Source organism: Arachis hypogaea, chromosome 17 (genome assembly GCF_003086295.3).
Source record: "Arachis hypogaea cultivar Tifrunner chromosome 17, arahy.Tifrunner.gnm2.J5K5, whole genome shotgun sequence".
Classification (NCBI taxonomy): Eukaryota; Viridiplantae; Streptophyta; class Magnoliopsida; order Fabales; family Fabaceae; genus Arachis; species Arachis hypogaea.
In genome coordinates this window covers 59,270,564-59,342,652 of record NC_092052.1, presented here as the reverse complement: position 1 = coordinate 59,342,652, position 72,089 = coordinate 59,270,564, and the positions used below count along the sequence as shown (strand labels likewise).

The following is a 72,089-nucleotide window of genomic DNA, read 5'->3' as shown; positions in this document are numbered from 1 at the left end:
GCATCGCTAAATTCAACGGAGAATGTCAGCATTAGTCCAGCCGATTTTAGGCCTGGTTATTATATTATTAAACTTATCTCAAATTTAACTAAAGCTGGTAAAATAATAATACAATAACATTATTATATTATTATTTTTCTCTCGAAATTCGGGTCTAGCTCGTCGAAACGAGCTTAATTGTGATTCTCGGAATTTTGAAATTTCTAACCGAAGTGGCCCGAAAACTCAATTTTTCGCTGCATTGGGTGCTGTTGACGTAGCGAGGTGATTTCTTGTGCAGTAAAGGTGCCTGATTCATTGAACTTTTGAAAAAATTATGTTTCTTCAGAAAAAAGTTTTGTTTCACCGAAAACTAGACTATTACAAGATGTACATGTAAAACTGGTTTACTCTAACAGTGCATCAAAATTAAAATATGTTGTGTCCATGATGTATCTGCATGTCTCGTGTCTGGTCAGTGTCCATGTTTCATAGGTCTAAAGTTTTCGTTAAATACAATCACTTTTTCTCCCAAAATAAAAATATTTATTATATAACATAAAAAATCATGATACCGCTAAAGCATTTTATCATGTGTTTCATAACAATACCTACTAACTATACGAGCATCTTCGCAAATTATAAATTTAGTTTTCACTAACAATATTGCTTGAGGGGAATTGGGTTAGATCTTAAATAGTGGAATCATCAATTACATTTAGTGTATTTTGAATCTTAATGTACCTCATTCTTCTATTATGAAAAAGTAAAAATGCAATGTTATTTGAAATGTTATTGAATCATAAACAAAACCAAAACCTATTTTTATGATACAAAATTGTTATAACTTTATCAAATATATATTTTTTCCGCTTAGATATATTGTAAAGGCCAACATGTTTGAGACTATTTGTTTTAACTTATCACTCTCAAAGTTTAGTTCTCCCTTAACAATTCTTTTAGCCATCAAAAAACTATCAACTTCAATTGCTAAGGGTATAAGAGAATATACTCTTTTAGTATTTTATTATAGGATTATAAGATTTCATCCATATCAAATAAAATACAATTACTTAATCTCATCATCCGACATATTTAACTCTGCACATAATACATAATAGTGTTAAAATTCAATCAACTTAAAATGATCAATAATTAAGAAATTTTTATTATTTATAGTTAGTAAAACTCATCTTTTATGTTTGATATTATTTTTCAGATACAAAATATTATTTGAGAGCTCATACCAATAGCCATTCCAGGTATTTTAATTTTGAGATATTGAAAGTTAGTAGAATGACAACCTTTTAACATATGATCTTGTGGCCTTATGAGCATACTTCACTAATCGCATCTATGAATTTTTTATCATTTTGTAACAATCTAAGAGTGAAACATGTATCCTTATAAATATAAACATGGATTATAACTCTTATTGTCTTTATGACTCCAATATTCAATATTTTCTTTGACTATTCAAGAAAAACTGTTGGTGATCTTTATCATTTCTTAAAAAAATATTAGTTAAAAATCCCATTTTTAAGACACTATTGTAACACGGATTTGGATCCTCTAAAGTTTGAATTTCACTTTAGAGAATAAAGTGTCATCTCTCACCATTGATTTCATAGGTGGGACCAATAATAAACAAGGTTCTGAAAATCGAACCGGTCATCGAACCGCTCTAGCTACTGGTTCACTGGTTCATAGGTTCAACCGATTTGACCGTGGTTGAACCGAAAAAACCGTTTTATAATAAAATAATAAATAAAATATAAATAAACACATGAAAATATAATTATAGTCTAATGTAAACTTTAAAATATCATTCAAATTAAAAGAACTACATAAACCAGAATGTTATAATCTCATTCAAATACAAATTCAAAAGTCAAAAAACAAAACAACCAATCAAACATAACATAGCAACATCAAAATGATCCAAGTTTGTCATCAATAATCAAAATCCTCCATAACTTGCTGCAGATTTGTGAAGATTCACATATTCGTTTTTCTTGTTAAATTCCAGTAACATAATTAATGACTCACCTTAAGATATCGCTTCCGTGCTTCATCCACTCCATACAGTTGAGCTTCACAGAGAAAGCAGCATATGGACTCTTCGGTATCATTCGAATTTTGTGCAACATCTAGCCGAAACTGCTCAGCTCCTTCTTCAAATCTATGACAAAATGGGAATCCAATTCAGTCCCCCTTTTTACAGATTCATAAGCAATACATTATAAATATGCAATTCCATGTGAATAGTAATTAAACTCAAATAAATAACAGAAGAGTGTAGAGTGAGTACCTATCAAGGTAGTAAAGGGAGAGGCCCCTTTGCCAAAGATCTGGTAACAAACACAATGAGCACAACCAAATTTCATTTAACTTGAACTCAATTTACAATCATTCCAATCCAAAGTGTTGATATAACGCTTTTTTTTTTCAAAATGCTTATAAACATACACGCCTTTTGACGAGGGTCCAACTCAATTGCCCTGTCAAACTCCACCAGAGACCCTGAAACATCACCCTTCGCAATTTCACAGGCATCAAGTCATATATTCCTTCAACAAAGTGTTCAACTTCACTTACCAATATGCCAAAAGTGTTTATGAATGCTAGCATGAAAACAGAGTTATCCTAATTTTCAATCCAAAACCATAACTTGAGGTTGATAGTAAACAAAGCAAAATCAAAGAGCTACTCAATCAAAGAGTTCACAGTCACAGTTTAGCAGTTCATCATGCAACAATTATTCAATGATTCAATCAAACAATCATAAGTTCATAACTAAAACATATCAGTTCATAACAGTTTCATATCAGTTCATACTTTCATCAGATTTCAGTTTCACAGTTTCATCAGAGTTCACAGAGTTCACAACTTCACATATCAGTTCATAACAGTTTCAAAGACTCAGAGTTCAGTTCATCAGAATCAGTATCAGATTTCATCACAAAATCATGTTCATAACTAAATTAAAAATCACCTGGAAATGAGGAAATCTATTGCTTTCTCTCAGAGCTCGAAGGACTTCACCGCTTCAACGCTTCAACCGAACTCTATTGCTTTCTCCCAGAGGCAGAGCTCGACGGACGGACGGAGGTGACTGGTCGAAGTGGCTGAGGGCGCGACGGAGCTGAGTGCGCGACGGAGCTGAGGGCGCGACGGAGCTGAGGGCGCGACGGTGCTGACTGCGCGAGGTATCTGACGGCGCGACGGACCCAACGGCGCCATGGAGCTGACGGCGCGATGGTGCTGACGGCGTGACGGTGCTGAAGGCGCGACGGAGGTGAGTGCGTTCAGGGCTTCAGGCGTTCTCTATGTGGTGGCCTGGTGGGTGTTGTTCTGCTTCTGTGGGACGCTGGAGTGCTGGAGCCTGGACGAAAGTGCAAACTGCGAAGGGGAAAAGGGAATTAGGTTTTCCAAAACGCGCAAAACGGCAGCGTTTGCTGCAAGGCTAAAAAACCGGCCGGGTCCCGGTTCGGTTCGACCCACTGGTAACCGGCCGGTTCGTCGATTCAACTCAGGTTTTCAAATTCTGCGGTTTTCCTTATTATCCGAACCGCTTCAGCTTCCGAGTCACGGTTTGACCGGTTCGACCGGCCAGTTCGAACCGGTTTTCAAAACATTGATAATAAATATGAAAGAAACTATTTAAGGATAGAAAATCACACTTTACTCTCTAAAGTGAAATTCAAACTTTAGAGGATCTAAATCCATTGTAACACCCTAACTATCAAAAGTCACACTTCCGGCTGTGCCACTCTAATAGTTCGGGTATTACAACGACTTTTAAAATATTTAGTGCTAAAATATGAGCTTGTTTAAAATAGAAAAACCGAATATTCAAAACATACATCCATACGTTACAATACAGATTACAATACTTACAAAAGATAAACTTTACATATCAAAACTCCTATCCCTCTTGGAAAAATTGCTAGAAATAAAGGCGAAGGAAAAACAAAAACTAAGATATTACAAAATAATGTCGAATAAACAGAAAATGAATATAACTCTTCTGAAGCTTCGTCGCTCATATCTTGAAAAGGGAAAAACCTGTAGGGGAGTGAGAACATCGTCCTCGAAAGGGTTCTCACTATAGGGTTACAGAATTGCTATAATAAGATACGAAAATAAAACCATTTTTAAAGTACAGTAATTAATAACCACCTTATGCTTCTTTTCAAAACCAAAGATTTAATATTCGAAATCCGAAATCCTTTTTAAAAGGGAAAGCTATTAATTTCTCAGAAATCCAAAAGCTTTTTTTTTAAAAAAAGTTTTTCCTAGATAGCATGAATGACCAAACTGTTCCAAGCATAGGTTCATTAAGTCTATGCTAAACCAATTTAGTTTTTCATACTTTCTAAACCAAAAACACAAATCATTCACAGCCTTCGGCCCATCAAGTAATCAATCACGGCCATAGCTCAAACAACTCAATCAACAATCAATCTACCACAAATCAACCAATTTTCAGTCACAAACATAAATAGGAATGTTCAAGCACAATCAAGCAGTTACATCAAGTAGAGCAATTAGCAATTAAACATAATTATTCACACAAGCAAACCAAGTACAATATGCCCACCCAAACAATGCCACATAGATGCATATGATAAATGTTTGTCCTATGGCTGATGAGTCTCATCTGTCGGTTATCAAGCCAACCCGACAAGTCCGGTTTGCTAAACCCTTAGACTGTCCCCCGACGCGCATCCCATGAGTCTATGCATAGCTTTTTCTCATATATGTATCAAATTGCTCAATGGGGGTTCCATTCCCGAGAATTTATAAGTGCCCGGTCACCCTTACGTCGTAGGGTCAACAAAGTATCGAGTCTCAACCTGGAACACGTGGTGACAAGCCACGGTACTTTACCCAGAAAAACTCGTATCTCAGATAAAAGAAGTGCAAAAGCCACATATTCATTTATTCATCATCATTTCCGCACTTCATTAACAATTCATATCAAATCAATCATTCTTCAAGCCATAAGTCACTTTTTTTTTTCTTTAAAACCATAAAAAAAATCATCTCTATTTCAAAATTCAGAATCCTCATATCTCGATTGTTCCATGTTCATAATCCACTTTTCTTTAAAATCGATTCTCTTTGAAAAGACACAAATCTTTCGCTTTTTAAATTATCCGTTAAACTATTTTAAAACAGAGTTGTCAATTAATAACCTTGGCAAAGACTCAAGACTCTAGGGAAGAATAGCCTACATTATTTCTTAAATTCTTTAGAAATCCACAAAAATCATAGTTACTTAATTTGAAGTCAATAGAGATAGAGACTTAAAACAAAACCAAAACATGTTTAAAATACTAAGTTCCAAATCAATTCCATTTCATTCTTAAATCGGTAACCTTCTCAAATGCCCGGAATTGTTTAATCTTGCTAAATCAAAATTTAAAGAGTATTTTAAAAGCAAAACTAACTTAATTAATCAAAGTTCAATTTCTTTTAAAATCCACTAAAAACTCTTCCAAAAGTACTCCTTTAATCAAACTTCAAAACATAGATTCTTTCATATTTAAATCAATCTTAACATAAACCTCTCGTAAACAGATTAAACTCGAAACATCTATTTCTTAATAAATTAGAAACCAAGCAGTGAAACATCTCAAATTCATTCTTTTTCTAAATCACATTTTAAAATAGAATCTAAATTTTCATGAAAATTCAGCAGCATCTCTCCTAAAACTTGGACTTTGCCACCCTTTCGAGTCCCAACCAAACCATTCCTCATCCCCTTTCCAATGGGTTCAATGACCAAATCAGTTTCCAATAAAACCAAATTCAAACTTTCAAATATTAAAAATCATTTCAAATCAAAACAATCAGAAACCTCCATCTAATTAACAAAATCAGTTATTATTTTAATTCAGCAGACAACCATATTCATCCAAGACAAATCAGACAATGCAGAAAACTTACATAATCACTAGAAATACATTTAGCAAGTCATATCTATTTATAACAATTCCAATTTAAAACAAATTAGTTTTTATAAAAAGTCCCTACCTCGACTCATCGAAGCCATAACCCAAAACGCGTTAACGAAACCTTTTAGCTCAACCCGAAACCAACAGCAACCGCAAACTCAGTCCCTAATCACGTTCGCAGCACTCACAGCAATTTAAAAGCGATATGCAACGCTCAGAACACGACCCTGCGTTACCGGAACCTCAGAATTTATAACCAAACATAACAGAATACTAACGTAAGGATTTTTCGAAACATAAACACTTACTGTAAAAGAAACCAGAGCAGTAGCGATCTCTGAACTGTTTTGGCGGCAGCCCCGGCAGCCACCTCAAGCAGCAGCGGCGACCAGACTTTGGCGACGACAATTGAAACTAACATGCAACGACAAAAAAGCTTCCCGAATCTCAAGAGAAGCAAAACCCAAAACTTAAAACCTTACCGGCAGTGCTTTTTCCGACGACGGCAGCGGGTTTCGAGCGGCAGAAGCTCGGTCACGGCGGCGCAGCTCCCAGCAGTAGCGGTGACGAAGCACGCGACGGCGGCGGTAGCTTCGCGCTGCACGGCGGCGCCTCCCCATTCCCTCCACCGCGAGATCTCTTTCTCTCGCTTTCTGCTCCAAAGACGGTGACGATTTGCGAACGGGAAGACGTCGGCGAGGTCTTCATGACGGCGACACAACTAGGCGGTGGCTGGGCTTGTCAGCGACGACGACTCCACACGCGATGAAGACAGCGACGGTGGCGCGACGGCTGTGCCTCCTTCTCCTCGCGCGGTTCTATTTCTTGATGGCGGTTCTACAGCGGACCAACGGCGATGGCGGCTGTGGGGTGGCGCGGATAGCTCCTCCCCCGGCGCTCTCTTCCTCTCTCTCGGATCCCCCTCTCCGTCGCAACCCCCACTCGCTTTCCTTTCTCTTTCTCTGTTCCATGAAGCTGCGTGGGTTTGGGAAACAAAAAGGATTTTGGTGGCTGCGGGAAGTAAAGGCAACAGCTAGGTTTCATTTGGTAAGGGAAAAATTGGTTTAATTAGGGTTAGGTTTTGTGCATTGAATTGGGAATTTTGGGTTTAATTTGAGTAAAATAATTTTAATAAAATTGGAGTATAGAGTATTAATTAAAAAATTAATATAATTTTTAAAATTATTTTAAAATATTATTTATGGTATAAAAATACTAATTAATTCTTAATAAATTTTTTTAATTAAAAATATATGGTAATATAATTAATTTTCTTTATCTTTAAACTTAAAGTATTAAATGATATAAATATAAATTATCTAAAATCAAATCATATAAAATTTTTATTATTTCATAACTATCAACTTTATAATTTAAATATAGAAAATTATTCAATAATTATAAAATTAGATAAAATTCTAATTTCAATAGCCAAACCTCATTATTTTTAAATTTTTAGAACTTTAAATCAAAAATAGAAAAATAATGCATAAGTATAGAATTTGAATAAAAATTTTTCATTTATTTCAAATCTAATTAATTGCTTTTAATTATTTTCAATAAAAATAATTTATAAAATTAAAACTATAAATAAATATATAATTTGAGATTAGTTTAAAATAAGACTTTTAAAAAGTCTTGGGTCTTACAATAATAATTTTATAATTTGTATAACACTAAATTATAGTAGCTAAAAATAATCTAAATATTTTTTTAGTATCAACAAACTAAATAAAATAGATACAGAGTACATATTATTAAGATTTTAAATTTAAATTATTAAATATTAAAAATAATTTTAAATATAAACTCGTCACTACTTTTAAGTACATGGTCAATCTTAACTTTTAATTATAAAATATTTTCTTTTCAAACAAACTTGACATAAGTCAATTGTTAAGTATGAGGATATGACCTATCATTTGACCCAAAAACATAAATTTGTGATATTATCTTTTCAACAATACTCTCTTAATGTAAACTATGAATTGATGATTCTTCAAACGAAAATCAAAGTCTAGTCACAGGTGGTTCTTCTTTTTAGATGTTATAAAGTCAAATAAATATCATATTATATCACATGCTAAAAATGTATCTACAATTGAAATAATACCTAATTTTATTAACAACTTGAATTTTTTTTAATGAATCTCCATTATTGTATATAGTAATTGTTAAACAATTGTTATCTTTGTGTATAGTTTAATAGTTTAGTTTTAAATAACTCATATAAGTTTGAAATTGCGTATTTAACTCTCATTACCTTATTTCATTTTAATAAAATAAAATTATTTTTGTAATATTTATTTTATAAATTTATTACTATTAATATATTGATCATCTTTTTTTTATGAATAGAGTAAAGTATTATTTTTGTCCCCAACGTTTGGGGTAAGTCTTATTTGTGTCCCTAACGTTTAAACCGTCCTATTTGTATCCTTAACGTTTATAAAAGTGATTCAATGTTATCTTACTATCAATTATACTAATAAATTAGATTATATTTTTCAATTATTCTTATTTGGATGTATTCATTCTCAATTAGGTCTTACTTGAATGTGTTTGATTTTAATATTATACCCACTATTTGTGTTTAGATTTAATTATGTCCCTAGAAAAGTGAATTATGTAAATGTTGTAGGAATTAGTTTCAACATTTGATGAGCTATTTTTCAGAGTAGATCATCGATTTTATCCCAGATATTTGTATTCTAACTTCAAGAAGAGATTTTTAAAACTCAAACTAAAGCGCTCATGATGTGTAATTGACGGCAGGATAACATTGAATCACTTTTACAAACGTTAGGGATACAAATAGGACGATTTAAACGTTAGGGACACAAATAGAATTTACCCCAAACGTTGGGGACAAAAACGATACTTTACTCTTATGAATAAGTAGTCGATAAAAATTTAAAGTACTTGTTATTCACCATATATACACTAATAGTGATTCATTATAGAATACTTATGGGTAAGTATTCAATATATATTTATTTTCACTGATTATTCTTATTAATTTATGATCTTATTAGAAGTGAAGCAATAACTAACATTATTTTTTACCTTTATTAGTTAATTAAGAAAAGTTAGAAATAATGTTAAACACTAAAATTAGTTAGATAATTATTTTAATTTTTATTTATGTTTCTATTAGAGTTAATAATCAAGTGAAATGACGAATTTTTAAAAATCTTTAAAATTCATGTGAAACTATTTTATCAATTGCAACACGTTTTTAAATTAAGAAATAAATAATTATCATACTCTATAGTATTTATCATGGTTATAGACTCAAAAAAAATATTGAAAAGGCCGTTGAAAAATTAATATATATTGAAAAAATTTATTTAGAGAAAAAAGATACGTGACTGACCACTTTAATTAATATATATGATCTTTTGGTAACAAAGTGTAGTTTCACCTTTGAAATATGAAAATCGTAAAGAAATTATAATTACTATTAAACTACTCTTCCACCTTAGCGCATATAATAAGGATTGGTTATTCATTGTGGGAGGGGATTGAAAAAAAACATGGTATCAGAGCCATGGTATTTAAATATCTACCAAAATAAAATGTTAAAAATCGATCAAAGATATTTAAATACTATATATAATCAGCTCAAAGTTTAGGGTTAGCCTCATTCTTTTCTTTTTATGTTTGAATTTCCTCTTGTGACTTATATGGCCGAAATTGATCGATGGTCGAACCTTCATCCTGATCTTCTGTATCAAATCACAGAGCATCTGTATTCCTACCATGATTACATTCAACTTCGATTGATTTGTAAGGAATAGAACTCTAAACTTTCAAGCATTCCAAATAAAAGAAATCCGTAGCTGTTGTTACCTGGCATTACTCACGACTCTTCTTTGAGCCATATTCTTGAAAAGGAGCAGATCTACCACGTTATGTTGCCCGATTTTGATATTAAAGACAACTTAATTTATGGTTGTGGCTATGGATGGTTGATTACTGTTGTGATATCCGAGAGAGCAATACGAATGTTGAATCCTTTTGCTAAATCTCATCTTGACCTTCCTCCAATTTCAACTTTTTCAGATGTGGTTCGTTATCACCCTAACTGGCACGGGGATGAATATGTTCTTATGGAACTTAGTGACGGTTGGATATATACTATTGACGCCATTAGTTTTCATAAGTATGAGATTTGGAAGATTGTGATATCCTCCCCTCCTGACAATGACGATTTTATGGCAGTGGCTATATATGAAGAGTGCAGCAAGTTGGCCGTTTGTAAGCTGAATGACAGGAGATGGACACATATTCCAATAGAAAAGATATCGCCATTCTTTCAAGATATCATATTTTTCCAAGACAAGATATACGCTGTAGACTTTAATCTGTATGAGTTTGATAAGAAGGTCATTATGGACGAATTAGGGAAGAACCCCCCGCCTCAATTCGTGCCGCTACTGTCCTCCATTGGAGGAATATGTGAAGTCCCGCCTCCTGCCAAATTGGTCATGTACTATAATTACAGCATGAACAAGTATGTGATTGGTTGTGTTGAAGGCAATTTGTTAATGATAGTTAAACATGATTCTTGGGTTATGAAAATGCTACACGTCTGCAATAAATTTGATGTGTTCAAGTTGAACAAGAATTCAAAGGAATGGTCAAGAATGTATAGTTTAGAGGATTATGCAGTAATGATTGGATATAATTTCTCTGTTCAAATGTTTCCTCACAATTCCCCATATTGAAAGGCAAATCATATATACTACATAGACAACCAAGTGGAGTTGCACACTTCTGGCCCAGCCTGCAAGATATGGGCATCTTAAACTTGGAAGATATAAAGACCAATAGAATACATAAATTCAGTTATAATTTTAGTCTTTATTATTTTATTTTATCTTATCTTTAGTTGTTCTTATTTTTCTTAGACCAATGCTCTATATATATTTAGTTTACCTTCATAACACAATATATGATTCAATTCAATTCAATCAATCAAGAAATATAAAGTATAATATTATTCCTCTATTCTTTTCTTACTCTTTCACAATTTTATCATGGTATCAGAGTCTTGGTATCCTCCTTGAAGAGGATACATAAACTATCATCTTTCCGGTGAAAAATTACCCTACTTCTTTTTCAACCTCCTCCCACGATGAATAATCAATCTTTTAATTTAGCTCAGAATCCAACCAATCTCTAATACGTCCATCCAAGTAAAAATCCAGCATCAGTCTTGGTTACACCTGTTCTAACAGGAAACAACTATCATTCATGAAATAGTTACTATGGCCTGTCTGCGCCTTCTTCCGGGAGTTGCGTCTGCATGTTGTTTCAGCAGTCATGTCTGCATTCTGTTTCAGCAGTTCAATCTGCATCTGTTTTAGCAGTTCCATCTGCACTCTTATTGCGCTCCACGCGCCCTCTTTTTTTTATCGCGCTCTACGCGCCCTTTGAAGACCACTCTTATTGCGCCATACGCGCCCTCTCATAAAATTGTGAAAGAATAAGAAAAGAAGAGAGGAAGAATATTATACTTTGTATTTCTTGATTGATTGAGTTAAATTGTTTTGAATTGTGAAAGTAAAACTAAATATATATAGAGTATTGGTCTAAGAAAGATAAAAGCAAATAAAGATAAGATAAAAACAACTAAAGATAAGATAAGATAAAATAATAAAGACTAAAATTGTAACTGAATTTATGTATTCTGTTGGGCTGAATTTGTGGGCCACGAGACTTCTTTATTGTTATCATGCGCTAAGGTGGGAGAGTAGTCTAATACGCCCCCACAAGCTGGTGGATGGAAGATGTCAATAATCCACAGTTTGGATAAGTTTCGATGAAATTGTTGAGGAAGATGCGTCTGACGTGGTGACGCAGAGGGAGATACGTGCGGCGAAACTACAGCTGTCGACGGCAAAAATATAAAAGGAGATGTTGTACTTGAGCAGCGATCTTAAAAAAAAAAAGCGCGTAGAGCACAATAAGAGTGGTCTTCAAAGAGCGCGTAGAGTGCGATAAAAAAAGAGGGCGCGTGGAGCGCAATAAGAGTGCAGATGGAACTGCTAAAATAGATGCAGATTGAACTGCTGAAATAGAATGCAGACATGACTGCTAAAACAGAATGCAGACAAAACTCCCAGAAGAAGGTGCAGATAAAACTGCCAGAAGAAGGCGCAAACAGGCCATAGTAACTATTCCATGAATGATAATTATTTCCTGTTAGAATAGGTGTAACCAAAACTGATATTGGATTTTTTACTTGGATGGACGTAATAGAGATTGGTTGGATTCTGAGCTAAATTAAAAGATTGATTATTCATCGTGGGAAGAGGTTGAAAAAGAAGTAGGGTAATTTTTCACCGGAAAGATGATAGCTTATGTATCCTCTTCAAGGAGGATACCAAGGCTCTGATACCATGATAAAATTGTAAAAGAATAAGAAAAGAAGAGAGGAAGAATATTATACTTTGTATTTCTTAATTGATTGAATTGAGTTGTTTTGAATTGTGAAGGTAAAACTAAATATATATAAAGTATAGGCCTAAGAAAGATAAACATAAATAAAGATAAGATAAGAACAATTAAAGATAAGTTAAGATAAAATAATAAAGAATAAAATTATTACTGAATTTATGTATTCTGTTGGGCTGAATTTGTGGGTCACGAGATTTATTTATTGTTGTCATACATTAAGGTGGAAGAATAGTTTAATAATTAGAAAGAGATTTAAGATTATATATAAAAAAATAAAATTAAATAAAATATAGTCTTGAGATTACATTAAAATACAAAAAGGATATACTGTGGTATATGGAATTAGAAAGTCATGTAATTAAATTAAACTTTTCAATGTAATTGATATAAATTAAATAAATAAATAAATAATGTGAGCAAATAAAGCTTTACATCTATATTACATAGTAAAATTTTGATTCTAATGAATTTTAGTAAACAAATTCTTATTATAATATATGAAAAAATATTTACTCAATGCTCGATAAGATATGACACTAAAAATAGATAAAAATTTTAATAGAATTCTATATATATATTACTCTATGAAAATATAATTTAAATAATAATATAGAGATTTTTTTTTATTTTTTTATTTTATTTTTTAATCAAAATTTGAATTTTAATAACCTAGCGCAACTTCCACTATTTCATTATGCAAAATTAAAATAGAGATAGAGTTGTGTTCTTTAAAAAAGTTTTGATTTTGAGAAGATATTTTATATATTATTTAAATATTTTGAAATTATGAAAAAGTAAAAAGGTTAAAACTTGATTAACCAACTTTTGATTTTATTATTATTATTATTATTATTATTATTATTATTATTATTATTATTATTCACGCAAAATAACTATCACACATCGACTGTTTCAACCAAATATCATTAATTCATTATTCTGTGCTCTAAATCCAGAATTTTTGTATCCTACTAAGTTATTGACGAAATTGTTATAATCTTAGTGTTAAACGTAAGATAAGAAATTATATAATTATTTTTCTTTATTCAATTATTTTGAATATATCAAAACTCAATAAGTAATAAATTAATTCATATTTTAAATTTTAATTGAGTATAAAAATAAGTCATTTGAAAAACATTGCAAAGTTATCAATTATATTATTTAATGCATTCTATTTCCCAATTCAAATAAAAGCAATAATGTCAAGTATGACTTGCTTACTTGCTTGAGAATATATTTTTAGGATATCAAACAAACTCGCTGTTATTATATCGATTGGTATTAGTTTTAGAATTAACTTTCTTGTTTTATTTATAATTAATTTAAATTGGACATCATAATTAGGTTCAGTTTGGGTAAACAGCTTAATTAAACTACTTTTAAAAAAATAGTTTAAATAATAAATGATTATATTAAAAATAATTTATAAATAAGTTATTTTTAATTTGATTTTCTAGTTCTAAAAGTACTTATTTTAAGAGAAAAATGATAAAAAAAATTTTATTATGAGAGAAGTCATTTTTTTTTAACTTTTCTATAAGCTCATAAATAGTTTCTTAGAAAACTGCAACTTGATTTTGAAAATTGTACCATACATTAATATTACTACTTTTTATAAGTTAAAAACTCAAAAAAATTACTTTTAAAACTTTCCAAACGAGTCGTTAAAAGATTCTAATATTTGATTAGAATTTCTAGACATACTCGTGAATAATTTTTAAATTTAAAAAACAATATAATTGTTCGGGTAATTTAAATAAATAAAATGAATAAGAGAAAGTATTACGCAAATACGACATTATGAAAAATCAGACGCAAATGCAACAAACTCAATTATATGTAATTTGCGACACCCTAACGCGGAACCTGAATACACGTAATCCGCTACACCCTGTCGTGGATTACGTTGAGAAGCTGAAACACATAAACCGCTACACCCTGTAGCGGTTTATGAACAGATGGGCCCAAAGCATATTCCGCGAGACCGTGTAGCGGATTACGAAGGAGTTGACTTTTTTTTTAATGAAAAAAGCTCTACACCACTGGTGGAGCAAACAGAAATAAAAATAGAAGTACAACTAAAAATAAAAACATCACTAACAACCCCACGAGTTAAAGCAACCCCTAGTCATCTTTGGCATTGCCATCAACAACCAAGAGTATTACCACCAATCCACTCGTCAGATAGCACAAAGGGCCTGTTAATGATTTCCACTACACCTGAGCCTTGATTATGGAACACTCTATCATTCCTCTCAAGCCAAATTGCCCAAATTACAGCAAAGAAACCAATCAACCACTGCTTCCTCTCATACTTTCTTTGTGAAGCAGCCATCCAGCTTTCAAAGTGTTGCTTCAGTGTACCTGGAAACGGACCATTCTCTACCCAGAGCGAATAGCCAAGCACTCCACACCTGCCAAGTGAGCTCACAACCTAGAAAGAGATTTAAAGCAGACTCCACAGACTTACAACACAAAGCACACATATTATCAAGCTGGTCTATGACACCTAATCTGCACAATCTTTCCTTAGTATTCACCCTTTCAATCAAAACAAACCAAGAAAATAATTCGACCCTTGGCGGAACGAAACCCCTCCAAATAGCACTTGTGAAACTATAGCTTGTTATTTCCTCCGGGATTACTGCTTCCTGCATCACCTGTACAAAGGAATTAGTAGAATAAACACCACTTCTATCAAATTTCCAAACCACCCGATCCTCTCTCTCAGTTGTTAGCTTAACTGAACGTAAGATGACGTGAAGTTAGTTCAAAAGTTCTAACTCCCATTGAAACAACTCCCGGCTCCACTGGAAGCTCCATATCCACTCTAACCCATCCCAAAATCCACAGTCCCCTATAAAAGATCCTTTAAGGTTTGAGACCGAGAAAAGTCTTGGAAACAGTTCTTTCAAGACGCCACCAGTTATCCAAGCATCCTCCCAAAACCGGACTGTTCTGCCGTTCCCTACATCCATTGATAAGCCGCTAATCATCTTTTCCCTGACTTGTGGCTCTCTGATTTGAAGCTGACTAATATCCTTCCACGGGCCCCCTCTCAGGGGAATAGGTTGACCCCGCAGCATCTCAGAAGGATTCAAGTTATTACAAGAATACACTACTTTTTTCCATAAGGGGCATTCCTCTTTCGAAAATCGCCACCACCATTTAAACAGAAGAGCTGTATTCCGAACCACTGTATCGCCTACTCCCAACCCACACTACAAAAAAAAGATCTATGGTCACGGTGAAAAACTGTGACCATAGCTAGTGAAAAGGGTGACCATAGGTCTATGGTCACGGTTTTTGACCTATGGTCACGGTTTTTTCGCCGTGGCCTATTCTCTCGTGGCAATAGACCTATGGTCACGGTTTTTTTATCTATGGTCACGGTTGTAATGTTCAAATTTTGGCACTTTAGGCCACGTTTTTTTACCGTGACCGTAGCCTTATCTATGGTCACAGTTTTGGCCGTGACCATAGCCTTATCTATGGTCACGGTTTTGGCTGTGACCATAGCCTCTATGGTCACTCCACCTAAAACCGTGACCATAGCCATATCTATGGTCACTGTTTTGACCGTGACCATAGCCTTATATATGGTCACGGTTTTGGCTGTGACCATAGCCTCTATGGTCACTCCACCTAAAACCGTGACCATAGCCATATCTATGGTCACTATTTTGACCGTGACCATAGCCTCTATGGTCACCCCTTCCCAAAATCGTGACCATAGCCTTATCTATGGTCACAGTTTTGGCCGTGACCATAGCCTCTATGGTCACCCCACCTGAAAACCGTGACCATAGCCCCTATGGTCACCCTTCTTGAAACCGTGACCATAGCCTTATCTATGGTCACGGTAACCTTATCTATAGTCACTGTTTTCACCGTGGCCATAGCTTATTTATGGTCACCACTCCTTAAAACCGTGGCCATAACTTATCTATGGTAACCTGTTTTATTTTATGAATTTTTTTAAAGCATAATCACATTCCAAAATGATGATAATCACAAAATAAATCTAAGAATGAGAAATTCAATAAATGTAAATCATAAAAGTTTCATTAAAAAGTAGATATTCATTACAACACTAATCAAAATAAGGTGTAATTTATCCATTACATGTATTATCGAATAAAGTCTCTTATCAAAATGTAAAGAACACATCAAAATAATACATTTAGATAACCAAAATTATTATAAGACCCATCCCATCTTATATTTGTATAGAACATATTTTCTTCACATCATATCCTCCTGCTAGCAAAAGAAATAAAGAAGTTAGAACAGAACAAAAATATTTTTGATGATGCATGCAGTGCAGTTGAGTAATGAATATGGAGCACAAGTTAAGTAAGTCAATCAAAATGAAATTTTCAACCACTAAATAACAAGGAGTATTTGCATGTGGTTTTGAGCCATTTGGTAATGTTTATATGTTTTTAATCTATCTTTGAGTGGAACTTCAACTCCCTTGTTAAAGTCGCTTAAAACTTAAAAAAATCCAGCACAAAGAAACAACCACAACCAAAATAGAAGTTTAAAAAACAAGGTAATACCGAAATACTATTATTAGCTTCCAACCCATAAAACAAATCAAGTAATCAACACCAGCGAAACAGAAAAACCAGATTGAGTGTGAAATCAATAGACAAAGTAAATTTTAAAATAATAATAATAATGATGATTGCTATATATTATTGAGTACTAATTCAATGCTGATTGCTACCCCTTCATTTTCATGTATTATTATTGCTTTATCTATTTTTCTATACCTTCTGAAGAGAAACAATGGTAGGTTATGCATCTTACTTCGTAATTAGTTTCTTACCCTTCTATTCAATACGTACTCATGGAGCCAATTAGCCAATAAAATTAACAATAAAATTAACATCAACAGCAATCAGACACTATTTAGCAATCAGCCACTATTAATTTAACTACTAATTTTGACAATACTTACTTCCATATCTTTTGACACATGATTCGATCCCAATGAAGGAGGAATGCTTCGCCTCGCATCATTTGGTGCACTACTTGCATCAGGCGGAGATTGTTGGGCAGCTTCTATCATTACTTGCACTTGTTCCGCACTCATACCAGGATTAACTTGTTGCAACACCATTTTGATCAAGCTTGTTAAACCATCCAACTTGGAAGTCAAATTATTTTGATTTTTCTCCATAGTTGAAACCACTTCAGCATGTTGTTGTTGCATTTGTCGGATTTGCTTATCCTTTTTAAGAGAGGATTTTGTGACTGATCGACCATAGAAACGAACTCTACCATGTTTCTCCTTTCCAAAAACCGTTTGAAGCGCTTCATCATCACTGTATCCAGCTTGCTTCAAATTTTGAAGATGATCCTATTACACAGAAGGAAAATTGAAATAAGTTCATGTGCGCATATGCTGAAAAATAAAAAATGATTTACACATTTCTACGAAACTAATCAACTCACAATCGTCTCTTGTGTTCCCGAATCAGTCTCTCCTTTCTTGTTAGTACGAGTTACAACAAACATCTCAGACTGTGATGGATCTTCATTGCCCTCTTTTTTTGCACGCTACAAAGAAACCATCAATATTACTCGAAGTCAACACAGATGACATGAAAGATGCAAAGATACTTAAATGCGAAGCACAAATATAATACCAATTCAGCGCGTACTAATTCAAAACTAACTGGACCCATTCGATGATTCCATTTTTGTTTGGATCTGTTTTCACGATTTTTGTCAGAAATAACCTACATATTGTTGCAATGTAAAAATACATAAAGTTAGTTAAATACACGATACCATTAATAAAGCCAAGAAAGTTGTGAAAATAACTTACTTTGATGATATCAAGACTCCAAAATTGAACTAATTTTCTAAAATGCAGTTCAGGTACGGTAATTGGACGATTTTTCATCATCTCTCTAAATGAGTTGTACGGTGTATAGTGATATTTTTTTATGCGTTTCTTAAATTGCTTCCATGACTCTCCAATGGTGTCTATCACCCAAGGCTCAGCATCACTTGGAATTTTATATTTAGACTATGAATAAACAGTGAATTATGTTATTTTACCATACAATGCTATGCCTAATTGTAAACAATTTAGAAAGGAGAATGGTCTAGTTACCTTTGCATAATCCAACATTGAAGTTTTAGTCTCACTTGACACAGCTTGCCAACTAGTATATAATAACGTGACCAAATTAGAGTTTCTTGCAAGTGTACCTAAGAATCGACTAAACAATTGAACCTGTGTCTTTGTTGGGCCTATAGGTCTGCCGTTGCACCATGTTAACTCTATCTGTGTCTCCATAGCATGAATATGCTTGAGTTGGGTGGGACCACGAACTTTTTTCTTTTTGGTACCTATTTCCAATGTCATTACTAGAGAATATTAACAAAAATACTAATAAAGTAAATAAAAAAGTAATCAACTAAATACAAGAGTTAGGTTGATGTCTTTCACTATTTGCTATTGAAAAAAAAGGATAAAGGCATTACCGAGTTGACTATCACTACTATCACCAACACTTGGATTGTGATCATCATAATCATATTCATATTCTTTATCATTTTCATCCAACGATATCCCATATTTTTCGAAGAATTCATCCAAAGTCATAGCTGGGATAAGAGACTCAATCTTATGTTCTTCTTCGTTGGCATCTTCTTCATTCGATTTCATCATCAGCATCTTCTTATTGGTTAGCTTCTTGCTTTGACCATCAGCATCATTGGTATTCATCTTGGTTTTATTATCTTCCACCTTTGATTTCTTCATTGGCACCTTCTTCCTAGACGGCTTCTTCCCACTTTGACCCTCAATTTCATTGGCTTTCATCTTAACTAGATGATTTTCTTCATTGCAGTTCTTTGTTGGCATCTTGATTTGATCCTCACGGTCTTTCATGTTTGTTATCTTCTTGGTTTCCATTTTGCTTTGACCTTCATCATCAACTCTTGTCAGATTCTTTTTGGCATCTTGCCCTTTTTCATTGTCTCATGTTTACTACTATCCCCACATGCAGCTAAAACATGTTCCCTTTTGATTTGAAATTATTTTAGCAACGCGTAAGCACTCGTGAATTGTATTTTTCCTAAATTTTTTACTGGACTCCTCATCTTCAAGGGACTTCTTTGTGACTCTATTTGTGATAAGGTCCTTAACCTTTTTATTTTGGAATTTCCTTCATTGTTCATCCTGTATAAAAGAAAGTCAAATAAAGCATTGAAACTAATAAAGAAATGGGCATATGCATAAGTCATATGGTAGCCACATATTTTAAGAGGGCTATGGCCCATTACTGTCATCAATTTTTGTAAAAATAAATCATATAGCAGCCACATATAAAGCATCATGAACAAATAAAGCATCAACATAATTCAATTGCATGAAGAGAAAAAAATAAAGCATCAAAACTAATAAAGAAATGGGCATATGCATAATCATATGGCAGCCACATAATAAAGTAAACAAACATTGAGATTTCATGAACAAATAAAGCATGAACAAATAAAGCTTGATGGACAAATAAATCATATGGCAGCCACATATTTTAAGAGGGCTATGGCCCACTACTGTCATCAATTTTTGTACAAATAAATCATATGCCAGCCATATATAAAGCATCATGAACAAATAAAGCATCATGGACAATTTTTGTACAACCTCTATTTCAGCTTCACTGTCAAAATCATCATACTCTATTTTTTTGTGGTTAGGTTTGATCTTGTTCGGTGTCACATCAACAATAGTGGGTCACACACCCTGTCTAACCAAGTCTACCTCGCCAATATCACTCAAGGGTATCGGACTATTCGCCGATTCATATGGCTCTCTTATATTTGGGTCAAACTGTAATTGGACACCAATGTTAAACAAGTCTCTTGAAACCGTTTTCATCACATAATGCTTCTGGAGAATATATGGATCTTTCACATAAAAGCACTGGTGTGCTTGGCTTGCCAACACAAATGGTTCGGCTTGGTAACATCTTTTGTTGAAATGAACGTATGTCAGACCATAATCATCTTCCTCAGCCATAAACCACTCACACTTAAATAACACAACTTTAAATTGGCTATAATAGTCTAACTCGATAATATCCATGATTCTACCATAATATCTTATATTGGCCTTGATTGGTTTTTTGTCCTTGACACTTGCAAAGCTTGTAGTTTCAGCTACCACAGTGACATCACTGTTTTGCGTTTTTCGCATCACTTCTCGCCGCTTAGTATAAAATCTGTACCCATTGACGACATAAGCAGAAAATGATTTTGCAACTTTATTTGGACCCTTAGACAACTGCCGTATCCAACTGGGAACATCATCCTTCATGGCACGTCTTGTAAACCAGTCTATAAAGTCTTCATTCTGATCTTTAACAACGTTCCACTTTCGCTTCCGCTTGTCTTGCTTTTGTTGGTCACCATGTTCTCTACAAGGGATGTATATTATTATGTAATACTACCAAAATTAGTCTAAGGAATAGAACTAATGAGAAGTGCAAATTTACCTCATGTAAGGCTCCACGTTAATGCAATTGTTCAATACATATGCATTAGCTTGAAGGAGTGACTTCTCGTCCAAAATAATTAGTTGCCCTTTTTTTCCACCCAATGGACTTCCCTTGTTTATGAACAAGTTTGAATCAGGCTCTTTGGTTGAAGTGCCTTCGTCATTATTCCGAGATACTCTATTGAATCTTGTTTTCACTCCCTCATGCAAATATCTTGAACAAAAAGTTAATAACCCTCCGTAATTGATCCTTCTGGACGACTTCTGTTACGTACATACCCTTTTAGTGTGCACATGTATCTCTCAATCGGATACATCCATCGAAATTGGACGGGACCACCTAACCTTAATTCATTAGCTAAATGAATAGGCAAATGAACCATTATATCAAAAAAGGTAGGGGGAAAATCCTCTCCAATTGGCACAAAGTCTCTACAATCTCTGACTCCAAACCATTAATCTCTTCTAAAGAGATTTTCTTTTGACATAGCCGACGAAAAAAGGAACACAAGCGAACTAGAGGAATAGCAACATGATCTGGAAGAATGCTCTTGATTGGTATTTGCAACAGGTAATGCAACATGAAGTGAGCATCATGAGTCTTGTAACCGTAAAGCTTTCTCTCTTCTTGTTGTACACAACGAGAAATGTTTGAAGCACTTCCATTAGGCAATTTTGTTTTCTTCAAAACACCGCAAAAAATGGATTTCTCGCCTTTGGTCATGGAGAAGCATGCTTTAGCAAGTTTAGTTCTTTTGCCATCCTTCGTATTTATTGGGTGAAGATTCTTTCGAATGCCCATCTCCTTAAGATCATAACGAGCCTTTGCATGATCCTTTGTCTTTCCAGGAATATCCAATAAGGTACCAATTATACTGTCGACTATATTTTTTTCAATATGCATTACATCAAGATTGTGCCTGAGCATACAATGCTGCCAATATGGTAACTCAAAAAATATCGATCTTTTTTTCCATTGGCCATTACTTTTGCTTTGCGTCTTCCCAAGGGCATTATCTACTGACTTTAGCATATCTAGAACCTCTTCACCTGTTAACATTCGTGGTGGACCCCTGAATTCTATTTTTCCATTAAAAGATCTCTTGTTAGACCTCCATGCATGATCAACTGGCAAAAATCTCCTATGGTCCATGTAAACTGTCTTTTGGCTATGTTTCAAGTAACAAAAAGAAGTATCATGGTTACAACAAGGGCAAGCTAGCTTCCCTTTCGTACTCCAACCGGACAACATCGCATACGCAGAAAAATCATTGATTGTCCAAAGAAGTGCAGCATGCATTTGAAAAGTTTCTCCCTTAAAAGAATCATATGTATCTACCCCTAACACCCATAGCTCGCTCAGCTCTTCGATCAATGGTTGCAAAAAAATATCAATATTATTTTCTGGTGAACAAGTTCCAGGTATGAGTAAAGAGAGCATGCAGTATTCTGACTTCATGGACATCCAAGGGGAGAAATTGTACACCATTAAGACAACTGGCCATGTGCTATGTGACACGTTCATAGTTCGAAAAGGATTAAAACCATCACTTGCCAAACCAAGCCTTAAGTTGCGAAGTTCTTTTGAAAAGTTTGGGTACCGAGTGTCCAAGTTCTTCCATACTTGGCCATCAGCAGGGTGCCTTATGCAACCGTCTTTCAAACGCTGCTCATCATGCCACCTCAACGCCTCTGCTGTGTTTGGGCACATAAAAAGCCTTTTAAGCCTTGGTATTAAAGGAAAGTATCTTAAGGTCTTCGCAGCAACCTTATGAACTTTATTTGGAAGCGCAAAGTTATCTTCGTTGCCATCCATAGTAGGAGTCTGATTATATCGAGACTCTCCACAGATATGGCAAACTGAGTCATTTATGTACTCATTTCGATACAGCATGCAGTCATTAGGACATGCATCAATCTTTTCATAGTCAAGACCCAAGTCTTTAACCATATTCTTAGCTTTATTAAAAGAAGTGGGAATGTTCAAATCAGGTATAGCTTCTTTTAATAACTCCAAGAGGGAGGTAAAAGATGTGTTACTCCAACCATGCAGACACTTCAAGTGGTAAAGACGAATGATAAACGATAGTCTCGAAAATCCAGTAGTACAATTTGGATATAATTCTAGACCTGCTTCATCTACCAGCTTATAAAATCTCTTCGCATCTTCATTCAACCCGTTGTTCCCCTCTTCAAGATTTGTCATATTTCTGAATGCATCACGCAGCAACCCGTCAATATCATCAACGCCCCCTCGATCATCCATGTCACTATCTACAACTGTTGGTATTACTGATTCCCCATGATTAATCCATCGTTTATAACCTTCGACAAACCCATAGCAAATAAGATGCTCATGTACGTCTTCTCGTTCATGCCAATAAGTGTTTCCACACTTTGCACACGGATATTGGATTTCTTTTCCAACCGGTTTTCCAATTAAGAAGGCAAACTCTAAAAAATTATTTACACCAACTATGTACTCGTTCTCAAATCTTGGTAAATCCATCCAATCTTTTGACAAAATATGATTAAACCTAAGAATGCAAATATTTGAACTTACTAAACATGATCTAATAGGTCAATTATAGTGACAATCTAGCTACCATATATCCGCTTACTACCCTAGTTAAATGTGCTATCAAATTATTATATATGGCAATTACGAGATAAACTTACTGCTTAGTTCCTTCATTTTGAGATGCCATTTGAAGTTGTTATAAATGGTGCTGCAGCAACTACTCAACTTCTGTTGCCTTTACCAGTACGAAAAACTTATCATGTACACAAAACAAAGTCAAAATAATCAAGTTCAGAAAGGGAATACCAAATAATGCCCAATTTTAAGTTCCTATATTAATGTACATTTTTTTGCACTTATTAAGTTAACTTTTTTTATTAACATGGGTTCGCATCTAAAATAGGCAGAATAATTCCCATTAGTGTCCCATGATCTTGATATATACATAATATAGAGTAGCAGTGCTAAGTGCTAAGTGCTAACTAATAATGCAGTGTAATAATGGGGAATAAGGTTGAGCTTTAAATTACCAAGTCAATGTTGCAAAACTGACGAGCTCAAAGGGACAGATTAGACTTCAGAAACCAAAAACATCGTCACTTTGTGGAGGTAAAGACTCATGAAATAGACCTGTGAACAAGAATTTTCTATACATGATTTAAAAATTTTTCTATACAACAGCATAACAAATAATCACCCGTAAAACTATTGAATGTGTGCAATTTTCCACAATGTAAGGATTAGTTTGATCATTGGGGTTAGCATCAGAAACATTAACTCTCATTTTGCTCCATTGCAAGATTAATTTACTAAAACAACCAACATTGAAGAGGAATTAATAAATCAATTCTAGATGAAGAATCTAAAATGCTGTCAGAGTTCACTTATATATCCTCAATTAAATCTGAAATGAAAAATCTGAAAAAGAAAATAAATCTCAATTGAAAAAATATATATATAACCTCGTCAATAATAATAATTGGTACTCAAAGATTAAAGTAGTGTAAACCTAAATGATCAAGGATAGTTCTCAATCTAAACTCAGTTAAATACAAGATTTGTAATTATTATTTTTTAAAATTGGTGCAAAAAAATTAAATAGAGAAACTAGCTCATTTTTTCGTTGTTATTCAAAACCTATCGCAAAACACAGAGCAAGGAGAAGCACAACAAACCACATCGAAAATCTTAGCAAATCAAAACTAGAAAAAGCTTAAAACGTAACCTTCGTTATCCTAACAATAAAATAGAAAATTTCATGTTCTCCCGCAATCGCCTCAAGAACTCAGCTTCATTCACAACCAAAACTCACCAATAGCAGCACATTAACCATAATCAGAATCTTGAATATGAATAATTTAAAACGAATAAGGTATAAAAGTAGCAATTACCAGTTAGGGTTGCAGAAATCGGTCTTGCAGAAAAATAAGGATCCGCGTGATTCCATCGCCGTCTACTTAGGGTTTGTTCTATGCGAATGAATGGTAAATTAAAACGTCATACGTGTAGCTACTAAACCCAACTTCTTTTATTAAGCAACACATCAGGTTTGTTATATTATCCGTTTTAATTATTAGATGGGTAAAAATTTAAATGTATACTGTATAGTTAATTTTAAAAATATTAGAAAGATAAAAAATCTAAAATCTAAAAAATTATTTTTAAAATAACGTCTTAGTTGTGTAAGTTTTTAAAATAACCCCTAAAATTCAATGATCAATGCGTGTGCGCAATTCTTTACAATCATTTTAGTAAGTTTTATATCATTTTTTAATTTAAAATTATTAATAGTATTCAACCTAATTTTATATTTATAAAATTATTATTAGCTAATTTTTAATTATTAAAATTTTTTAATTTTAAAAAAATATTTAAAATAATAAAAAATACATAAAATTCTTAACTAATTAAAACTCAAATGATTAAAACTATGATCATAGACCCCTTTAGGTCACCCCCAAAACTGTGACGATAAACCCTCTTAGGCCACCCTTCCGAAAAATTGTGACCATAGATCCTTTTTGGTCACTGTAAAAAATCGTGACCATAGACACCTTTAGGTCACTCCAAAACCGTGACCATAGATCCTTTTAGGCCACCCTTCCAAAAAATCGTAACCATAGCCCCTTTTTGGTCACTGAAAAAAAACCGTGACCTTGCTCCCTTTAGGCCACCCCCCAAAACCGTGACCATAGACTCTTTTAGGCCACTCCCAAAACCGTGACCATAGACCCCTTTAGGTCACCCCGAAAACCGTGACCATAGCTCCTTTTTTGTCACTGTAAAAAACCGTGACCATAGACCCCTTTAGGTCACCCCCAAAACCGTGACCATAGACTCTTTTAGGCCACCCCCAAAACCGTGACCATAGACCCCTTTAGGTCACCCCCCAAAACCGTGACCATAGACCCTTTTAGGTCACCCTTTTTAAAAAACCGTGACCATAGCTCTTTTTTGGTCACTGTAAAAAACCATGACCATAGACCCCTTTAGGTCACCCCCAAAACCGTGACCATAGACCCTTTTAGGCTACCCCCAAAACCGTGACCATAGACCCTTTTAGGCCACCCCCCAAAACCGTGACCATAGACCCTTTTAGGTCACCCTTTTTTGAAAAACCGTGACCATAGACCCTTTTTGGTCACTGTAAAAAACCGTGACCACAGATCCATTTAGGTCACCCCTCAAAACCATGACCATAGACCCTTTTAGGCCACCCTTTTTTAGAAAACCGTGACCATAGGTACTCTATGGTCACCCTTTCTAAAAAAACCGTGACCATAGCCTTTTTTTTGGTCACCCTAAAAAACCGTGACCATAGAGGGTCTATGGTCACAGTTTTTTACCGTGACCAAAAAAACCGTGGCCATAGACCCAAAATGTTGTAGTGCCACCCGCCTTTTTAGGAGCCATCACTACCTTCCATCTCACTAGTGGCATCCCGACCCTCCCATCCTCTTTACTCCATAAGAACTGCCTTTGTAAGGAGATCAACTTCTCTGCTACTGCCTTTGGCATCTTATACAAACTGAGATAGTATATAGGCAGGCTATTAAGGACAGATTTAATGAGTATCAGCTTACCCGCTTTATTTAGGCTTTTTGCTTGCCATAGACTCAGCTTTGCTTCCACCTTATCAATCACTGGTTTCCACGTCTTAACTAGCCTCGGATTTGCTCCCAAAGAGATCCCAAGGTACTGACAGGGAGTGCTTGCTCCTTACATCCCAGTAAGAGACACATCTTACGCGTCCACTGCTATTCACAATTAACTGGAATGAAGCTGGACTTATCAAAGTTAATATTCAAACCAAACATCAGCTCGACGCAACGCAGTAGGCGCTTGTAATTCCTTATGGTCTCTTACTCCGGAGGGTAGAAAAGTATAGTATCATCCGCAAACTGTAAGTTTGACAACTCGATGTTATCGCGACCAACCAACAGCGGCGATATGCGCCCATTCCTCACCACCTCCCCGATCATTCTATGAAGCACATCGACAACCAGGACAAACAGAAATGGTGTTGTAGACCCCTTTCCATTTTGAAAGGTTTAGCGGGAGATCCATTTATAAGAACTGACATAGATGCAGAACATACACACTCTTGAATCCACCCCCGCCACCGATGTCCAAAGCCCATCTTCTGCAGCACTATATCCACAAAGCTCTATTTGACCTTATCATAAGTCTTTTGAAAATCCAGTTTAATTATCGCTGAGCTCCGTTTTCTTGCCTTTAGCCAGTGCACTGTTTCACAAGCTATCAAAGCCCCATTGTGAATTTTCCTGCCATGCACAAATACACTCTGAGTCTCGCCCACTAGACCTGGCATCACTTTCCGCATCCTCGGAACCAACACCTTAGATATGACCTTATAGACACAACCCACCATACTAATCGGCCGAAGGTCTTTTATCTCTGTAGCTCCAACAAATTTCGGAGTCAGCGCCACCCACGTGACATTCGAACCCGTAGGTTACACAGCTGATTAGAAGAACCCCATCACTGCTTCCATGAACTTCCTCCCAACTTCTTCCCAGCACTTCTTTATAAAATTCATGTTATACCCATCGCTTCCTGGTGCTTTTGCTGACTCACAATCCCACACTGCAGCCTTTATTTCTTCAGCACTCGGCATCAACTCCAGCTCTGTTGCCTCCTCCTCAGTTATTTGCCGTACCAGACCTTCCCAAAATCCTATATTTGGTGATGGCTCCTGAGGATACAACTCCTTATAGAAATCAACTATTGCAACCTTAATCCGAGACTATTGCCGCACTAATCGTCCATGGATCCTTAAGGCATCGATCCGATTGTTCCTCCTATGAGCCAATGCTAGATTGTGGAAGTATCTAGTGTTTTTATCCATCTCCTTAGCATGCTTGGACCGTGACATCTGCTTCCAATGTACTTCCTTCCTGATATACCATTTTTTACAGAAGCTTACTAGTGCCTTTTTTCTCGCTTCCGAAGTTCCATCACACACTCCATTGCTCACCAAGTCATCCACTTTCCTGATCTCCTCTTCAAACTTATTAATCCTCATATCCACATCTCCAAAATGCTCTCTATGCCATCTGCCCAACGGACCCGTCAAAGCCTTTAAATTGTCCAAGAATCGAACTTCCCCTAGGCTCCTTCACTCCTCTCTCACCATCCTCAAAAACCCATCATGAGTAAACCATGAATCCAGACTCCGAAAGGGTCGCGGTCCCCCTCCCAACCTTGTGACATTTATAATCAGAGGACAATGGTCTGACAATCCTCTTGGACCTCCTCTTAATCTTGTTTCAGGAAACTCTTCTAACCACTCCAAACTAACCAGTACTCTATCAATACGACTACATGACTGGCCTCTGAACCAAGTGAACCTACAATCAGTTAAACTTAGGTCTACTAGCTCCATATCGTGAATCCAAGCTTTAAACTCTGTTGCAGACCTCGGCAACGAAATAGCCCCTTGCATCTCTTCCACCTGAACAATCTCATTGAAATCCCCCATAAAACAGAAAGGAACTTGACATAAACCAGCCAAAAAGCTCAACTCTTCCCATACAACAAGCTTGTCCTCCCTAACATGCTCACCATATACTATACAGAACGCACACCGAAAATTATTCTTTAACAGCATTCCATCCACACATAACCACCTAGCCCCTTTATAACAGTTGCTTAATTTAAACACCGTTGCATCCCACATCAACAACAGGCCTCCCGACGCTCCTTCCGCTTCCACAAACTCCCACCCTACTACATCATTACCCCACAGTTGTACTACATCGAATTTAGTCATCATCTCTTTTTTTGTCTCTATCAAGCCTAGGATATACACATTGAATTTTTTTCGAAATTTTTTTACCATACTCAACTTACCAATCCCCGCCAACCTCCGAACATTCCATGATGCAAAACTCATTTTAAAAAATTGGTACACACCTTTTTCTTAATTTTCGGGCGACTTCATTGAACTTTCTCTTTGTGTTTAGCCTGCTTCTTCTTCAGTGCTATTTTCTCATTTTGTGCCTGTAATATTGCCATGATATCCCCTTCCTCATTGTATAACATAGCTCCAGATTCCACAGCTAAGTCCCAATTCTTTTGCTTTTCTTGCATTTTCTCTGTTCTTTTGATAGCAGATGTTTCAGAGCCAGCATCACTGTCAATCTCAAATTGTTCATCCAAACCAGCTACCGCTCCCCCAATTCCCGACTGCTCCAACTGACCACGTGCTCCAACTGTAGCTGGGTTGCTATCCAAGTTACCCTGGGTCATAAATTTTTGGCCTTGGCACCAATCATCGCAGCGTGCGTCCGCATTCACGCCCGAATCAACAGCCCAATCACGTCGTCACTTGTCATCAACCTTATCAGTTTCAACAACCCCAGAACAGCCGCCTCTATGACTGCCGACCACCCTCCTACCGTCGACCTGGCGCGAAACCACCACACCCAATTCCCCGGTCGCCTGACTCAAGCCCAAGTTGTAACACCCTAATTAGTCTAAGCCTTACCTCGCGTCGTAAAGCCAAGGTCAATCAGAGATTACGACAGTTCTAAACTCATACATATATATAGAAAGAATAGTATAATCTAGAAGTCCGATGAAAGATATAGCTCAAAAACAGAATTTCGAAGCACAAACGTACTAACGGAGCTACTAGCTTAAGGCATAAGAAACAGAGAAGATATAACAAAAGATAAGTATATAATATCATAGGGAACTAGTCACGACTCGCGGAGTTTAAGCGGCTAGCCATATACTAATATACAAAACCATACAGTGAAAACAGCTTATACAAGTTTTGTTCTCTCAAATACATGCCTCTAGGCAAAACAAAATACAAAAGGAGAGATGTATAAACAAAATAAACCAAAAATAACTCCAAAATGATCCAATATTCTCCGCTCCTGTCACCAACCAAAGCAACTCACCGAGGTGGGTTGCGACCTGCATCTGAAAAACACAACAACAATATGGTATGAGAACCGGCGGTTCTCAGTATGATAACAGTTCCCAGTGATATAGGATATAAGACCCCGGGACGCCAAAGGCAATCCTAAGCTTCATATCAATCACAAGATTCAACTTAAAGTATTCTAAAACATTTAAGCATAATATACCAACTTGACTTAAATAAACCAGGTTATCTATCTTTAGGGATTTCTATTCTAACCAAACGCCGCTGTCCCACAGCCTTCACCAACCGATCCTCCATGCGATCCCATCGCCATCGCCTTCCGAACCTCCTCAATCCCAGCAGAAAACACAGATAATGTTCAAAGCAAGTAAAGCACAAGTAGTAGCATATATGGCAAATAATTCAGATAGCAAGTAATCATGTTATTCAATTAGGCAAACCATTACAAGTAGACAAAGCATACAAGCAGATAGGAAATGCATATTATGAATGCCTGCCCTACTGGCTGTGATATCACATTGTCGGTTCAACTGCCAACCCGACACATCTCCATGGAGACGTTGCCCTTCGGATTTCTCATCTGGGGACCCCGAGATATAGTGCCCGGATCACTGTCCAGGTACCGGCGCCTGCTCGCCCTATAGATCCGAAGGGATGCGAGCGGGATATTCTTGCCTCAGACCTCACATCTCAACGTAAGCGGGATTAACCACCGTCCTTACGCCGCCGCCGCTACATCGACAGGCGGGATTAACCACCGTCCCTGCCAGGCGCATGGCGTCTCAAAATATCATGTAAAAATATTATTTCAATGGTTTTCAAAAGTATTTTCAGCATACATAGATCCATCACTTCAATCCGAGTCCCCGACTCATCTCAACCACTGTCCCTTTATAACTCAGTTTCCAAATACCAAAAGCCTATCATTCCTCATCTCATATACCAATCATCCTTCACCTAACGTCAAACCATTCTCAGCACACCAGAAACCTAGGCCTCCATTTTCTAATTTACCTTAAAATCATGTACTAGAGCCCTTAATTTATATCCCATGTTCTAATACTCAAAACTAGGCCCAAACGTCTTAAAATGTTGTTATAGAAGTTTACAACCTTGTTGAAAAGGTAAAATAGTTGAAAACAAATAAATTTTTGAGGAATAGGACGTGTGCACCCGCACATATCAGAAGTAATGAAATTCTGCAACTTTGGAAAATTTCAGATTTTTAACACCAACTTTAAATGATCATAACTTCCTCTACCAAATTCCAATTTTTTACAAACTTTATATCGATTCGAACAGTTTTCAATAAGCTTTAATGCTAAACTAATTTCAATAGATTTTGAAAACCAAGGCATAAGTTATGATTAGACAAAGTTCACCAAAAGTCAACTTTTACCAAGACTCACAAGAATCTCAATTTACCAACTTTCATAACCCAATCCAACCAAAACCACATCAATTCTATCACATATCAGAATTTACCATTTTCCATATCCAATTTACCACTCCACCATATATAATCATCAATTCTCACTATCAAATACATAATAATACCCTTACTAACCATCATCATTATTAATTTCAACATCAAACTCCAACATCATACTATCAACATCAACATAACCATTTATCAACAATCCCAACACTCACCTTCAATTACCAAAAATATCAATATTTATCATCCATTATCAACCACATCAACAAATCCTCATCAACAACAATAAATCATACATCTCTCATCAACCTGTATAATCATTAAATTCCAACAACATCATTATTCATCATCAATCATTAAATACCAACAACCTCATCAACAACACTAATCATCAATATTCATTAACACCAATAATTCTCCATAATTATCCTTAATCACAATATTCCAAGGATACCAACAATTAACATCAATTTACACATAATCATTCATACACCAACAACATTCAATCCTATCTTAGGGTCAACTAGCCTAAGTGTCCATGAATATTATATACTACATAGAGGAAACTGAAACCATACCTTGGCCGACTCCCTTTATGCACCCAAACTCAAAATGAGCACCAACAAGCTTCCAACCACAATCCAAGCTTTCAAATCCACTCCAACAAGCACAAATAAGTTCCAAAAGCTCCCAAAGCCACAATAATCAAACTATATACATATAAATCACCACAAATCAACCTAGGGTTCAACATAAGCATAATCTCACAAGGGTTTAAGAGATTTTACCTTTTTCAACAGATTTGATAACACAAATCCAAAGCTAAGCAAGGATTAGAGCAAACCTAAACATCCAAAATCACAAAAATTCATTTAACCCAAAACTCTAATAAAACCTGAAATTTTGAAGAGAGAAACTGGGAAGATTTCGTGATTACCTTGAGGGTTTCTTGGGTGGGTTTTGTAGAGCTCTTCACAAGGAACGCGTAGCTGCAAAGAGTGCGGCGATCGGAGCTCCGTAGCTCAAGATATGAGCTTGGAAAGTTTGAAGTGAATAGTAACAATGGTGAAAAGCTCTCACCTCTCTCCTCACTTCAGCTGCTGTTGTGTTTAGGTTATGAGGGTGAAAGTGGCTGAAATGTATTCATTTAAGTGTATTTATATGTTGGGCTTGGGCCCAACTTGGGCCCGATCCAACCCGTTAGCGTTTTTAGCCCGTTTGGCCTAACTTCGGGCCAAATCTTTAAAATTAAAGCCCGGTTTTCCATTTCTAATGTTTTTCTAAGGTTTTTTGACGGTTTTCACTTTTCTCGTACGGTACCAGGCAGACTTGAACCGGTTCAACCGGTTTAACTGCTGGTTCGTGATTTTTCACGGTTTTTCGTAGAAAGCACATTTTCTGACTCAGAAAGACTCACTGAGTCCAAAAATCACCTTTAAATCCCCAAATTCTCTCTCTAACTTTTTGGAATCTAATTTGGGCAATTAATCACTTAATTAACCGGTTGATTAGTTGCGGTTCTTACACAAGTTGCCGTTCAGATCTGGAGTGGTACCACCGAGTTCTCCCTCCCGACCCTCCCTTCCAGTCATCGCTACCAGTAACGCCGTTCGTCTGTCAGCAGAGATCCCGTCCTCCGTCTCCCGAATCGACCTTCCATCGCTTCCAGAGGTAAGACTCGGCCGACCCCCTTCTTCCCCGTATAGCACTGCATGACCCGGCAACCGTCCTCCCTCCGCTTCAGCTGAATCAGTCCCCCCTCGCATCGGTACTCGTCCCGACCGGCCAGGCTTCTTCGCCTGCTTGTGATGGCTACGCCGCCTTGGAAGAACTCACCCCCGGCAGTCCTCTTCTCCTCAAGCACACCAGCACCCGGTGCGACCCGACAGAACCCCTCCTCCACAATGTAGTTAGCCTGGCCTATCTCCTACATCCCATCACTCTCATCAAGTGGGCTACAGATCTTTAGGCCCAAGTGCACCTCCTTAGCCTTAGTTAGCAAAGTTTGGGCTTTAGATCTATTAGGAATAAAAGAATTTTGACTTGGACCCACCCACCTCCTAACACTAGTGATATCTACTCCAGCCTCTGTACCGTGAGCCAAATCCCAGGATAAAGTTCTCTCCGAATCATCATCCGCATCATGAGCTAGGTACCCCGTAAATCCAACTTTCGTCAAATTAAGATCATACTCCTTAACTTTAGTCCTTGCCATTTTCAAATTCAAAAGTTCGTTACTCCACTCATTCAAATCTTCCGAAGAAATTACTACACTACCCATTATTTGCTCCGCCTCCCTTACCAGTAACGTCATCAACTCCGCCGCTGCATCCCAGGTCTGCCGCCGCTCCTGACTAAAATTTCCCGCAACAGGATTCGCCCGTCCTACATTAGCACAACCTCCTCCAATTACAGAGCTCTGGTTACCTCCCATCCCACCCTTCATCGCATATTCCAATGAAGCAGAAGCCCCACTTTCCATCTCTGAGACAAAGACGTCAAACAACTCCGTGCCTACAGAAATGCGGACCCTTTCATGAATAACTTCAAACTTACACGTATCAATCAACACCCAACCAACACTAAACGATGAGCATGAGATTGTCACAGGATCACAGACCACCACATCTACCCACTGTTTGCCAATCAAGCGGAACGTAGCTTCGGACCACACATGAATCGAAACTCTGATACACTGAATCCAGAGTCGTCTCCTATCACACCGATCAACCTCACTCCATCTACCAACACGATAGAAGAACTTCAAAAGCCCATTCATGTTAAATGTGAGCGCCTCGTCTGTGTTGCGAGTACTGTCAAAGATTAACAAGGCTTTGTAAGCCCCCAACTCACAAACCTTCACTACATGAGGCCCTTCCGATCAAGCTATCTCGTTCAACAAACGAAAATCAATAGTTTTCAAAGTACTCCCAACAATACTTCGGTGCAGCCAATCCAAATTATTTTCCGCCATTGTAACCTGTATGACCCTTACACCCGGTCCCTCTCTATCAATCGGCCAACACCTTCTCTGGGGGTCATTCTCATGTTCCATGCGTTCCTTACCATTCAAGTGATCATTGGTTTGAGCAGGATGTAACCCGCAATCAGTCACCATTTCTACCACCGGACTCGCATTCTTCTCATGAACATTCCCCCGATCAGCCATCCTAGTGTCTATATCTATCCTTAACCCATCACTATCCAATATCGTCTTCCCCTTCGAGACATTTCTCCTGAACCTGGCCTCGCCGATGAAGAGCTCCTTTCCCCTTAAGCACATACGATTCATCTCTGAAATAGCCTTCAAGGCTCCACCCTTAGTCATATAACGGATGAACGCAAACAAGTACACCACCCCGTGTCTCAGCTTCCTGGAAAGGTAAATGTCATTGATTCTCCCCGTCTATGAGAACAATCTAAACAATTCCTTCTTTGATATGTCTCCTGGTAACTGGTCAACAAATATGGTGAAAGAGTCCTGTGCCAAACGAAGAAACGCTTCTCGGTTCTAAACCCTTGGATCCGTACCTAGATGTCGGTCATGCCTAGCCCTACCATGCCCGGTGTTTCCCCACCACTCTCTCTGTCGCTCACTCATTTGATTACTTTTTGTTATATGTTATTCAGGATAACCTACGAAGGAGTTGACTTATTATATAAACCACGATACCCTACAGCGATTTCTTCACAATGTGGCTGCTTGGAAAATGCCTATGTGTGTGTTTGGCAAACGCGTTGTAGAAAAGAGAAGTGATTCCACCTCTGAACACACGTTCACGTGAAGCTAAAATTTGTCGCTTCTGCGTTCATGTTCATGATGGCTGGTTACTGTTGGGAAATTAGATGAGAAATTTAGTTCATATAATATATGTTGTTGGTGTTATGAAATTTTTTTTCTATTCTTTTATATACTCTATTTTTGTTTTGTACAAAAAAATTTATTTTTTATTCGATTTTTTAAAATTTGTAATTGTAATTATTATATAATAAAAAATAGTATTATACAAAAAATGATAACAAAAAATAATAAAAAATTATTAAACATAAAAAATTGTAAATAATAAAAAAAGTTAATATGAACAAAGAAATAATAAAAATTAAAAAAAATAATAATATACATGAAAAATCATAAGTGAAATAATATAAAAATTATTTATCATATAAATAAAATAAATACAATAAAAGATAAAAATATGAAAGAGAGTACCATAAATTTTATAATGTCAAGTAAAAAGAAAATATTCTATAATTTTTTTAGTATTATCAATACTTTGTAATTTAATATTATTTAAACTATAAATTTTTATTATTGATGATTCTATTGTTACTTATAATTAGTTTTTTATTTTTTTATACTTTTTGATAGGATCATAATTCATATTATGCAAAATTTTGATAATAAACGTATTATATAATAATTACAATTACAAATTTTATAAACCCGAAAAAAATAATTTTTTTTATACAAAACAAAAATAGAGTACATCAAATAAGGAATAGAAAAAAAATTCATATAGATAAAAAAGAATAAAAATTCTATAAAGCCAACCACATATATCATATAAACAAAAAAAATATAAAAATTAAAATATGAACGAGAATACTAAAATAATAAAGAAAATAAAAATATTCACCTTGTTAGTGATTGAAACAAATTTAAAAGATTTTGATGAAAAAAAAACATTGGAACCAAAAAAATTTCTCATCTAATTTCCCAACAGTAACCAGCCATCATGAACATGAACGCAGAAACGACAAATTTTAGCTTCACGTGAAGGTGTGTTCAGAGGTGGAATCACTTCTCTTTTCTCCAATGCGTTTGCCAAACATACACATAGGCATTTTCCAAGTAGCCACATTGTGAAGAAACTGTTGTAGAGCGGTTTACATAGTAAGCCAACTCCTTCATAATCCGCTACAGGGTGTAGCAGTTTATGTGTTTCACCTCCTCAACGTAATCCGCGACAGGGTGTAGCGGATTACGTGTATTCAGGTTCTGCGTTAGCTGTCGCGGATTACATATAATTGAGTTTGTTGCATTTTTGCCTGATTTTTTAGAATGTTGTATTTGCGAAACACTTTATCTCATTCATTTTATTTATGTAAATTGCCCTAATTATTCTATTACATAGTTTATAGTAGATTATTTTAATTTGAAATAGAGACAATAAAAAATTAACTAATATTATAAAGGCTAATGATTAAATTAGTCCTTAAAAAATAAATTATTCGTTAAAATTGTTTCTGAATAATATTTTTAATCAAATTAATCGCTAAAAATTTAAGATTAATCGTGTTTGTCCTTCTATTAATATAGTAACAGTTTCCGTTAACAATTAAAACGTTTAATTAAATGATAGACCACTCCCCAAAAAAGACATCGCTCTAATTCATAAGAGAAGAATGGTCACAAAACCACCCATGACCATCACTGAACTTTATAGTTTCAGAAGGGCATAAAGGGTTGATCATTTTCCAACTTCAAATAGAAAACACGTTTAAAAAGTTTTCAAATTTTCCGAGCTTTCCTTTTCTTTGATTTTGGCTTAGAGTATTTTGGTACTTGTATCTACTGATGAGTGGGATCATTGCATTTTTGAATTAATCCATTTAATTTGTATTTTAAATATTTTTATTTTTCTCAATTTTAAAATTTTTATTTTTAATTCTTTTCACTCATAATTAATTTATTATTTAACTGAGTTTTACACAAATTAAATAAAAAATTATAAAAATATTAATTTATGTATAAGTAGAGATCAGCAAAAAAATGTATAATATATTTAAAAAAATTTGAAATTTAACTTTTTTATATGCAAAAAAAATCAAAATAAAGTCCATCAATACTCTTACATCTATAAGGCTAACAAAAATATATAGATAACATATTTGATATTCTTTTTATTCTACTATAACGCTTAAAATCAATATTCTCATAAATAACCGATATAGAACGAAAATAAGATTTAGTTGCATAAAAATACTTTATATAATTAAAAACTAAGAATTTAAGAATAAAAATTGAGATTAAATCATATTTTATAGACAATTCATTAGCAATCACATTCTCATTACATTGTTCTATCACATATGAAAAATAATCCAGCAACTTAGTCCACTTTGTATGCCTTTTGTTCAAGATCCTCTATTGTTGCATAATGATAAAATTTGACTTTATTTGCATTTTTTTGTTTAGTCTAATAGAAAAGTGTCTCATAGAAACTTCAGGATCCTTTTTAACATTAGCGTTAGTCATCAAATTCAACAACTCCTTATGGTACTTCATTACAGATTTTGATCCTTGTTTCAACTTATGAACTTTTTTAAGAAACTCCTTATGCTATAATAATGGCGTAAACTGGATCCTTAAGATTTTCTTTATCTTCTCCCAGTTATAAATTGGACTTTTTTCATACCTTCTTCTAGATTTTCCTAACTCATTCTACCATATACGAGCATTGTTGAAAAATTTAGCTTCTACCACTTTAACTTTCTTTTTCTCTGATAGGATGTGACATGTAAAAATCAACTCTACTTTCTTTTTCCATTCGAAATATGTTTCAGCATCATTCTTTTCTTTAAAATTTGGAATTTGAATCTTGAAAATATTTTTCGCATATGAAATTCTATTATCATCACTATCATAATTCTCAAGCCTCATTGTGTTCTGATTTGGAAACTTGAAAAAGGATAAAAAGGACCTTACAACGCTCTTCTCGCGTATGCTGTTCGAATTAGTACACTCGTGTTTGCACTTAATTTGTAGTTTTTTCCTCTTTTGAGCTCACCACTCTTGTCTTTTTTTATTTTTGGATTACTTTAATAAGTTGCACTTCAAAAATTAAAGAATTGAGACACCAAACTAAGATAATTTGAATGATAGAGACTTTTAATTGGACAAAAAAAATAAAGTACGTGACAAAGGAAAGAAAAGAATAAAGCTGTGTTTATTTCTGAAAACAGGATAAGACAAGACACTAAGAATAAGACACAAAGAATAAGGACACAAATTTTGGTATTCTTGTATTATGTTCGGTGATAAATTAGAACAAATTATGAAAATCTATTTTATTCTCATTTTTTATTCAAAAAATTTGAGAAGAAAAATATAATAATAAAAAATATAATTATAAAAAATTAACAAAAATAATGAAAAAAATAAAAAATAAGTTGTGTCTTTTATTAATATCTCTATGACTTTTATGTCAGGATAGACATAAAATATACAAATTTAGTCTTTCTGGATATAATGTCTCTCATCTGTCAAATATAATTTTGTGTCTCTATCTCAGTGTCTCATTTCTATAAACAAATGTAACCTAAGAGAGATAAAGGTTGCTGAAATTGTTTTAATCCCAATTAAAATACAAAGTAAATTGACACAATATTAAAATGTAGATTCTGAAAAAAAAAAAGAGAATTTTGAATCACAAGTGCCAAATTAATATGAAATAGATCTAGAATATGGATTCTAAAATGTTAAAAGCAATAACCTTGTAATTTAAAAACATCTCTTCTTCTTTCGTTCTTTTTTTTTTTTTTTTGAATTTATATTTTTTTTTTCAAATTCTCCTTTTTTTTATGTTTAATTTTTTTTTAAATTTTTTATTTTTTTTAATGTGACTCTAAACAAAATTTGGAGAAACAAAAGATAAAACAAAGAGACTAAATAAAAATTCTAAAACGTATAGATAAATAAGAATTTACATATAACCTATAACTGATATCAAATAATAAGAAAATACGGACGGAGTTGAAAGAATAAAAAAATACACAGCAAAAACATAAAAAGATAGGTAAGAAAATAGAATAGATATAAAAAGGAAATTTTTCTACTAGACCTTTAAAAAAACTTGTTCTTAGCAACTTATGTCACTAAGAGAAATTCCCTACTAAACCTTTAAAGAACTTATCATTGACAACTTAGATCAAAGGGTGAGAATTGAAAGAAACTTACACAAATAATTACTTTAGGTTGAATCCTTCAATGAGTATAAATAGGCACCTAAGCTAAACATAAAGCAACTAAAAATTTTTATTCATCAAAATTTAATTAGAATGAGTCACAAAGAGTGTTTAAATAAGCACCTAAGCTCAACCTAAAGATGAGTCAAATCTTTTTAAATACCTAATTTGAATTTAAATCTCCTAAAGATAAAATAACTAATTTAAATCATATTTGATCTTATTAGAATATATCAGATTTGATTTAAATTTAAAATATCTAAAAATACTACTAAACAAATCAAAACCAAATCAAATATTTAACAAATCAGATTAAAATAGAAACTACATAAATTCAAAAATAATTGCTAATTTGTGTCTTTCATTGGACTTGAAAAATACTATTGGATCTTTTACTGTGCTAACTTAGTTCAATGGACTTTATGAGTATCGTCATTTTTAGTACCATTGTTTTTTAGATGAACTTTTGATCTCCTTAAAGTTCAAGACCGGTATGGTATAATTTTTTCAATTTTCAATTTTTTGAACATGATAAAATTATCATTCTACCTCTTAGCTCTAACATGCCAAATATACTCTTTTGAGCAGTGTCAGAATAAATGTCCAATTATACTTAAAAAAAAAAGTCTCTATTAGTACAGGAAGCTTTTATGAGTCGAATTAAATTGAGTTTAAATAGATTTAAATTTCAATCCGATCTACTTTAACGATCTAAACTCTAAACTTTATTCTAAATTGATCCAAAATAAATCATGTTAAATCAAGTTGATCTGATACATAATTAGTATATACAATTTTATAAATTTTATATAACAAATTAATAAAATCTCATCTTTAAAAATTAAATTTAGTAAATATTATATAACATTTATATCAAAATAAGTTACTTTAAAGTAAAAACAACATTATACAATATAAAAGATGTTATTAACGTAAAATATAATTTTAGACCATATTGGTTTGGTAAAACTTTTTGGAGAGGTGCTTGTGCTTTTTTGTGTTTGGTAAATTAAAAAGTCTAAGTGGTTGTGTTTGTAGCTTTTAAAAGTTAGGGATATTTTTGAAAGCACATAATAAGGAGCTTTTTAAAGTTGGATTGTACTTTTTAAAATTTAAAAGTCTAATATAACCTCATATGTTAACTAATTTTTAAATTTAATACTTACATTTATGTCTATTATAGTATTTTTAAATTTTAAAAATTATTTTACCAAATGCAATTATTATTGCTTGTGTTTATTGAAAGCTATTTTTAATTTGATTTACCAAACATAAATATTATAACTTTTATAAAGCTATTTAAAAGTTAACTTTTATAAGTTACTTTTAAAAAATAAAAACTTTACCAAACTAAACCTGGTCTATTCGAAGTCTGTTTGAAGTACAAACTCAATCCAAGAACGCAACAACATAATAATCGGCAAAGCCAACCTAAATAAATATACTTCGAATTTGGATTTTAGGCCGACCGAAATCTTAAACACTCTTAATTACTATGATGGAATAAAATTTTATTACCTCTATCCTTATAGTTTTAAAGCGGGTAAGCTGGTACTTATCAAGTCGGTCTTGAATAGCCTCCCCATTTATTATCTGAGTCTGTACAAGATGCCAAAAGCAGTGGCAGACAAGATTATTGCATTACAAAAGAATTTTATGTGGTGCAAGGAGGACGATAACTCTGGTATACTTTTGGTTAAGTGGGAGTTGGTCCAGGCTCCAAAGAAAGCGGGGGGATTGGGGGTTGGTGATGCAGTGCTGAGGAATACAGAGCTCCTGTTTAAGTGGTGGTGGCAATTTTCTAAGGAGGAGTGCCCGCTGTGGAAGAGGATTGTTTGCTCATGCAACAAATTGAACCCGGATGTAATGCTTCCAACTTAGTCTTTAACAGGAGTAGGTGGGCCTTGGAAGGACATTTTTCAGCTAAATATCAAGGAACCACGGATTTGTGATAAAGTGGTTAGTGGCCTGGCAATGGAAGTTGGAAATGGGAAGAAAATCCGGTTTTGGGAGGATAACTGGGTTTTGGATGGTGCTCTGAAAGTGAGTTTTCCAAGACTTTTCTCTGTTTCGAGCCAACAAGGTTGTTTAATTGGGGACTGCAGATTTTGGAATGGGCTAGAGTGGATATGAAATTTTCAATGGAGGAGAGAACTGTTTCAATGGGAGATGGAACTTCTCCATCAACTCCATGAGAGATTAAGGCCAGTGAAGCTGTCAGCTGAGCGCGAGGACATTGTGATGTGGAAGTTTGACAATAAAGGTATTTTTTCTACGAAGTCCATTATACAGGTCATACAATCGGAAACGTTGTCGGAGGAGATCACGAGCTATAACTTCACAAGTACACTTTGGAAAGGTTTTGTACCTCTGAGCTTTTTGGGTGGTTTGTGCTAGTTGGTAGAGTTAACACCAAGGAAAGGCTGGCTAGACTAGGAGTCCACATTCAGAGTGATAGCGCTTGTGTGCTGTGTACTAAGGAAACTGAATCGGCTGAGCATTTATTTCTTCGGTGTGAGGTAACATGGCAGGTGTGGTGTCATTGGGTGCTGTCGTTTCGTCGGGAGTGGGTAATTCCTGGAACCATTAAAGATCTGTTTGAGAGTTGGCGTGGCATGCACAATAGACAACAAAGGCAGAAGGTGTGGATGACAGCGTTCTTTGCAGTGATTTGGAACATTTGGTTGGAACGTAATGCACGGATCTTCAATAATACAAGGGCAAGTATTGAGGGAATTCAAACCAAGACGGTGTTGAGCTACACAGAATGGTGTGGGTGGAATCCGTTGTGAGTCCTGTTGCCAATCCTAGCCTGTAAGAAACGTGTTGTGTGTTCTGGGTGTTGCATTGTATAATTATTTTCCTTTCTATGTATGCTCCACTTTAATGTGTTGAGCTTGCTTTATTTCAAAAAAAAAAAAATAACTTTTTATAAAAAAAAAAGTAAATTATTAAGTAATTAATATATGAATTTAATTTTCATATACGGTTAGAATAAATGAGTTTTACATAAATAATCAATTATATATTATCACATTAGTAAAAACAAATAATTTTTATATTTAGTACTTAAAGAGTTATCTAAACACGTAAATATGATTAAATGATTTTATAAAACTCAAATACTATCAATGCATTAAATTAAACTCTTAACATATTAACTACGTTAAATTAGGAGTAAACCACCAAACATATTCTTGAATTATCAAATGATCGAGAGAAAAATTTTTTAAATTTGTTAATAAAAAATACTCTCAAAATATTTTTAAAATATGATAAAATTAATAAGGTTTAATTATTTTATTGGTCCTTATAGTTTTACGAAATTTTTAATTAAGTCCTTATAATTTTTTTCCTTTTAATTTGGTCCCTGTACCAAATTATTTTTCAATTAGGTCACTCTTAATATTAATTAATTTAATTGTATAGGGACTCAAGTAAAAAAAATAGTGCAAGGACCCAAATAACAAAAAAAAAAAGTTTAGGGACTCAATTAAAAAAAAATTGGTGCAAAGACTCAATTAAAAAGAAAAAAAATATATAAAGACCTAATTAAAAATTTGGCAAAACTATAGGACCAACAGAATAATTAAACCAACTAATAAAAAATAAATATATTTATAAATGACAAATAAATTTTATATTTGGACAACGAATAATCTCTACATACAAGCGATTAGCGCTTACAAGTCTTACAAGTTCTTTACCCTCAAACGCGCGCGTCTTGTGGCATGTATGTTTCACGTGCCTGCTTAACAGACTTTTAAATAATTAACGCGCGAATATATAACTTCCTTTTTTCAAAGAATTTCGTTTCCTTTTTCAAATTTCTTGCATTCTTTGTTTGATCTCGTTCGTGCGTTTTTCTCTGCCTTTTCATTCCTTGTTTGCGTCCGTTTCTCACTGGTTTCTCATTCGTCATTTATGTGTGTTTCTCTCTCTGTTTTCTTACTTCGTTTTTCTCGATTTTTATGGTTTCTGAAATTAAGCTTTGAAATCGTTTTGAAGATAATGGGTGATTCAACTTCAGATTGTCAGCTGAACCAGGGCGAAGTGGATTTTGAATTCGAATCGAATGAAGTTCCTGAGGTGTGATTTAGTTCCAGTTAATTATTGAATATGAATTTGATGCAGTTAGTCCTTTATGATTGTCTAGCTAAATAATGCGTGAATATTGACTGTGAAATTAATGCGTGAACATTGACTGTGAATTGAATCTAATGTACTAGTTTTGATTAATTTGTGCATTTTATACCAGACGTTTCGGTGTAGATCAGAACTATTTGGGTATATTTTAGGAAAGTTTGGGTGTATTTACAATTTATGCCTTTTCTTATTATTTTAGTTGAGTTGTTGTCGTTGGGTGTAGATCAGGAATATTTGGGTGTATTTTATTTGAATTGTTATTTTTTTATGACGTGTAGAAACTGTATAGTATATCCTTATTTTTAACATGGTGCATTTTGCAGCCCCTCTGTGATGTTGATGACCACTTTGTTCCCAAGGTTGGAATGACTTTTAATACCCTTGAAGATGTTGTAAAATTTTACAAGGACTATGCGAAGGCTGCAGATTTTTCTACAAGAGTTCAAAGCACAAATAAGAAAGAAAACAAAATTAAGAATCAATTGATTACATATAACAGATAGGAAAATGGAAATCTAAAATATTTCCGACTGAGAAGACAAATTCCACAGTTGGTTTAAATTGTCCTGCAAGAATTTATATACACATATTGAAGGATGTTGGTGCTTGAATCATTTCGAAGGTCGTGTTCTATCATTCACATCCTTGCTGTCCAACTCAAGCAGAGTTGCTCAAACAGCACAGGGAACTAAGCATGTCCGTTCGTCGTACAATAGAGAATAACGAGAAAGCCGGTATCAGATCAAGTAAAACTTACCAATCATTCATTGCGGCAGCCGGGGGTCACCGCGAGTTAAATTTTATCGAAAAAAACGTGAGGAATTACATCACGAGAGAAGTGCAGAATGTTTCGGAACAAGAAGATACAAAAGAATTCGGAAAATACTTATTAAGAATGAAAGAGAAGAATCAGAATTTCTTTTTTGAGCTCGAACTCGAGGACGATCAGTCGATTAAGCTTGCTTTTTGGGCGGACCCAAGGAGCAGAGCTATTTTTGAGTATTTCGGAGATGTTATTTCATTCGACACCACCTACAATACAAACAGGTAACATGCTGTTCTGGTTTATGATGCTGAATTAATGTTGTTTTATGAATTTGCTGCAGAAGTGTAAATTGGAGGTTTTTGGGTGTATAGAATCATTATTTGGTGTATTTTGTTGATTTTAATTCTGTTTTGTCGCAATCTATTTCAGGTATAATCTGGTTTGTGGTTCTTTTGTCGGGGTGAATCACCACGGTCAGTCAACACTTCTTAGATGTGCTTTGATGAAAAACGAAGATATTGAATCATTCAAATGGTTATTTCAATGTTGGCTTCGTTGCATGGGAGGAAATGCTCCGAAAGGGATACTCACCGATCAATGCGCGTCAATGAAAAGGGCTATAGAGGCTTGTATGCCTACAACAATTCACCGTTAGTGTATTTGGCACATCACAAAACAGATTCCAAGAAAATTAAACGACTACAAGGGACACGCAGAAATTGAACAAGAAATAAGTCAAGTTGTTTGGAACTCTCATAGCAAAGAATCATTTGATAGGAATTGGAATGATTTTCTGTTGAAGTATGGTCTTGTGGACAACAAGTGGCTTTCAGATAATGATGCTTAAAATCTGCAGCAGAGGTGTAAATTGCATGTTTTTGGGGGTAATATATTCTGATTTGAGTGTATTATGCAGATCTTTACGAAGACCGTCATATATGGGTTTCAATTTATCTGGATCACCACTTCTTGGTCGGGATGAGAAGCACACAAAGGAGCGAGAGCATGCATTTATTTTTTTAACAAGTTCATTATCCGGAACATCTCACTTATCCAAATTTGTCAAACAATACGATAATTGCCTCGGAAGCAGGGAACAAACAGAGAGAGAATCCGATGCTACAGATTTTCACACCATCATACCATGTGCAACAAAATCCTCCATAGAAGCTCAGTTTCAACATGTGTACACTCACCAAAAGTTTAGAGAAGTCCAAGCACAATTCAGAGGGAAGGAAAATTGCATCACAAGATTAACAAACTCTGCTCTAGGCTATTTAGTATACGAAGTTGGAGAACAAGTTTTCAGCTCAATATTCAACAAGTTTATGGTTACTTACGACTCAGTAGCAGCCCAAGTGAAATGCCAGTGCTTATTATTCGAGTCAAGAGGGATATTGTGTCGTCACGCCCTAAGCGTGTTAAGCTTTGAACGAGTAACCCAAGTGTCACCGAGATATATATTGGAACGATGGAGCAAGAAGGTAAAGAGGCGACACACACACATCAAGAGCAGCCATGACGAGCCACTGTTGGAGCCAAGAAGCAAGAAGTTTGATGAATTGGTGTTTCGTTTGCAAAATATATGCGAATTTACATCAGAATCCGAGGAGCTAACTGTCATTCTGCACCGTGCCTACGATAACGTCATGGTTGAGATGGAAAAATTGAAAGTCAAAAGAAAGGGGACATGTTCGTTATCTCACGAAGATGCCAACTTGGAATCCGTTAATGAGCTTCAAAGCCCTCCAAGGGTTCAAACAAGAGGACATCCAAAAAATAGGCTAGGTTCAAAGTTGGACAAACAGATTACAAATGCCTTAAAGAAGAAGAAAACAAAAGCTCTAAACAAGGTAAAAGTCATGTTCTTTAAATAGGTGGTGATTGAGTTTAATTTTCTTGTTAATATTTTTGCTAATATGTGAGCTTATTATTTCCAGTTAAACCTTTTTGATGTTGCATCAGTGGTGCAACCAAATTCCAGCCAATATCACAGACATGTTATGAATTATCAGTTCAGAGAACCAGCAGCAGGGGATAGCTTTTTGGGTGTATAGTAACAGGATAGGGGTGTAATGCTCAGTTTTTTTGGTGTATTTCTGAATTTTCTTATGTTTGACATTTTACATTTATATTTTTCAGATTCTGCTGTTTAATGTTAGAAATTATCGTTTTGTTAATTTTTTAATCGTTTAAGGGTTAGGGTTTAGGGTTAGGGTTTAGGGTTTAGGGTTTAAGGTTTGGAGTTTTAGGGTTTTAGGATTTTGGGTTTTAGGGTTTAGGGTTTAGGTTTTAGGATCCAGCATCAGGGGATAGAATTTTGGGTGTATAGTGGAATTATTTGGGTGAAAATTCAATTTTTTGGGTGTAAAAACTATTCTGTTAATATTTTTTGAGATGCTGCTGTTTACGTTAGAAATTAGTGTTTTGTTTAGGATTTAGGGTTTAGGATTTAGGGTTTAGGGTTTTAGGGTTTTAGGGTTTAGGGTTTAGGTATTAGGATTTTAGGGTTTATGGATTATGGTTTAGGGGTTTAGGGGTTTAGGGTTTTAGGGTTTAGAGTTTAGGGTTTAGAGTTTAGAGTTTTAGGATTTAGGGTTTTAGGGTTTAGAGTTTAGAGTTTTAGGGTTTAGATTTTTAGGGTTCCAGCATCAGGAGATAGAATTTTGGGTGTATATTAAAATTATTTGGGTGTAAAATTCAACTTTTTGGGTGTATAGTAGTAGGTTTGGGTTGTTTTCCTTCATTTTTTAGAACCTGTAATATAGAGCTTTTAAATACAGCAGAGACAATTTAATTATGGAAAAAAAATTATAATAACACTGGATTATATTCGCAAAATTTTACAATAAGTGTTCAAACTATTTCAACAATACATAACACTTAGATTAACCTCTGTCAACATCATAAGAATCTATCTGACAATATGGACTCAACAATAGTGAGGATAGCTTGGACAATCTTACTGCATCACTTCCCCTAATGGCTTCAACTTTGTCTTGATTCATTTCATGGAATAGAATCCGGGAAGCAAATTCTACTCTAAAGTGGTCCACCTCCTCCTACAGTTTGAAAGAATATTCTTTTTAATCAACTATGTTAATTTACTAAAGTAATAGAGAGTTATATAGTTTTAAACACAATTACCTGAGTCCAATTGTCCCATTCATACTTCCCCCTTTTAACATTTTCAGGCTGAATTATTTCAAGCCAATTGATTACATAAATGGCACAATCATAGCTGAAAAACAAAAAATAAATTAGCAAATTAATATAGGAAAGATTAATTTTCAGAGTGAAAGATTTATACCTTATTTTTTGGCTTGAGATGTTAATGTATGGTGGTTCAATTTCATTATCCTTTTTCCTGAGAGGTGCCCTCCAGCATATACCCTCATTCTTGAAATTACATACCCCTAAAAACAAAAAACAAAGCAAAATATAAGAATAAATTTAATAAAGAAATACACCTGAAGGAGCACAAACATACACCTTATATTAAACAGAAATACACCCAAATATTAAAATACAAAACATAGAAACAACTTACAATGAATTTATTTAGCTTCATTCTAGCTTCGGAGGGACATGTCTTGTGATACAGGTCAAGTATATAAAATTTTCTCTTTCTTGCATCAGCCACCCATATCCACCAATGCTCTGAATAGCAGACAGGTGCAAAAATCTGAAGCATGTCCACATTGAACAGTGCTTAAGTTTAATTGGCACATAAGCAAAGAATTGTGATAAGAAGCTTTAGAAATGAAAACTTACATATGGATGTGATGCTAATTTTTTGAGGTCCAAGAAGGGTATAAACATTGGTAGTCTTTAACCATAAATGGCTTTTTAGTTTTAGGCTGTAAGAATTCCTCATCTGGATGATTTTCAATGGCCATGTTCTGCAACATTTGTGAAACACCAAATGAAATATTTAGTACACCCAATAGATTACAGAAATTCAACCAAACGATTACAGAAATACACCTAAATAATTACAGAAATATACCAAAACGATTACAGAAATACACCCAAACGATACCAGAAATAAACCCAAAGGATTTAAGAAATACACCCAAATTTCGTTGAAGTACACCTTACCACAATATCAAGGGGGAGACAGTATATTTCTTCTTGAAATCTTTTAATGTTTTGTTAGTTAAGGATGAGACACATGGCAGAAACAATCTAGAAAAAAAATCCCAAATCAATTTACATCAATCAACATTGCAGTTACATTTTATGATAAAATCATTGTTATTCCAATATTACCTTAGCTTCTATATGTGTAGCAGCTTTCAGAGATGCAAAGTGAAAGTTTGATAAAATGTATCGATCTTGGGCTTTGAGTGTACACACAGAGTCATACTCATTAGTGCTTCCATCTCCATATGTCTTCACACGTGTGGCTCAGACGTAGCATTTCTCTTTCATTTCAGCCGACATCTCGTTGCTCTTCACAGGAATTTCAAACTTTTCAAAAAATTTTTCGCCACTCTGCTTTTCAATCTGTGGTCTTTTACCTTCTGTCTTCACCCCACTGTTTGTAATTTTTTCCACTAGTTCCTCTAATTGTTCGATTAGTTTTGGTGTTTCAAGACTTTTTGCCCTCTGCCCCTCTTGCGTCGCTGCTTCTTCTTGGCTTGAATCAGTCAAGTCAAGGCTGAATAATGGCATCGGACCTTCTTTAGGTATGTACGATGCTATCCGGGCCATCATCATCAGTGCAGCAGTATTTTTGGGGCTGGATTACTGCGTGTTGACATATAACGTACTATAAGAATAAGAATAGATGAATGATATTGAAAACCAAATTTTATTGTGCTGAACTTACATTTTAGATGGAGCTGGTGGAACCGTGGGTGTGCTTTCATCAGGTTTCGGGGGTTGTGGAGTGCTGCAGGGTTAGATAAAAGAAATCATGTTATAAAAAAAAACCAGTTACAGATCAATTGTGAAGATATACACCCAAATAAGGACAATATACACCCCAATAATAACCAAATACACCCAATACCATTTCTTACGTTTCTGTTCTTTCTTCACTAATTTTCTCTCCTGGAGACTTTGCGGGGGATGGTTCAATTGCTGGCACAGGGGTTGTCTGGGATGGCCGGACATAAACTTGAATCGGAACTCTAAACAAGACAAAAATAAAAAGTTAAGAAAGCTCGTGAAAATTCATGATCATAAGGTTGAAATATACTTGTAAAACTCACATTGAAAGCGCTTCAGTTTGTGACTGTGTCTCCACCGACACAACCATCATGTTTTGTTCAGCTGGATCATTGGCTGATTTTTCTACCAGACTCAACCTGAGATACACCCAAATAAAGTCAAAATACACCTAAAACATTGAAAAGAAACACAGCCTTTGTTTTTTGAGAACTTACGTAGTTGCAGTTTTTGCTTTTTTTTTTCTGCCTGTTTTTTCTTGAATAAAACATTAAAGAGCTTTTTTTTTTCTAAAAAAAATATATGTAGAATTAGAAGCAGAAGGTAAAAAAAGATAAAAGCAACCAGTATTAGAAAGAGAAATTACATGCTATCCGCCGGTTTGTTTATGCTACTTTGATCTATTTGTCCTTAAGACAAAGGATCTTTCTCACTTCCTAAGTTCACCTCCTGTATTCTAAGCATAGAATAAATATCATTCAGTAAAGATACCATATAGTTAAATCAGGATAACAAGATTTTATCAAATAAAGGTTCTTACGTTTCGGATGAGTCATAGTGACCTTCTGTCGATGGCAGCAGAGCTCCCTTCTTCCTGGGAAACAAAAAACAATGATCAGCAACCAAAACACCTTAAAATTCCTACTATACACCCAAATATAACAAACTCCTGTGCAGTAGCTTTTTCATTGGTTTTCTTCTTTTTTGATTTTCTTAAGAATTCTTGTAATACTTCAGTTTCAAGTTCAGATCTGACTGTAAATGCATAAAAGAACATGTTAACAAATATAATTTTGATGATAAACGGTAATATAGCTTTACAAAGTATCTTACCCATCATAGGATTGAGTTTGTTCAGCAGACGAATCCTCAACAACTTGCTTTCTCTTTTTGGATTGCGCCCTGGAAAAAAAGTATGAATCAAAAAAATAAATAAAATTGATGATAAAATACTATCCAAAGCAGTGCTTACTTTTTGGGTGTTCTCTGAATTTTTTCTTTGTTTTTTATTTTTTTATTGGTGATGTTTCTTCACTTTTGAAAGTTAATAAGAAACACTCTGTTAATACATGAAGTTTTGAAAATAAATGGAAAAGAAAGCGATGATAATTTTAGAATATTACTCATCATTTGATTCAGTTTCTGAATTGGAATCCTCCTGAATCTTCTTCCTTTTTTTGGATTCCATTCTGGAAGGCAAACAATCATTAGTAAAAACACCCTAAAGTGACAAAATACACCCTAAAAGTGACAAAATACACCAAATATATTACTTACTTTTTGGCCGTTCTGGTGGGTTGTTTCCTTTTTGGTTCCTCTGAGTCTTCTTCAGTCTCAGACTCAGAGGAAGAATAGACTTCAGTTTCAGATATATCACTCTCAAATGATGATGAACTTGCCTTGGTTTTTTTTGTTTTTCTTTCTTTTCTTTTTTCTTCATTTGTTTCAACTTATTTTTTGTTTCTGCTTTCTTTACGATCCCCTGAAACAGTAGAAATGTTAGTTTACAGCATCTACATAAATAAAATACACCCAAATCAGAGAAGATATTTTGTTCATTTACCATATGTCCATCTATTTCTGCCCTCATCCTTGCAACCAACTGTTCTCTATTCTAGTTGCTAACCCAAGGCAGTGTAGGTTTTTCTTCTCATTTCTTGTCTTTATTTTTTGCCAGATGAAAATAGATTATCATCAAGGCAAAGAGGTAGCCGTCAATTGATTTCTTCTTTTTCAGACGGAAATTAGTTATGCCTTTGATGATGAAATTCAGCACATGGGGTCTCCAGTTGCCCTTGGTTATTTTGTCCATCTTAAAAATTAGAGCTAGGTGCACAGGAGAGATTTTGTTTATTGTTGTGGGCAACAAAAATGCCATCTGAATATAGAGGATGAAAATCCTCTTGAACATCAGGCGATCTTGTTCATTTTCAACACCAATACTCATCATCTCATCAGTCAAATTCTTTAGAGTCTTCCCCTGGAATCTTCTAAAAATCTATTTGTTCTCTTAAGAAAGTTCCTTATAACTCACTTTCTCAGGAAATAGATCTCCTACAAAAGAGAAAATAATTTATACAGCAAATCACTTAAAATACGCACAAATATCAGTCATATACACCTAAATATCACTCATATACATCCAAATATCACTCATATACACCTATGTTTGTTTCTTGATTACATGATAGCAGAATAAGATATTACGAAGAATGGAAGTATATAGATTTTCTGTAATCAGTTACTTGATACATTGAGGCCAAAGGCAGCCCCCTATTGTGCTGGGTTTAATTCTAAGGGAATCATAGGTTGTTTCGAGTGTGTTTTTGTCTAAATTAAAGGAGTTAGCCAACTCCTTTAATAGTTTATGATGCACCCTCATCGGCGGGATGTGCATCAGTCCACCAAAACCTAATTTCCGAACAATCGCTTTCTTTGCCTCGCTCATATTTTCAAATTTTTCACTCAACAATCTGGTGGCACACTTAAAGTCTTTGGTTTGCTATAAAAAAAAGCAAAATTAGAGCCATTAAAATAACATATATTTATATTAGAAAAAATTGACTTGTTCTAAGATATATATTTGTGCTTACATTGTATTTTTTTTCCACCTTAGTTCTTGCTTGCCATTTTTACTGCAACGAAAAAGAGATGCTGTCAATAGATAAAAAATACACCCAAAAATCAGAGACATATACCCAAATATTAGTCAGATACACCCAAATATCAGCTACATACACGCAAACCTAGTCTCATAAACATTTTATTTTTTCAATGAAATAAAATTAAATCAGTTCAAAATCATATTCAATTCAACCAAACATGCATAAAATGACACTACAAGGTTAAGCACAATTAGAACAGTACCAGTTAGATTTCAAAACTCCTAATATATATATATATATATATATATATATATATATATATATATATATATATATATATATATATATATATATATAATATAAGTCCTATACACCTCTATATTTTTTTGGATTATATAACATTATATGAGTTCAGAAATATATTTAAGTTCAAAATGGCAAAATGCCACTAGAAGCAACAATCACATGCCAAGTCCGACATATACACAAAAAAATCTTCCATATACACCCAAAAATTATTTAGAAGAGGAAGAGTCTTTCATGTAAGTATGCACAAACCTACTTAAAAAACATGTAAACATGTACAAAACATGCACCAAAACAGATCAAAACACACGTTAAAGCATTCACTAGAAGTACGTGAAATAGCGTAAACGAAGAACAGTGTCATCAGAACAGTAATATGAGATCTAAACTAAGAACAGTGAAACAGAGAGAGAAATACTTACGATATAGTGCTTCGATTTCATAAAATAGAAATGTGAAATAACTAGAAGAACAGTAAAACAGTACCTTGAATAATGTTTCTTCGTTCTTTCTAGTGATTTTTTTATGGAAATTTGTATTTTTTCTTCTTGATTTCTTCTACTTTTCGCGAGAAGTTAGAAGGTTTCTTCAGAATCATAGTTTGTTACGAATGTGGCTTGAATCTTGATCGTTTGGGTTTTGATTGAGGAAGAAGAGGAAGAGTCCGTCATAATGAGCGTGTTTTGAAAAAACGCAACGGTTGATTAAGACGCGTGCATTTATGCTGGATTGTAGAGAAGTGTAGTGCACGTGTTTTTTCTTGGACTTGGGCCAACTTGTATAGCTTGTAAGTCAAAAAGGCTTGTATGTGTAGCAGGCCTGATTTGACAAACTACTTGTCATATTATCTAAAATTTTGTGAAAGTATTGAATAACTATTTAAGAAAGTGCACGTAAAAAAGAACACAATTCGATCTCTAGACTTAACTTGATTTCTTAAAAATATTATTAGTTATTTAGAAAAAAATACTAAAAATATCTATTGGCGTAAAATTATAAAATTTAAAAAAAAATTTTTAATTTTTAATTATACTTACAAAAAATTATATTAAAGTCTAATCTCTAAAATATTTTTTTAACTTGATTTTTTGTTGTATTTTAAAATATTTTAACCGTTTTTGGTCGTTATAAAAATACTTTTGTCAATAATTTAAATAATTTGAAAGATTATTAGTGATTTATTTGTCCGTAATTTAACAATTCGAAAAATTATTAGTGATTTACTTTTAAATTATTTAAAAATTTCAAGTTTTAGCCTGTTAAGGTATTCTTATCAAACCCCTTTTAATTAAAAAAAACATGCAAAAGAAACAAAGAAGAAAACTCCCTCTAAATTCCATCCATGTATCTGCTTTCTATTCCACCGTTTTAGAGGCAGCTGCCATTTTGAATGGAATGCTCTACCGTTACTGACAAACTACAGATTTCCTGCTTCCCCATTTAATTATTATTAGAAATTAATTACAATTATTTTATTGTTGTCATTAACTACCTTTGTTTCCTTTGCTTCTACACGCTTAAATAAAATAAATCTCGTCTATTCTCTTCTAGCCTCCATATATTATTTCGTTGAGTTGGCCTCAATCAGAGGTATTTGATTTGACTACCTCTTTTGGCTGGCTTTTCAATTTCATTTTATTTGTTACTCTCTTGTTTTTTCTTCTAGCTGCTATATACTTATGTAGTTGTGGTGTTGTTGTGCTATTTATTTATTTATTTTCAAAAAAAGTCACTGCAGACTTTATTTTTTGGGTAATGTTTGAAGGCTTGAAGCCACTTCAGTTCATAGAGCTGAAATGGCTAGTTCAAGTTAGGGTCTTCTTTTTTTTACCCCTATTCTCTGCATCAGGCTACTGTTTCATTACGTTGGGTTCTGTAAATTTTCTACAAATGGTTCTATTCGGTTTTGAATTTTATAAAATGCTTTGAATGAAAAGAAAAAAGAAGAAGGAGGAGGAGAAACAAATGAAATTGGGGTTTCCATGGTGTTTCAAGAACAGTGGGGGAATCTTGCCCATGATAACGGAGGTACAAGATTTCTTCTTCTTCTTCTTCCTTCTTCTTCCTTGATTTTATTTTATGAAAAATCTAAGGTTCATTTTTATAAAATTTGTGTTTTAAATGTTTTCTTCTTCTTCTTGTTCTTTTTTAATGAAAAACTAAGGTTTATTCTTTCATTCTTATAAAATTTGTGTTTTAAATGTTTTCAAATTAATGAGATTGCTGAATATATTAAGTGTGTTTGTTTCCTTGGTTTGTATAGAAGTCTATGTTCTTTGACAAGCTGGAAAACTTTTCGAGCTCTTGCTTGTTCATATTTATTTCCTCTTCATAATGCCTGCAATTCATGGCTGCAGATAAATTCGCTGCAATTTTCAACCTAACGTTAGATACTTAGATTGTTGGACCCTTTGATGGATAAGAAGAGATGGTTATGGAAACATAACTCTTCCAAGAAGGGTCCTGGCGAAACCGATAGCTCTGGATCAGTATCATCTCATTCTGAGGTTTGTGTTAAGAGTTTGGTTCCTTATTGAAATATTTGCAAGGCCTTTTTGATGTCTCATAAGCTGATTACAATGTTTAGATTCCTATTTGGTTCCTTTCTTGTATGGTAAACTTGAGATTCCTTGCTTGTTACCTTATTGCATGAGTTTAATCATTCCACTTAGTGGAATGCTAACAGAGCTTTTCAGTGGTTGTGCTTTTCTGTCTCTTGTTTTGTGTACCCTCATGTGACAAAAAGTGATTCCTTCAAGAAAGTTTTTGAACTAAAGCCCGGTGGCACAACTAATTGTTCCCTTTAGATTTATGCTTTAAGTGTAGCCATGGGGAAATAAATTAACTCAAGGTGATGATTTTTTGGCTTTCTGTAGTTCTGTTTCTAACTCCCAAGCTCAAAAGATAAAAATTACATATAATTAACCAAATTGATCCATAAGGAATTTCAGATTAGACATTTTGGTCCCCAACAAATTTTTATTCTTTGAAAGTCCTCATGAATTACTTTTGTCGGACAGATTGGTCTTTGTGTCATTTTGAAGAGGGTCTTGAAGTGTATTTTTTGAGGACCTAATTGTCTTATAATAATATTTGTTAGGGACTTATTTGTCTAATATGCATATTGAAAAATTGATTCAAAGCGATTCTGGGACTAACCTATCCAATGAGAGGAATCCTCAAGGTCCTTTAAAAAATCAAAATTTGTTGAAGACTAAAGTGTCCGATCTAAAATTTTCTGGGACCAAATTGGGTGTTTACTTTAAAATTATTTATTGAGTAAAGTAACAATTAGATCCTCGAAGATTTCGACCTAGAACTAATTAGTCCTTGAAGATAAAAAAATTACCAATTAGGTCTTCCACGATAGTAAATGGTGGACATGTATGTCCTTTCGTCAATGGATAGTGCAAAACGAAACAGAGTTGCCCATGTATTTCATTATCTATAGTGGTGCATGTCCTGTTGCTGTCACCTGAGCATGGAAACCATATAGTTTTGGACAGTGAAACATTCATTATCTTTTGAATTTCCATATAACCTTTATCAACTGCTCTTTATTTATCACGAATCCTACTAAAACCGGTGAAGTTTCTCTCCAAAAATCATTATCTACAGAACAATTTTTCATAAATAAACACGTCACAGTAGTTAACGGTACATATAAGCACCATTGTTAAGTTTTACGTGATGAATTGATAGAAGGACATAATGTGTTTACCGTTTACTATCGTGGAGGACGAAATTGATACTGTTTTTTCTTTGGGGGCTAATTAGTCCCGAGTCAAAATCTTCAGGTACCTAATTGTTTATTTCATTTTTTAATTTTGACATGATTTGTTTGAATAAATCACTTGAAGGCATCGCTCATTGATGATTCAGGTTTGATGTAGCCATGCTCACTTATTTGAAACTATGTTCTCATTTTGCAGCCAGTATATATAGTAGCCAGTATATAGCCCCATTTTGATATATGTTGAGTTCATTGAATATGCTCTATACTATCATATAATTTATTTATGCCTTTCATCTACTGGGAGTAAATTTTTTATCATGATTGTTTCGGGCATGTAATGCCATCTTGATATATTAAATTAAACTAAATTCACATAGAGAATAAAGTTTGTCTAAAATTTTTATCCTTTATTCTGGTAATTCTAATAATTTTGCATTGTTGAAAGCAGGAAGGATCGAAGGAATCTCCAAATGGAAGTAGCCTGTCCCCTGCTGTCACCTCAAAAACCGCAGCCTGGGCAAATGATGCAAATTGTCCATTTTCTAATGAACAATTGCCTGTAGAAACTTCAAAACCTCTATCTACTGCAGGTATGATGAACGATGGTTTGCTAGAGAAAGATGAACATGGAGAAAATGAAAATATAAAAAATGTAGAGGAAGGTTATCTTATGTCGAAGAAGCTATCTGCAGCGCTCGTCAATGTCAATACCAAAGAAGATTTGGTTAAGCAGCATGCGAAAGTTGCTGAAGAAGCCATTGCAGGTACAATTAGTGATAAGTAGATATTCCTCTATTACATTGGAGTAATTTTATAAATAACAGACGAATATAAAATATTGTTCGATTACCATTCCATCCTTGGCTTTTAGATATGCATTGTTGAATGCCTTGTGCCTACAAAACAATTCAGCAGCTGCTAAATTAGCAGCAAATTTAACAATAATTCCCTCTTCACGTTGGAGGATTGGGATTGAAGGACTTTTGGGAATCAAGGTTAAACTTCAATCGGAATGGTATATAGATTAAGCGGCACATGTAAAGACTTACACTTAGACACCAATAAAAAAAAATTTCCTATTATTGTTTCTTGGTATACCCTCTCTTCTCTTCCTCCTGCTTTTGGATTCTCTTTTAATTTGATTTTTTTCAGGCTGGGAAAAGGCTGAAAATGAAGTGTCATTTTTGAAGAAGCAACTTGAAGCAGCAACTCACAAGAGTTCCACTCTGGAAGATCGAGTCACCCATCTTGATGGTGCACTTAAGGAGTGTGTTAGGCAGTTAAGACAGACAAGAGAAAAGCAGGAAGAGAATATGGGTGATGCAATAGAACAGCGGACTTGTGACTTGGAATTGGCCAAAATTAAACTTCAGAGAAGAGTTTCTGAGCTCCAGAGCAAATTAGAGGCTTGTAATGCCAAATCTTCTGTTGATCTTGAATTTTGTCACAAGGTTGAGCTTTTGGAGAAAGAGAACATGGCTCTCCGGCAGGAACTCTTGGCTCAATCAGAAGAGCTGGAAATGAGGACAATTGAGAGAGATTTAAGTACTCAAGCTGCTGAGACAGCTAGCAAGCAATACTTAGAAAGCATCAAGAAAATAGCCAAGCTGGAGGCTGAGTGCCGGAGACTGAAGAGCATTGCTTCAAGAGCTTCTGTAGTTAATGATCATAAATCTGCTGTTTCATCCTCATTTTGTGTTGAGTCTTTCACAGACAGTCAATCAGACAGTGGGGAGCAACTTAATGCAGTTGAGATTGATACCCACAAGACAACCTGCTCAGACCCGAACAAGTGTGAGCCGAGTTGTTCTGATTCATGGGCATCTGCATTAATAGTCGAGCTTGATCAGTTTAAGAATGAAATGTCCCGACAAACTCCAACCAATTCTGTTAAACTTGATCTCATGGATGATTTTCTTGAAATGGAACGACTTGTTGCATTGCCTGAGACCAAGAATGAAAGCCATGTCCAGGAGTCAGTTGTTGACGATCACTGCATTATTGAGAAAAGCTCTCCCGGAGCACAGTTTGAGATCATGAATAAACAAATGGATGAACTAAGAGAGAAGTTAGAGAAGGTTGAATTGGAAAAAGCTGAACTAGAGATGGCTTTGATGAAAAGTGAAGAGTCTATTAAGGAGTCGCAGCATCAGATGAGTTACACAGAAAAAAAAGTGGAGGAGTTGCAAGAGGAACTTGAAAATGCCTACAAATCAAAAGAAATGATAGAAAATTACCTGATTAGCATGGAGGCAGAAGCTCAAACATTATCAGCAAAGGTTGATGTATTAGAAGCAGAGGTAGATAAGGAGAGGGCCGTGTCGGAAGAAATTGCGATGAAGTTTAAGGTGTTGGAGCAAGAGCTACAAACCAAATCTGCAGAGGTTGACGTATTAGAAGCAGAGGTTAATAAGGAGAGGACTGCATCTGATAAAATGGTGACCAAGTGTAAGGACTTGGAGGAAAAGCTAAAAACTAAATCTGCAGATGTTGACATATTAGAAGCAGAGGTTAATAAGGAGAGGGTTGCTTCGGATAAAATCATGACCAAGTGTAAGGACTTGGAGGAAGAGCTAAAATCCAAATCTGCAAAGCTTGACTTATTAGAAGCAGAGGTAGATAAAGAAAGAGCTGTGTCAGAAGAAATTGCAATGAAATTTAAGGATTTGAAGGAAGAGCTAGAAAGCAAGAAGCAGGAAGAGATACTTAGATCAACAAGTAGCTCTTATGCAGAAAAGAAGATAAAGCAGGTTGGTCATCATTTACTACTCTTAATTTCCTATTATCTAAAAATAGCTGGTGAACCTCGGAGGTGCCACAACCGTAAGGTTATTGCGTCTTGAGGTGAACTACCCTCTCCAGACCTCACAAGGTTGGTGGGGAGGCTTGTGCACTCGGCGCATTGTCTAATTTTTGCTAACTGAGGAGCCAAAAGTGGAAAGATTGAAGAGCTGAATTCATTCAATGGATTAGAAACTTAAACATTTCATTATCTTTATAAAATATTCCACTTTTAGCTCCGTAACAAGTTCTATGGACACTCGCTAGCAAAACTTTTTACATAACTTGGAGGAAGTAGTTATATATATATGCGAGTAAGTTCTTGAACACTAACTCATAATAAAACCACTTTTATTGTGAATATGTGTAAGTTTGAGGTCATGGAATGGTGTCTATCTAAGACTTTCAAATTCTGGCCAACGCATGTAATGTATATGATCTCTGCTATGTCAGGAGGATCTAGCTCTGGCTGCCGGAAAGCTTGCAGAGTGCCAGAAAACAATAGCTTCCCTGGGGAACCAGTTAAAATCCCTAGCTACACTGGAAGATTTCTTTATTGACACTGCTAGCATTCCAGCAAGTCCGTCGCTTGTTGCTCAAGCCAGTGGCGAGTTATGGAAGCTGCATTCCAACGACACATTTTCACCGAAAAGAGATTCCAATACTTCAGGGTTGGCTGTTGGGAGCTCTGGCCAATCCTTAAACAAAAACGAAGAGAGCTTGCCGCCTTTGTCATCTTCATCAACTTCTTTGGCTGCCCTCACACCAAACCATGTCGGTTCTGAGAAGAGTCGAAATGGTTTTGCAAAATTTTTCTCTAGAACAAAGAGTGGGATCAGATTGGAAATTTAGTTAGTGAAGATACAGTGACTTAACTGACAACTGTAGTGCAAGTCATTCTTTTCTAATGTTGTAAGAGATTGGTCTTCTAATTCAAAGAGCAAATTTAACAACACTAAATTCTTACCAAAAATACATGGCGAGTGCTATGGTGTAGATTAGGAGTGTATATTAAAAAACCAAAATGTGGTTAATATAACCATATTTTGATTAACCAATTTAACAAAATAATTTTAAAAATATATCCATATTTTTTAAAATTGGTTAATCAAAACCAAATTTAAAAAAATCGGTTTTTAACCAGTAACTAAAACCAAAACTAATTTTAAATTTTTTTTTTAATTTTATATATTAAAAATTTAATTTTTAAAATATTGGTGTTTTTAGAGTCTAAAAACTGGTTTTTTGCTTCAAACAGTTTTTGTCCAAAAATTATTTTATTATTTGAAATTTTTACGAAGGACAAAGAAATTCTTGTCCAAAAAAAGGGACACTTCAACCCTCAATCTTTTTATTTTGGGACAATACGATTCCTCTGTTAAATAATAACAGAAATTAGTTTTGTAGGGGATTTTATTTGTATTTTATAGGGGTTTTAAACTTTCACAAAATTCTTTTCAACAATATAACCAATTACTACCACTACCTTCTTCATCCTCGTTATTATCACTCCTACCTCTATTATTTTTATTGCTTTATCATCATCATTATCTCCTCTTCCGTCATTATCACTAATACTAATATTATCAACATTAAAGTTCTCTTCTTTCATTTCTTATTCGATGTTATTTTTTTCCTTAAAAAAGTATTTGTACTACAATTACTTTTTTTCTGCGGCATCATTTTCATCAATAGTTTTTCTTCACTTGACCACCATTGAGGAAGGAATTTTTCAAAAAAAAACTTATTAATAGTTTGTGTAGGTTTAAAACTCCCACAAAATACAAATAACCCCCCCACCAAAAACTAATTTTTGTTATTATTTAACGGATTTTTTAACAAAGGAATCGTATTGTCCTAAAATAAAAAGGTTGAGGGTCGAAGTGTCCCCTTTTTTTTTACAGGAATCGCTTTGTCTTTCGTAAAAATAGACAAGGATCGAATAGGGTGTTTACTCATTTTTCTATTTAAAAACCAATTATTTTTTTAAAATAGATTTTTATTTTTATAATTAGTTAAAAATCGGTTTTTAAATTTTATAATTGGTTAATAATCAATTTTATCATATAAAATTAATTTGGTTAACTAATTAAAATTAAATTTTTGATTAACCAAAAAATAAGTTTAATTTTTAGATTAACTAAATCATGTACAACTTTAGTATATATAAAAAATTTCATCTACATCTATAAATGACACTTGGCGAGAGTTGAGATTGGTTTTGTGCTATTTTTAAACATGATGGGAGACAATTTCCGGACATATAAAACCCAATACAACTTAGGATCGCAGTCTTGGAGGTCCCACTGCCGTTTGTATTTATTGTTAACACACCTAATTAGTAGAATAAAAAAAGCTCTGCATACAAGTCATTAGGGCTTGTATGCTTTACAAGTTAATTAACTAATAAAACCCAAAAACGCACTGCACGGGTTACGTCACATACACGCGCTATATAAAGATCCCGCATATATATAACTACCAAATTTAAAAGATTTGTTTCCTTCTTCGTTCTCCTTATTTTCAGATTTGCTCGTTCTTCTTCTCGCGCGTCTTCCCCTGCTTCTTCTCGATCGTTCTTTTCCCCTCTTTTCTCACTGGTATGTTCTTCGTCATTTACGTTAGTTCCTCTTTCTGCAACTCTAGCTTCGTTTTTTATTCAATTTATTGTTTTCTGAAATCAAAGTTTGAACTCGTTTTGAAGATTCTGGATGATTCAACCTCAGATTGTCAGCTGAATCAGGGCGAAGTGGATTATGAATTTGAATCTAACGAAGTTCCTGAGGTTTGATTTACATGCGATTACTCTGAATTTTGTTGCAGTCATTTGTATAGCATTGTGTAGCTGAATAATTCGTGGGTTTAATTACTCTGTTGGTCCCTATAGTTTCGTGAAATTTTCAATTAAGTCCCTATACGTTTTTTCTTTTTAATTGGGTCCCTGCACTATTTTTTTTCAATTAAGTCCCTCTTAGTAGTAATTGGCTTAATTTTATAGGGATCCAACTAAAAAAAAAAAATTGGTATAGGGACCTAAATAAAAGGAAAAAAAAAGTGTGGGGACCCAATTAAAAAAAATTTTGGTGCAAGGACTCAATTAAAAGAAAAAAAAGTATAGGGACCTAATTGAAAATTTCGCAAAACTACAAGGACCAACGGAGTAATTAAACCTAATTCGTGAACATTGACTGTGAAACTAACACGTTAACATGAATCTATGGATTGAATGTAATGTATTAGTTTTGATTAATTATCTGGAACTTATAGCAGACGCTCGGGTGTAGATCAGAACTTTTTTGGGTGTATTTTTGCGAGAAGTGTGGGTGTATTTACAGTTTTTGACTTTTTCTGTTATTTTAGCTGAGTTGTTGTCGTTCGGGTGTATTATATCAGACATGATTGGGTGTGTTTTTAGTTTTTGACATGGTGTATTCTGCAGCCTGTGTATTTACAGTTTATGGTTTTTTTGTTATTTTAGCTGAGTTGTTGTTGTTCTGGTGTATTATATCAGACATGATTGGGTGTATTTTTATTTTTTGACATGGTGTATTCTGCAGCCTGTGTATTTACAGTTTATAGTTTTTTTGTTATTTTAGTTTTGTTGTTGCTGTTCGGGTGTATTATATCAGCAATGATCGGGTATATTTTTAGTTTTTGACATGGTGTATTCTGCAGCCTCTCTCTGTTGTTGATGACCAGTTTGTTCCGAAGGTTGGAATGACCTTTACCACCCTTGAAGATGCTAGAAAATTTTACAGGAACTATACCAAGGCTGCAGGTTTTTCTACAAGAGTTCGGAGCACAAATAGGAAGGGAAACGAGATTAAGAATCAATTGATTACATGTAGCAGAGAGGGAAAATGGAAATCTAAAATATCTCCGACCGAGAAGACGAATCCGACAGCCGGTTTAAACTGTCCTACAAGAATTTATATACACACATTGAAGGATGTTGGTGCTTGGATCATTTCAAAGGTTGTGCTGGATCATTCACACCCTTGCTGTCCAAGTAAAGCAGAGATGCTCAAACAGCACAGGGAACTAAGCATGTCCATTCGTCGTACAATAGAGAATAATGAGGAGGCTGATATTAGACCAAGCAAAACCTACCAATCATTTGTTGTGGTTGCCGGGGGTCATCGCGAGTTAAATTTTATTGAAAAGGATGTGAGGAATTACATTACGAGAGAAGTGCGGAATGTTTCCGAACAAGAAGATGCAAAGGAATTCGGGAAATATTTGTTAAGAATGAAAGAGAAGAATCAAAATTTCTTTTTTGAGCTTAAACTCGAGGAGGATCAATCGATTAAGTTGGCTTTTTGGGCCGATGCAAGAAGTAGAGCTGCCTTTGAGTATTTCGGAGATGTTATTTCATTTGACACCACCTACAATACAAACAGGTAACAAACTGTCCCTGTTTATGATGCTAAATTAATGTATTTTTATGAATCCGCGACAGAGGTGTATATTGCATGTTTTTGGGTGTATACAAAGCATTTGTTGGGTGTATCTAATGATTTTTCATTCTACACTATGGTAATTTATTTCAGGTATAATTTGGTTTGTGGTTCTTTTGTCGGGGTGAATCACCATGGTCAGTCAACACTTCTCGGATGCTCTTTGATGAAAAACGAAGAAATTGAATCATTCAAATGGTTATTTCAATGTTGACTTCGTTGCATAGGAGGAAATGCTCCGAAAGGGTTTCTCACCGATTAATGCGCATCAATGAAAAGGGCTTTAGAGGCCTGTATGCCAACAACAATTCACCGTTGGTGTATTTGGCACATCATGAAGAAGATTCCAAGCAAATTAAACGGGTACAAGGGACATGCAGAAATTGAACAAGAAATGAGTCAAGTTGTTTGAAACTCTCATAGCAAAGACTCATTTGATAGGAATTGGAATGATTTTCTGCTGAATTTTAGTCTTGTGGACAACAAGTGACTTTCAGGTAATGTTTGTTTAAAATATGCAGCAGAGGTGTAAATTGCATGTTTTTTGGGGTATATTCATAGTCTGTGTTTGGGTGTATTCTGCAGATCTCTATGAAGACCGTCATATATGGGTTCCAATCTATCTGGATCACCACTTCTGGGCAGGGATGAGAAGCACACAAAGGAGCGAGAGCATGCATTCATTTTTTAACAAGTTTATTACTCGGAACAGCTCGCTTATTCAATTTGTCAAACAATACGATAATTGCCTCGGAAGCAGGGAGCAAGTAGAGAGAGAATCAGATGCTGCAGATTTTCATACGGTCATACCGTGTGCAACCAAATCCTCCATTGAAGCTCAGTTTCAAGATGTGTACACTCATCAAAAGTTTAGGAAAGTGCAAGCACAATTCAGAGGAAAGGCGAATTGCATCACTAGATTAACGAATTCCGCTCTAGGCTATTCAGTATACGAAGTCGGAGAACAAGTTTCCAGCTCAATATTCAACAAGTTTGTGGTTACTTACGACTTAGTAGAAGCTGAGGTAAAATGCCAATGTTTATTATTCGAGTCGAGAGGGATATTGTGCCATCACGCACTAAGCGTGTTAAGCTTTGAACGAGTAAGCCAAGTGTCGCCGAGATATATACTGGAACGATGGAGCAAGAAGGTAAAGAGGCGACACACACACATCAAGAGCAGCCACGACGAGCCATTGTTGGAGCCAAGAAGCAAGAGGTTTGACCAATTGGTTTTTCGTTCGCAAAATATTTGCGAATTTGCATTCAAATTTGAGGAGCTGACTGCAATTCTGCACCGTGCGTACGATAACGTCATGGTTGAGATGGAATCATTGAAAGCCAAAAGGAAGGGCACATCTTCTTTATCTCACGAAGACGCCAACTTGGAATCCGTTAACGAGCTTCAAAGCCCTCCAAGGATTCGAACAAGAGGACGTCCAAAAAATAGGCTAGGTTCAAAGTTGGACAAACAGATTGCAAATGCCACAAAGAAGAAGAAAACAAAAGCTTTAAACGAGGTAAAAGTGATGTTCTTTAAATACGTGGTGATTGAGTTTAATTTTCTCATTAATAGTTTAGCTAATATGTGAGTTTGTTATATTCAGTTGAACCTCTTTGATGCTGCATCAGTGGTGCATTCAAATTCCAGCCAATATCAAGCACGTGTTATGAATTATCAGTTCAGGGTACCAGCAGCAGCGGATAATTCTTTGGGTGTATATTTACAGAATATGGGTGTAAAAGCACTGTTCGTTTTTGGTGTATTTCTGAATTTTCTTGTATTTCACATTTTATGTTATAAAATACTGTTTGTTTTTTTTACAACGTTTTATGGGTTTTATGTTATAAAATACAGTTTGCATATGGATGGTATTAAGTGTTTAGGGTTCAGGGTTTTAGGGATAAGGCATCAGGGGGGATAGATTTCAGGGTGTATAATCAACTTTCTTTGGGTGTAAAAAATGGTAGGTTATGGGTGTATATTTGATTTGATGTTTTCCTTCATATTATAGTACCTGTAATTCATACATTTTAAATACAACAGACAGAGTTTAATTATTGAAAGAAATTTCACAATAAACTGCATTATAATTGTCAAATATTTACAACATGTTTTCCATTTGTTACAAGACTATATAACATTTACATTAAGCAGTGTCAACATCCTGAGAATCTATCTGACAATATGGACTCAATAACAACGAGGATGGCTTGGATAGTCTGATTGCATTACTTCCCCTAATGGCTTCATCTTTGTCTAGATTCATGTCATGAAATAGAATCCAGGAAGCATATTCTACTCTAAAGTGGTCCACCTCGTCCTACAGTAAAAAAGAATATTATGTTTAATCAACCATGTTAATTGAGTAATGTAATACAAAGTTATTTAGTTTTAAACATATTTACCTGGGTCCAATCGTCCCACTCATACTTCCACCTCTTAATGTTTGCAGGCTCAAATATCTCAAGCCACTTCATTACGTAGATAGCACAGTCATAGCTGAAAACAGAAAAATAAATTACAAATTACATATAGGAAAGTTTAATTTTCAAAATGAAATATTTATACCTTGTCTTTTGGCCCGATATGTGAAGGTATGGTGCTACAATTTCCCTGTCCTTGTCCTTTGATTTCAGAGGTGCCCCCCCCAGCATATACTTTAATTCGTGAAATTACATATCCCTTAAAACACAAAATAAATCAGTAATACATGAATAATTTTAATAAAAGGATACACCCAAAGGAGTTAATAGTTACACTTTATATTAAACAGAAATACACCCAACTATATATATATATATATATATATATATATATATATATATATAGAACACAGAACCAACTTACAACAAATGTATTCAGCACAGTTCTCTCTTTGGAAGGAGATTTGTTGTGTAATGGGTTGACTATATAAAATTTCCTCTTTCTTGTATCAGCGATCCATAACCACCAATGAAATGAATGGCAAACAGGTGTAAATATCTGAAATATGTTCAGATTGAACACTGTTTTAGTTTATTTGGCACATAAGTAAAAAATGGTAATAAGTAGTTTTAGAAATGAAAAATCACATAACGATGTGATTTTAATTTTTGAAGGTCCAAGAAGGGTATGAACATTGGGTAGTCTTCCACCCTGAATGGCTTATTGTTTTTAGGCTGTAAGAATACCCCCTCTAGATGATTTGCAAGGGCCATGTTCTGCAAAAATTGAGAACAACCAAATGAATACAGAAAATACACCCAAACGAATAAACAATTGACACCCAATTGAACACAAAAAATACACCCAAATGAATAAACAGAATACACCCAATGTAAGAAAAAAATACATCCTAAGGAATGCAGAAAATACACCCAAAATTCATTGAAGCAACCCTTACCACAATATCAGGGGGGAGACAGTATACTTCTTCTTGAAACCTTTGAATATTTTGTTGGTTTACGATGAAGCACATGGCATAGACAATCTAGAAAAAGATGCCGAAATTAATTTTACATCAATCAGGATTGTAGTTAATTTGGGTGATAAAAAAATTAATGTTGTTGTAATATTACCTCAACTTCTATATGCGTTTTAGGCACGAGTGATGCAAGGTAAAATTTTGACAGAGTGTATATATCTTGGGCTTGGAGTTTGCATATGTTGTCAAACTCATCAGTTAGCCCATCTGCGTAGGTCTTCACTTGTATAGCCCAATGGTAGCATTTCTGTTTCATGTCAATAGTATTTAAATTTGGCCTGACAGGAGTTTCAAACTTCTCGAAACTTTCTGCCCCACTCTCCTTTGGAATCTCTGGACTTTTTTCTTTTTTTGTCACCCCACCACTTGCAATTTTATATACCAGATCCTCTAATTGTTCTAGCAGTTTTGGGGTTTCTGGAGTTTTTGTCATGTGTTCATCTTGCGTTGACGCCCCCTCCTGTGTTGTTGTTTCTTCTTGGCTGGAATCAGTGAAGCCAAGGATGAATGATGGTATCAGATCTTTTTTAGGAACGTACGATACTATCCGTGCCATCATCATCAACGCAGCAGCGTCTTCTGGGGCTGGATTACTGCGTGATCATGTATAACATATTATAACAATAAGAATATACGGATGATAACCAAAACATTGATTTTACTCTACTGAACTTACATTTTAGATGGAGCTGGAGGAAGTGTGGGTGTGCTTTCTTCAAGTTGTTGGGGGGGGGGGGTTCAGGAGTGCTGCACGACACATAAAATTAATCATGACGTAAAAAAAACTATTCAGGGGCAATATACACCCAAACTGTAACCCAAAATACACCCAAACTGTAAACAAATATACACCCAATACTATTTCTTACGTTTTTGTAGTTCCTTCAATTTGTAGCAGAGGGGTTGGTTCATATTCTGTCTCAGGTGTTTCTTCAAATTTCGGCACAGTGGTTCTTTGGGACACTGGTAGACAAACTTGAATCGGAACTCTAAACAAGAAGAAAAATAAAAGGTTAACAATGCCTTTGAAAATAAAAAGGTTATAAGGTTGAAATATTCTTGAAAAACTTACATTGCAAGCCCTTCCGACGGTGTCTCTTCCCTCATGACCATCATATTCGAATCAGCCGGCTCACTGGCTGACTCTTCAACCAGACTCAACCTAAAATACACCTTAAGAAAGTCAAAAATACACCCAAACAGTTCAAAAGAAAGACAGGCTTTGTTTTTTGAGAACTTACATACTTGCAGTTTTTGCTTTTTTTTCCTCCTTTTTTTTTTCTCGAATAAAATAATAAAGGGCTTTTTTTTTCTAAAAAAATATATACATAATTAGAATTAGAAGGTAATAAAAGAACAAAAGTAACGGTTATTTGAAAGAGAAATTACATGCTCTCTGCCGGTTTGTTTATGCTACTTTGTTCTGTGTGTCCTTGAGAGGAATGATCATCACTTCCCAAGTTTACGTCCGGTATTCTAAACAGAGTTCATGTTATTCAGACAAAATACCATACTGTTAAATCATGATAACAAGATTTTATCAAATAAAGCTTCTTACGTTTCAGATGAGACATAGTGACCTTCCATCGATTGCAAGTCAGCCTCCTTTTCCCTGCGAAACAAGAAACAATTATTAGCAAAGAAAACACGGTAAAATCTGAAATATACACCCCAACAAGACATACCCCTATGCAGCAGAATTTTCATTGTTTTCCCTTAACAATTCATCTAGATCTTCACTTCCTATTTCAGATCTGACAGTACATTCATAAAAGAACATGTTAACAAATATAATTTTGATGATAGACGGTAATATAGCTTACAAAGTACTGTACCCATGATAGGATTGAGCTTGCTCAGGAGATGAATCCTCAACAACGACCTTTTTCTTTTTGGATTGTGTCCTGGGTGGAAAAAACAAGTATGAATTAGAAATAAAAAATTAATTTTATCACAAAATACTATCCAAAGAAGTGCTTACTTTTTTGGTGTTCTCTGTGTCTTTTTCTTTGTTTTTTGCTTCTTCACTGGTGATGATTGTTCACTTCTATAAGTTAACAACAGACACTCTGTTAATACATGAAATCTTGATAATAAACCCAAAGGAAAGGAGTAATAATTTCAGAACATTACTCATCAGTTGATTCGGATTCTGAATCAGAATTCTCCTGATTCTTCTTTCTTTTTTTGGACTCCATTCTGGAAGGCAAACAATCATTATTTAAAAACATACTAATAGGGATAAAATACACCCAAATGAATGCACAAGATACATCCGACATAATAAACAAAATAAACAAAATACACCCAACTGGATTAACAAAATACAACCCAACTTGATAAAAAAATACACCCAACTTTATAAAGAAAATACACCTAAGTATGGTACTTACTTTTTTCCTTTTTTGCTGGGTTCTTTTCTTGGTGAATCCTCTGAGTCTTCTTGAGTCTCAGACTCAGAGGTAAAATTGTCACTATCAGTTGTTTCTGTCTCCGAAGACGATGTTGAACTTGCCTTCCTTTTTTTGTTTTTTTGATTTCTTGTTTTTTTTCTTTTCTCTCTATTTTTTTTTCATTTTTTCTCTTGTTTTCGCCATTTTTTCTCCCTTAATAGTTGGTGATGCACCCTTAGTGGCGGGATGTGCATCAAGCCACCGAATCCCAAATCCCTAACAATCATTTTCTTCTCCTTGCTCATGTTTCTGAATTTCTCACTTAACAAATGTGTTGCATACTTAAGGTCTTTGGTTTGCTGTAAACAAAACAAAATTATAGTCAGATATATTTCTATTATATAAAATTGATTTCATCTAAGACATATATTTGTTCTTACATTTTTTCCAACTTGGTTTCTCGCTGCCATTTTTTCTGAAATGAAAATTACACCCATAGATATCAGTAAGATACACCCATAGATATGAGTCAGATACACCCATAGATATCAGTAAGATACACCCATAGATATGATCCAGATACACCCATATATATCGGTCAGATATCACTCAAACATGCATTAATATACAAGGTCAAGCAACATTACAAGGTCAAGCAATATACACCCATGGACAAGCAAATATAAGAACAGTTGTAACTGCTGACTATTACAGTATATCAGTTCAGAAATATACACCCAAAAAATTATGCTATATATACCCAACAAATTACTCCATATACACCCACCAAACTACGGAATATACCCCCAAAAATTAGTTATTAGAAGAACTAGAACAACAAGAACAGTAACACCTAGAAGAACTAAGAAGAATAGCGTAACATAGAACCAAGAATAATAGTAAAATCTAGAACAAGTAGAACATTATAAACTGTAAAATGAGACGTAGAACAAGAAGAACAGTAAAACGTACAACAACGTAGAAGAACAGTAAAACCTAGTTCTTCGATTTCGAAATCTTGAAAATATACAGGATGACTAAAATAGTAACGTAACGTACCTTGAGTATTATAACTTTATTTTTTCTGGAGATTCTTGATCGAGAGTTCTATGTTGTGTTGATGGAATATTCCAATCTTCGCGACGAGTTCTATATCTTCAGTTTCAAATGTTGCTCGAAAATGGAACGGTTGTGTTTTCTTCGAATGGCTTGGAGAAGTGGAAGAGTGCGCCATTAAGGAGCGGTTTATGCGAAGTGCAACCGTTTGAGTGGAGCGCGTGTAAATGACGCTCCATTCAATGTAATTCAGTGCGCGTGTGTAAAGATTGTGGGCTGGGGGCTTGTATGACTTGTAGGGCCTTTTTGCTTGTATGTGTAGTAGGCACGTTAGTAGAATAATTAATAAGAGGTTTCTTTCGTTTTTTGTTGACATAATTTTAGCATTTTATTATAATATTTTAGACATGTACTTTTGTTGTTATGCTTTCCGTAATGACGTTGCAAAAAATAGTAAACAAATAAAAAAATACATATAAGTACTACTAAACATTAATTTTTTAAGTCAAATGCATACATCTTTCAAATATAACATAGTGTTAGAAACATTCTATTCAAATTTTAAATTATATTTAATCTAATTTAAGATAATAATATTTTGATTTTTAGTTTGAAAAAACTATAATTTCAAATTTTAAAAATTACTTAATTTAAAATACAAGGTTTAAAATATTGTCATTTAAATTTTATATATATATTTTTATTCTATATTATTCATACCCTGACTCAAATTGACAAAAGTTAGGCTCAATAAGAATAAGAGGTCCAATCCAAAGACGGGACCTCCAACCTATACTCGACCTCTTTGAAGAGGTTGGACACCGTAAAAGAAACCAGCTCTACTTGCCCAAGCAAGTAACTGTCTCCGCGAATCTCTCCTACTATCTCTATCTCTACTAAAAGATAGATTCCAATAAACTCCTAAGATAAAGGGAACGGTTATCCACCAACAAAGGAGAAATTACTCTAACAAAGGTGGTTATTGACTCTACTATATATATACTGACACCCCTCAGATATAATTTACGTTCTAATCTACTAAAACATGCCTAAAGCCCTTGCTAACTTAAGCATCAAAGTCTCTTATAGGTACCACCCACACCTCCTTACGAGGAACTTGGATGACGGTACCTCGACACGAGAACAAGTCGGATGCTGCCTCATAAGGAGTCTAGATCTTACATTCAGGCCCAAAGCAACATTTCAGGTAACCCTCAGAACATTGGCGCCATTGCCGGGGACCTAGGATTCAACCCTTGATAATAGCGGACCATCAATATGAAGATGGCCACATGACGTTTGAATCAAAACCCGAGCTTCAACAAGATGACCTCGCACTCTCAATACCTCCACCACGGGAGAGAATGCACGTTCCTTACGGAGAAGGAACGTTTGGAATCCCCCAACCGAGGCGGATCCATTCAGAGATACATCCACCCGAAGAAGAAGAAGAAACCCCACATCCCACTTAGATAATAGGTTTGGTTCATTGCCATGATAGACGATTGGATAAGCTTGTGCAAGAAGCTGAGCGTCAACGGAAAGTAGAACGAGAACTACAGAGAGAGGTGAGACGACAAAGAGAGCTAGAAAAAAAGTTCTCAAAATTGGAAGCCGGTCTTTGAAAACAAAGTAACCCTTATATGTGTATAATGATGTGTCGATGCTTTTAAATGTTTAAATATGTCTTTGATGATGTTTGAATGTTAAATCATTGATTGAAATGGTTATAATTCAGGAAAAAACTTTGGGAGGCATTAGGGTTGGGTTTTGAGGCATTTGTGGTTAAAATAGAAATATCTTAAAGTTATATTATGCTATTTAAATTTCAAGTGTTAACATAAAATTTTAGTAAATAGGATTTAAAGTGTAAATATCAGCACATTAAAAGTTACTAAAAAAATTATCAAAAGTATCTAAA

At 34.6% G+C, this 72,089-nt stretch overlaps 7 protein-coding genes across 23 annotated transcripts; 3 read left to right on the top strand and 4 right to left on the bottom strand.

The window, feature by feature from the left end:
• Positions 1 to 9,856: 9,856 nt before the first annotated feature.
• LOC112763330 (putative F-box protein At5g55150) lies at positions 9,857 to 10,672 on the top strand. The gene has a single exon (XM_025809029.1). The coding sequence runs from the start codon at positions 9,857 to 9,859 to the stop codon at positions 10,670 to 10,672; it is 816 nt and encodes a 271-aa protein (XP_025664814.1).
• Positions 10,673 to 16,453: 5,781 nt separating this feature from the next.
• LOC112764684 (uncharacterized) lies at positions 16,454 to 25,009 on the bottom strand. Of its 12 annotated transcripts, none has more exons than XM_025810405.3 (10): positions 24,847 to 25,009; positions 23,986 to 24,085; positions 23,614 to 23,708; positions 18,915 to 19,614; positions 18,541 to 18,779; positions 18,250 to 18,453; positions 18,068 to 18,160; positions 17,874 to 17,978; positions 17,377 to 17,778; positions 16,454 to 16,673 (listed from the first exon to the last, which is right to left on the bottom strand). In XM_025810405.3, exons 4-10 carry the CDS (start codon positions 19,345 to 19,347, stop codon positions 16,656 to 16,658), a joined length of 1,494 nt encoding a protein of 497 aa, XP_025666190.1. In that variant the 5' UTR covers positions 19,348 to 19,614; positions 23,614 to 23,708; positions 23,986 to 24,085; positions 24,847 to 25,009; the 3' UTR covers positions 16,454 to 16,655. The 12 variants fall into 12 exon arrangements, with proteins under 12 accessions (XP_025666190.1, XP_025666196.1, XP_025666192.1 ...); XM_025810411.3 differs by having other exon boundaries at positions 16,454 to 16,670; XM_025810407.3 differs by having other exon boundaries at positions 23,614 to 23,690; positions 24,847 to 24,988.
• Positions 19,934 to 21,059, bottom strand: LOC112764686 (uncharacterized). Its single transcript, XM_025810416.3, has 2 exons — positions 20,933 to 21,059; positions 19,934 to 20,854 (listed from the first exon to the last, which is right to left on the bottom strand). The coding sequence occupies exons 1-2, from the start codon at positions 20,935 to 20,937 to the stop codon at positions 20,173 to 20,175; spliced, it is 687 nt and encodes a 228-aa protein (XP_025666201.3). The 5' UTR covers positions 20,938 to 21,059; the 3' UTR covers positions 19,934 to 20,172.
• On the bottom strand, positions 21,317 to 23,443 carry LOC140172817 (uncharacterized). Its single transcript, XM_072221863.1, has one exon. It carries the CDS (start codon positions 23,441 to 23,443, stop codon positions 21,317 to 21,319), a length of 2,127 nt encoding a protein of 708 aa, XP_072077964.1.
• A 2,434-nt stretch (positions 25,010 to 27,443) lies between the features above and the next one.
• Positions 27,444 to 28,748, bottom strand: LOC112763327 (uncharacterized). The gene is made up of 3 exons (XM_025809027.1): positions 28,180 to 28,748; positions 27,735 to 28,032; positions 27,444 to 27,671 (listed from the first exon to the last, which is right to left on the bottom strand). The coding sequence occupies exons 1-3, from the start codon at positions 28,746 to 28,748 to the stop codon at positions 27,444 to 27,446; spliced, it is 1,095 nt and encodes a 364-aa protein (XP_025664812.1).
• Positions 28,749 to 41,448: 12,700 nt separating this feature from the next.
• Positions 41,449 to 42,071, top strand: LOC112763326 (uncharacterized). The gene is made up of 2 exons (XM_025809026.1): positions 41,449 to 41,542; positions 41,677 to 42,071. Exons 1-2 carry the CDS (start codon positions 41,449 to 41,451, stop codon positions 42,069 to 42,071), a joined length of 489 nt encoding a protein of 162 aa, XP_025664811.1.
• An 11,485-nt stretch (positions 42,072 to 53,556) lies between these two features.
• Positions 53,557 to 59,755, top strand: LOC112764806 (filament-like plant protein). 6 transcript variants are annotated; one of them, XM_025810595.3, is made up of 5 exons: positions 53,557 to 54,306; positions 54,636 to 54,785; positions 56,463 to 56,778; positions 57,167 to 58,764; positions 59,249 to 59,755. In XM_025810595.3, exons 2-5 carry the CDS (start codon positions 54,693 to 54,695, stop codon positions 59,645 to 59,647), a joined length of 2,406 nt encoding a protein of 801 aa, XP_025666380.1. In that variant the 5' UTR covers positions 53,557 to 54,306; positions 54,636 to 54,692; the 3' UTR covers positions 59,648 to 59,755. The 6 variants fall into 6 exon arrangements, with proteins under 6 accessions (XP_025666380.1, XP_025666382.1, XP_072078982.1 ...); XM_025810597.3 differs by having other exon boundaries at positions 53,591 to 53,868; XM_072222881.1 differs by having other exon boundaries at positions 53,728 to 53,868; positions 56,460 to 56,778.
• The last annotated feature ends 12,334 nt before the right edge of the window (positions 59,756 to 72,089 follow it).

Excerpts from the sequence above, each read along its gene's own strand:
- LOC112764684 (XM_025810405.3), bottom strand. The coding sequence starts at position 19,347 with ATGGAAACCAAGAAGATAACAAACATGAAAGACCGTGAGGATCAAATC. Across the intron at positions 18,454-18,540 it reads CAATGTTGGATTATGCAAAG|TCTAAATATAAAATTCCAAG; the intron begins GTAACTAGACCA and ends GTTTATTCATAG. Across the intron at positions 17,779-17,873 it reads CGGGAACACAAGAGACGATT|GATCATCTTCAAAATTTGAA; the intron begins GTGAGTTGATTA and ends TCTGTGTAATAG.
- LOC112764806 (XM_072222881.1), top strand. The coding sequence starts at position 54,693 with ATGGATAAGAAGAGATGGTTATGGAAACATAACTCTTCCAAGAAGGGT. Across the intron at positions 56,779-57,166 it reads TGCTGAAGAAGCCATTGCAG|GCTGGGAAAAGGCTGAAAAT; the intron begins GTACAATTAGTG and ends GATTTTTTTCAG. Across the intron at positions 58,765-59,248 it reads CAGAAAAGAAGATAAAGCAG|GAGGATCTAGCTCTGGCTGC; the intron begins GTTGGTCATCAT and ends CTGCTATGTCAG.
- LOC112763326 (XM_025809026.1), top strand. The coding sequence starts at position 41,449 with ATGGAACTTCTCCATCAACTCCATGAGAGATTAAGGCCAGTGAAGCTG. Across the intron at positions 41,543-41,676 it reads GTGGAAGTTTGACAATAAAG|TTGGTAGAGTTAACACCAAG; the intron begins GTATTTTTTCTA and ends GGTTTGTGCTAG.
- LOC140172817 (XM_072221863.1), bottom strand. The coding sequence starts at position 23,443 with ATGGATTTACCAAGATTTGAGAACGAGTACATAGTTGGTGTAAATAAT.
- LOC112763327 (XM_025809027.1), bottom strand. The coding sequence starts at position 28,748 with ATGACTAAATTCGATGTAGTACAACTGTGGGGTAATGATGTAGTAGGG. Across the intron at positions 28,033-28,179 it reads CTGATTATAAATGTCACAAG|ATGGCATAGAGAGCATTTTG; the intron begins GTTGGGAGGGGG and ends TCCGTTGGGCAG. Across the intron at positions 27,672-27,734 it reads TAAGGATCCATGGACGATTA|GAGCCATCACCAAATATAGG; the intron begins GTGCGGCAATAG and ends TTGTATCCTCAG.
- LOC112763330 (XM_025809029.1), top strand. The coding sequence starts at position 9,857 with ATGTTGCCCGATTTTGATATTAAAGACAACTTAATTTATGGTTGTGGC.